At 36.3% G+C, this 72089-nt stretch overlaps 5 protein-coding genes, 1 long non-coding RNA gene and 1 pseudogene across 7 annotated transcripts; 2 read left to right on the top strand and 5 right to left on the bottom strand.

Annotated features, from left to right (window-relative positions):
* Positions 1-1023: 1023 nt before the first annotated feature.
* Positions 1024-2232, bottom strand: LOC111432678. The gene is made up of 2 exons (XM_023069601.1): positions 2001-2232; positions 1024-1559 (listed from the first exon to the last, which is right to left on the bottom strand). The coding sequence occupies exons 1-2, from the start codon at positions 2074-2076 to the stop codon at positions 1312-1314; spliced, it is 324 nt and encodes a 107-aa protein (XP_022925369.1). The 5' UTR covers positions 2077-2232; the 3' UTR covers positions 1024-1311.
* Positions 2233-3431: 1199 nt separating this feature from the next.
* Positions 3432-9231, bottom strand: LOC111432779. 2 transcript variants are annotated; one of them, XM_023069724.1, is made up of 4 exons: positions 8837-9231; positions 6469-7103; positions 4991-5506; positions 3432-3659 (listed from the first exon to the last, which is right to left on the bottom strand). In XM_023069724.1, the coding sequence occupies exons 1-4, from the start codon at positions 9168-9170 to the stop codon at positions 3492-3494; spliced, it is 1653 nt and encodes a 550-aa protein (XP_022925492.1). In that variant the 5' UTR covers positions 9171-9231; the 3' UTR covers positions 3432-3491. The 2 variants fall into 2 exon arrangements, with proteins under 2 accessions (XP_022925492.1, XP_022925493.1); XM_023069725.1 differs by having other exon boundaries at positions 6469-7100; positions 8837-9230.
* A 3515-nt stretch (positions 9232-12746) lies between these two features.
* LOC111432781 lies at positions 12747-31594 on the bottom strand. Its single transcript, XR_002708686.1, has 3 exons — positions 31458-31594; positions 23776-23856; positions 12747-12756 (listed from the first exon to the last, which is right to left on the bottom strand). It is a non-coding gene; the product is annotated as an uncharacterized LOC111432781 (long non-coding RNA).
* LOC111432780 (agamous-like MADS-box protein AGL12) lies at positions 30610-36922 on the top strand. The gene is made up of 7 exons (XM_023069726.1): positions 30610-30931; positions 32483-32567; positions 34116-34174; positions 34438-34543; positions 34637-34678; positions 36473-36514; positions 36593-36922. Exons 1-7 carry the CDS (start codon positions 30750-30752, stop codon positions 36695-36697), a joined length of 621 nt encoding a protein of 206 aa, XP_022925494.1. The 5' UTR covers positions 30610-30749; the 3' UTR covers positions 36698-36922.
* Positions 36923-43007: 6085 nt separating this feature from the next.
* LOC111432681 (putative UPF0481 protein At3g02645) lies at positions 43008-45923 on the bottom strand. Its single transcript, XM_023069606.1, has 2 exons — positions 44776-45923; positions 43008-43559 (listed from the first exon to the last, which is right to left on the bottom strand). Exons 1-2 carry the CDS (start codon positions 45861-45863, stop codon positions 43058-43060), a joined length of 1590 nt encoding a protein of 529 aa, XP_022925374.1. The 5' UTR covers positions 45864-45923; the 3' UTR covers positions 43008-43057.
* Positions 45924-53984: 8061 nt separating this feature from the next.
* On the bottom strand, positions 53985-64625 carry LOC111432740 (annotated as a pseudogene).
* A 4643-nt stretch (positions 64626-69268) lies between these two features.
* Positions 69269-71563, top strand: LOC111432682 (putative UPF0481 protein At3g02645). The gene is made up of 2 exons (XM_023069607.1): positions 69269-69753; positions 70270-71563. Exons 1-2 carry the CDS (start codon positions 69330-69332, stop codon positions 71439-71441), a joined length of 1596 nt encoding a protein of 531 aa, XP_022925375.1. The 5' UTR covers positions 69269-69329; the 3' UTR covers positions 71442-71563.
* Positions 71564-72089: the final 526 nt, after the last annotated feature.

A 72089-nucleotide genomic window follows, 5' to 3' on the forward strand; every position in this document is an offset into this window, starting at 1 on the left:
ATGTTCAGAAAAGTCAGAGGTCAAAATATATTACTTTCAAAAGGAAATCTATTTGGTAGGTTTGAAGTTTTCAACTTTCAAACCAACCTCCTCAGACTTTTCTTATACTAATAGATATCTGAAGGCTACAAACTTAGTGTCAATAGAAAACAAAAATCAGATGGCTTTGACAGTTTCTCATCAATGGAGCGTCCTTCTTCAACGCATAAGAAAATACAATTTGGTGTAAGTTTGACAAAGTATCATGAAACTCTAACTTGGCAGCCTCCTATTGGCTTATATCTGTAATAGCTTTACAAGCTCTGCATCAAAAGGTAACTAATGTTATCTAACAGGTTTACATCTCTAAAGTTTCGGTTCACACCGTTGTAACTATTTATTACTATCAATGATACCGAAATAGTGAAATTCAAATTTTTCTTCAGAATCAAATGTCTTGAATCTTGATCATGAAGCTCGAAAGGGAAAGCCCAAAAAAGACAATATTTACTAGCAGTGAAGCTCAAAAGGGAAAGTCTATAAAGGACAATATTTGCTCACTGTGAACTTAAGCTGTTACAAATGGTGCCAGAGTTAGACACTAGCCCCAAAAGGGGGTGGACACGAGGCAGTGTGTCAACACAAGGACACTGGATCCCGAAGAGGGGTGGATTGGGGGGTCCCACATCAATTGGAGAAGGGAACGAGTGCTAGCAAGGATGCTAGACCCCGAAGGGGGTGGGTTGTAAGATCCTACATCTGTTAGGGAGGAGAACAAAGCAATCTTAATAAGGGTGTAGAAACCTCTCCCTAGTAACGTGTTTTAAAAACCTTGAGGGGAAGCCCGAAAGCCCCCTCAAGGGAAAGCCTAAAATGGACAATTTCTGCTAACGGTGGGCATGAAAATCAAAGTTCTCAAACAATGGAAATCTATAATATCGCTCGCTACATTATATACATCCATTTTGAAAATGAAAATCTTCTCATTCTTCAGAACATGGCTAGCTCAACAGCATATACTCTGAATCACAATTACTCAGCCCATAGAAAAATTGAACATGTATTTACCAATGGAACCAATTCACTAAACAATGACTGATATTTGAGACATGCCTCAGATATCATGAAAGATTGAAGGAGAAACAACTTATTCAAAACTAGTTGACACGAAAAAATTTGCTATGATTTAACGAGCTCAGCTCATCCAGAAACAAAATAGGATAAGATCAAAAAGCTTGTATACATCATTAAACAAAAGGCAAAGGAATCAACAATGTGCACCTCCTCTTAGTTAGTCGAACATTGAGAATGGACGGATGAGTATCGTGGAGCTCAATCTCGAAGGCCGAGTTCGAGTTCGAGTTCATCATCATCTTCAAACAGCTTGAGAAGACGGGCATGTTGTTCTTCTCTTTTCTTCCTTTGCCATATCTTGCATAGAATCACAGAAAAGGCAATCACAGTTACCACTCCTAGACATATGAGTACTATCTTGATCCCCATCGATCGGCTCCTCCAACCATCGCCCTTTTTAGCTTTACCATCACCATTTTCAGCACTTGAATGCTCATCTGCCAACACTATAAACACAACAAAAACCAAAAACCAGAAAACTCCTCTGTTCATTCAACGAGAATTCGAGGTCTACAAAACACATTCAAATTGGAATTAAATTATCAGGATTTCAATGTCTCCTCAAGAAACACGAATACAGAACAAAGAGGCAAAAAAAATGGGGAAAAGTGAAGTAATCTTCGAAGAAATTGCAATGAAATTCTCGATTCATCTCTCTTTGATTATTTCTATTCAAATGCGATATATCATTAAAAAAAACAAAACAATTCCCTAAGTCATTACGCAGAATAATGCTACCGCAAATGCAAAAATCATCGAGTATTGAGACAAAAAAATTCAATAGAAAAAGCGACAAACAATCATCATAGCTACAAATCATCAAGAAATTCATCCCGATTTAGCTACCGGATTCAGAGAAGTTGAAAAGCGAAAAGAGGGATTTGTACCTGAAAGAGAATGGAGAGAAAGAGAGAAAAGGAAGGAGAGGAATTGCAGAGATCTGGAGCTTTGAGATCGAGACATCCCTTCCCCGATCTCTGCAAGGTCTTGGAGGAGAATGAATTGGTTGGGATTTCTTCAGAAGGAAACCGGGAAAGGTTGATAATGGCGGATTTTTCGTCAAGTTCTTTCCTAAATGTGGATTGGAGGGAGTTGGGTCAGCGGTAACGGGCAGCTAACGTAAATTAGTACCCAAACCTTTATATAATGGTCAAATACTTTAGAATAGTAATAAGGAAAAATAAATATTATAAAAACAAATATATATATTAAAACGTGTCCATTTTTATTATATATTAAATTTTTTAATGGATAATTTCTATTTTTCTTAAAAAAATATATAAAATATCCTAATAAATCTAAAATTATTATATAAACAAATATATATATATATATATATATGTATGTATCTATATATATGTATGTATGTATGTATGTATGTATCTTTATGTATGTATATGTATGTATGTTTGTCATATATGTATATGTATGTTTGTATGTATGTATATATATATATGTTTGTATGTATGTATGTATGTATTTATATACCTATATAAAGTGAGTGGATAGAGGTGAGGCGAGGATTTGACAGAGATGTTAATGAGGAAGTCTTTGTCCATGTTTAGCTGATAGGGAGAAATCTCTTCTGGCTTTCTCTCTTCTGGTTCTCATGAGGTCGGATATCTCTAATTTTGAACGTACTGAATTGTTTGTTGAGGATTATGGAAAGGAGTAATCCTCCGATCATTGATTTATAAATACAGAACACTATCTCCCTACCCGATAGTTATATGCAGTAGTCCTACGATCATTTTGAAATCTCTCTGCCCCCGTTTTCTAAAAATTTCTTCTTGAATCGGGGTTAGAGGCTCGAGCATACGTCGCTTGGCCATAAGCGATACAAGAACGAATAGGCTTAACTCACTTGTTGCTGGGAAGTGAGTGCCGCACAAACGCAAATCCGCTGCCATCAAAGTGCGGTTGTGACAAGGGCAATATTTCAACTACAAATGGCTGTTGGGAGCGGATTTCGACTTTCTCACTAACTCTCTCGAGAGAACCCTAAACCCCATTTCCTTTTTCTCTCATTCTTTTCTTTTCTTTCTTTCTTTTCCTTCATCATTTACCATTTAATTGGAGCTAATGCAAACCCGAGATTAGACAAAGGGGTCAAAATGACCAATTTACCCCTCTCGATTGACTTTGACAATTTTTTCTAATTTTTCGCTCTTTATTTTTACATTTTTCTTGAATTTGTGGAATTTTTCTAAGCATTTGACTTAAAATATTTTATTTATATAAAATTTTGATAACATTTCACGCATCCATTTGATTTCCCGACATTCTCGGGCATTATAAATAAAATCTTAAACCAAACCGCTCCGAAAATGGTAAGTAGTTTTAAACGATATCAATGGAGGAAGATGACATTAGATATGTTACATTAGAAGAGAAGAAGAGCAGCAATTGGCATCCCTAGCATCTGGTGGAACAATAACATCAAAATCACTTACACTCCACTCTGCTGTTGATCCTTCACTGATATATATTTCTGTACCGACATTGATCGACGTCCATATCCGCCTTGCTGGCTTCGTTCCCGGATCCTACATCGACAAGAAGAACTCGGTTTCTAATCGAATTTCATATGAGCATCAAAGTTCATGTCGAATTGTAATGAATAACATTGAGATTTGACATGGGGACTAATTGATAGTTGTTTTTTTCGTTTATAAGCTATAAATTCTCGCTTTCAAATACTATACTAGACATCATTAGTTCAATAGATGTGAGATCTCATATCGGTTGGAGAGGGGAACGAAGCGGTTTTTATAAAGGGGTTGAAATCTCTTTCTAGAAATCATAAGGGAAAGTTCGAAAGGGAAAACTCAAAGAGGACAATATCAGATAGCAGTGGGCTTGGGTTGTTACAAATGGTATCAGAGCTAGACATGGAGCGATGTGGATGTGTCAGTGAGGACGCTGGCCCCGAAGGGGGTGGATTGTGAGGTCCCATGTTGATTGGAGAGGGGAACGAGTGCCAGCGAGGACGCTAGACCCTAAAGGGGGTGGATTGTGGGATCCCACGTCGAGTGGAGAAGAGAATGAAACATTTTTTATAAGGGGGTGGAAACTTCTCCCTAGCATACGTGTTTTAAAAACCTTGAGGGGAAGCTTGAAAAGGAAAGCCCTAGTTGGACTCCAAAGGGGGTGGATTGTGAGATCCAACGTCGGTTGGAGAGGGGAATGAAATATTTTTTATTAGGATGTGGAAACCTCTCCCCAGTAAACGCGTTTTAAAAACCTTGGGGGAAGTCCGAACAGGAAAGCCCAAAGAGGATAACGCGTTTTAAAAACCTTCCAGGGAAGCTCGAAAGAGAAAGTTCAAAAACGACAATATCTGCATTTTAAAAACCTAAGAGGAAGCTCGAAATGGAAAGTCCAAAAAGAACAATATATGTTAACGATGGGCTTGGGCTATTACAAATAATATCAGAGCTAAACATCGGGCAGTGTGCCAGCAAGGACGATAGGCTTGAAGAAGGGGGAACGAGTGCCAACAAGGACACTGGAGAGGGGAACGAGTGTCAGTGAGGACGCTAAGACCCGAAGGGGGTAGATTGTGAGATCCCACATCGGTTGGAGAGGGGAACAAATCATTTTTTATAAGAGTGTGAAAACCTCTTCCTAGCAGACCCATTTTAAAAAACTTGACGGAAAGCTCGAAAGGGAAAGTCTAAAGAGAACTATATTCCAGTTAGGGACGGATTATATCGACAAAACTAGCAAGTTCTTAGACTAAAATTTTAATTTAACCTCGACAAGATACTCATTAAACAACGAGTTTCAAACTCTAATTTTAGAATCATACGTAACTTGCAGTTCATCAGAACGAGAAGAAACGTCGAGCGATATCGAGCCAAAAAAGAAGATTTACCTGGTAGAAGTATAAGCGGTTCGACAAAGCTCCGACGTCGAGCTCCCAAGTTCTTGGATCTCCAATCCATCCATCTCCTTGCTTCATTGGATAGCCATGTACACCCCATTCAGGATGTGGTAGAATTTGTATCAACTCTTGAGCCTGTGGGTTGCTATATGGATCACAAATATCATATGGTTTCTCCAAATGCATACCATTTCCAGGGCTGCAGTACAAATGATAAGCTGAATATGGAAATCTTGATGTCTCATTCCTATATATCTTCTCACCCGAAGCTCGAACATGATAAGGTGGACACGACACGAGATTGCTCGGCCTGCACCAGCTCGTAGTTTCCGGGTTGATAATCATTTCACTGTATCGAGTTACGTCGGTCGTAGTGTCGCCATTGCAAGCATCTCCATTGTTCTTCCAACAACTTCCTATGTCGATGAGATAGAATTGGCTATTTTTTCCGCCTCCACTTTTAACGTCGAGCGTTAACCTCACTTTGAAATTCGGCGACTCGGGCAACTGAAAATTTGAACTCAAAATTATACAATAGACATCAAACACGAAGTATGTTGGAAATGACCCACGATCGAAATATGTCGAAACAAATAAGGAATAACAACTTGAGGGTGTTGGATGAAAGTCCCACCGTTTATAATCAAGGAATACTATCTCTATTGGTACGAGGCCCAAAGCAAAGCCATGAGAGATTATGCTCTAAGCGGACAATATCGTACCATTATGGAGAGTCGTGTTCAACTAACATGGTATCAGAGTCATGCCCTAAATTTAACAATGTCAATAGATTCCTCAAATGTCAAACAAAAGTATCGAGCCTCGAAGGCATAGTAAAACATGACTAAGACTCCAAAAGAAAAGGAGTCGAGGCTCGATTAAGGGGAGGCGTACTTTGTTCGAGAAGAGGTGTTGAATGAAAGTCTCACCATTTATAATCAAGGAATACTATCTCCATCGGTATGAGGCCTTTTGAGGAAGCCCAAAGCAAAGCCACGAGAGCTTATGCTCAAAGTGGACAATATCATACCGTTGTGGAGAGTCGTGTTCAACTAACATGGTATCAAAGTCATCCCCTAAACTTAGCCATGTCAATGGAATCCTCAAATGTCGAACAGAAGTATTGTGAGTCTCGAAGGCATAGTAAAACATGACTAGACTCCAAAAGAAAAGGAGTCGAGCCTCGATTAAGGGGAGGCGTACTTTGTTCGAGGGGAGGTGTTGGATGAAAGTCTCACCGTTTATAATCAAGGAATACTATCTCCATTGGTATGAGGCCCAAAGCAAAGCCATGAGAGCTTATGCTCAAAGTGGACAATCTCGTACTATTGTGGAGAGTAGTGTTCAACTAACCGACGGGAGAGAGCTTTTGAACGGAGAAACTTTAAGCACTTAGCTTTTCAATTTTTATTTTTTTTTTTTTTGTTGTTGTGAACACAAAATAGATCAATAGAGGACGGATGACACACCTTTCTCATAATGCCCCGACCGTCGTAGTGATATCCACCGTTGAAACCCATGGTGGCATCGGATCGAAGGTAGAGCATAAGCCAAGGATATTTCGAAGACGTCGTTAATCGGTTCGAGAATATCCAGCTCCCTGAACTAACATTCTTGTGCCAAGAGACTGAAAAGTAAGAGTTCTTCCCTATACCATTACTCAGATCAGCATCTAGTTCATAAGTTCCATAGAAACCGCCTGTTAACGAAACCATTCGTTTGTCGAACGACACTAATCTCGAGTAGTTATGATAAACAAGAGGCTGGTTCATACAACCTTCCCCGAAACACGGGAACGTTCGATCGGTTATAATTTTACGAACGTTCTTACCATTTTCAGAGCAGAGAGTCGAGTTCTTGTCAAAATTTCCATTTTTTAGCATAATCATCCAGAAACTCCATGGATTTGATGAATCATGAACCTCGCATAATGAACCGAGATAGCGTTCCTTCTCCACAACGTACAAATCTGGATCGACGTATGGCTTAAAACGCTCTGATGGGAATTTTTCACCAGCTCCAAGTTTGTTATCTGACTCGTTTACTTTGTGGAGTACTATACAGTTGCTATCACTTCCATGACCAAAACAATCTTGTTTATCTGCTAAAACACCAAGAACAAAGACTTCACAACAGCTAGATAATCATAACTTTTGTTCGATTTAAAATAAAAAAGTGAATCAATTTGGATCTCTACGATTATATAATTGTCTACTTTGAACGTTCGTTCATGTGATGTTACTTCTAAATGTTAGGAATCACGAACTCCACAATGGTATGATATTGTTCACTCTGAGTATAAGCTCTCGTGGCTTAGCTTTTGGTTTCCCAAAATGATCTCGTACCAATGGAGATGTATTCCTTACTTATAAGCTCATGATCATCCTCTTAATTAGCCGATGAACTGCAACGGCCCAAGCTCACTACTACTAGATATTGTCTTCTTTGGGCGGTCCTCTTTGGGTTTTCCTGTTCGGGTTTCCCCTCAAGGTTTTTAAAATGCGTATGCTAAAGAGACGTTTCTACACCCTTATAAAGAATGTTTTGTTCTCCTCATCAACTAATGTGAGATCTCATAATCCACCCCTCGAGGCCTAGCGTCTTCGCTAATACTCGTTCCCTTCTTCAATCGATGTGGGACCCCTTGATCCACCCCCTTTTGAGGCCCAGCGTCCTTACTGGCACACTGCCTCGCGTCCACCTCCTTCGGAGTTCAGCTTCCTCGCTGGCACATCACCCGGTGTCTCTCTCTGATACCATTTGTAACGGCTCAAGCCTATCGCTAGCAAATATTGTCCTTTTCGGCTTTCCCTTTTGGGTTTTCTCTCAAGTTTTTAAAACGCATATGCTAGGGAAAGGTTTCCACACCCTCATAAGGAATGTTTCATTCTCCTCCCCAACCGATGTAGGATCTCACAATCCACCCCCTTTCGGGGTCCAGTGTTCTTGCTAGCACACCGCCTCGTGTCCACCACCTCGAGGCTTAGCCTCCTCGCTGGCACATCGCCTGGTGTCTAACTCTGATACCATTTATAACGGCCCAAATCCACCGCTAGTAGATATTGTCCTCTTAGGCTTTCCCTTCAAGGTTTTTAAAACACATTTGCTAGGGAGAGGTTTCCACACCGAACGTTTCATTCTCCTTCCCAACTGATGTGGGGTCTCACAAATTCACCCCCTTCGGAACCCAGCATCCTTGCTAGCACACTGCCTCGCGTCCACCCCCTCCAGGGTTCATCCTCCTCGGTGGCACATCGCCCAGTGTCTAGCTCTGATACCATTTGTAACGTCTCAAACCCACCACTAGCAAATATTGTCCTCTTGAACTTTCCTTTCAAGGTTTTCAAAATGCATCTACTAAGGCGTGGTAGTAAGAGGTTTCCACACCCTTATAAAGAATGCTTCGTTCTCCTCCCGAACCAACGTGGGATCTCACACCAACCATCCTCAACACTCATACTTAAAACGCCTGGTATAAACAGCTATATTGTCCAATTTTTTCAATTTCTGACTGACATACCCAAGATTCATATCCACAAAAAATGGCAAACAAGTTGCTCAAGAATGTAGAAAATGAACAACAGAGTTACATATTTACCAAATCAAGCCAAAGAACAGTCAGAATGCAGGAATTCATAAGAGAATCAAATACATTCCTCAATTTTTCGTTGGATGAAAGTCCCACGTCGGCTAATTTAAGGAATGATCATGGGTTTCTACTCAAGAAATACTATCGGAAGCCCAAACCAACACCACGAGAGATTATGCTCAAAATGGACGATATCATACCTAACAAACACAAGCAAGTGAGGCACATAGCTCAGAAGAATTGCATACCAGAAGCAAGCGGGGCGCGCAAATCAGCACAATCAGCCAATCGAGGGCTACCCATTTGAGGAGCTTCAGCTCCCACTTCATTACAAAAGTTCCATGCCTCAAAAGCAACTCTAACATTTGGGTTCTTCATTCCAGGGTCTCCAATGGCGGATATGAACTCTAACGCTTCATGAGATGAACAATGGGTCAAATTCAGAAAAAATTGCAGAAGCAGGAGGAAGAAGGAAGATGAAAACAGAGAACCCATTTCGCAATATGATCCAAAAAGGAGAAAATGAGGGTTGCTTTGAAGTAAAGATTGAAGAACATGTCTTGTAGTGACATTGATGAGCATGGTGCAGCTTCGTGGTTGCCACTAAGCACTTGAATTCTGAGTAGATGGCGACGTTCAATACAAATTTATCTTTCTCTGATCTATTTTAGAATGGGTTTGCTTTACTTTCTGCAATTCAGAGTACTTTTCCTCTAAATTTAGTTTCTTTTTTCGGGAAAAAGCCCCCTCCATTTGAGAAAATTACTCATTTTTTATCTCTTTAAGACAATAATTGATGCATATTGTAACGATTTGAGCTTCCGAGTATCTCACAATTCACCTATTTTTCGAGGCCTAATGTCTTTACTGGTACACTGACTCGTGTCCACATCTTTGGGCTTAACCTCCTCGTTGGCACAGCGCCTAGTATTTGGCTTTGATACCATTTGTAATAGCTCAAGCCCACCGGTAGTCGATATGCTCCTCTTTGGGCTTTCTCCAGCCGATATTCTCCTTTTCGAGCTTTCCCTCAAGATTTTTCCTTTTCGAGCTAACACATCACCTGGTGTCTGGCTCTGATACCATTTGTAATGGTCCAAGCACACCGCTAGCCGATATTCTCCTCTTTGGGCTTTCCTTTTCGAGCTTCCCCTCAAGGTTTTTCCTCTTCGAGCTGGCACATCGTCTGATGTTTGCCTCTGATACCATTTATAATAGCCCAAGCCCACTGTTAGCCAATATTTTCCTCTTTGGGCTTTTCTTTTTTGAGCTTGCCCTCAAGGTTTTTAAAATACTAGTAGGGAGAAGTTTCCACACCCCGTAAAGAATGCTTAGTTCTTCTCTCGTAGGGAGAAGTTTCACACCCTTGTAAAGAATGCTTGGTTATTCTCTGGTAGGGAGAGGTTTCACACCCCTATAAAGAATGCTTAGTTCTTCTCCCCCAATCGATTTGGGTTCTCACAATCCACCCTACTCTGGGGCCTAGCATCCTTGTTGGCATACCACCTCATGTCTACCCAACATCCTTATTGGCACGCCGCCTCATGTCTACCCCTTCACGGCTTAACCTCCTTGCTAAAACATTGCCACATGTCTAACTCTAATACCATTTATAACTACCCAAGCCCACAACTAATAGATATTTTTCTCTTTGAGCTTTCCTCCTTTGAGCTTCTCCTCAAAGTTTTTAAAACGCGTACGCTAGGGAAAGGTTTCCACACACGAATATTTCATTCTCCTCCCCAAATGATGTGGGATCTCACACTTATCGATTGAGTTATCTCTGGATTGATACAAAAATAACAATTTTAAACGGAGGCTTTTGTAAAAAATTGATTTGAAGATTACTTTTCTTCGTTGTCTTTATTCTCGAATTCTCCTTTAGTCATCAATAAAACCTTTAGTCAAATTCCTCGAATTTTCTCTCTCCTCTTTTTTGTGTTCATCTTGATGAGTCTCTTTTTTTTGTATTGATCAAGTGTATGCATTGTTGTGCAATCCTAACACATTAAGTATGCACATCCTTATAGATAGGAATGAAGATTAAGTCTAAAATAGGTATTAATGTCGTTCTAATGCGTATAGATAATAATATAGACACTAATCATTACGAGAACAATATTGCACATTTAGATTACATTTTTGAAGACAACAACAAGTGGCAAAAGAACTAAGGAATGTCCCATGGGAACATTCCCCAGCAACATACTAAGTCTCCCAAATGCAAAGAAAAATATGAAGCATCAACATTCATAGGTTACCAAAAACACTAAAAAGTAGAAGGATTTAGTAAGAAAGGGAGAGAAATTGTTGGGAGGGAGTCCCAAAAATGATAATGGGTTTAGAAGCAATGAATACTATCTCCATGATAGTTTAAGCTCAAGGTGGACAATATCATACTATTGTGGAGAGTTCTGATTCCTAACACAAATCACTAGATTTCCAGCACACGTTGGTAAGCCCTCGTTCTTTGAGTCTGTTTTAGTCATGGGTTGAAGGAAAAAATTTATAGTTTTTTATTTTTTGTTCAAATCTTGTGTGTTGAGCTCTTACCATCCCAAGCAACAAGAAGGTTAATTGAGGAGAGCAAGCGGAGAACGTGAGAAGACGAGAAAGGAAAAGGAGAAGGAAACTCAAGACACATGGAGTCGCGCGAAGAAGAAAACACCTATGGGTCATCGTTGGAATCGAGTCGAATTCGAGTCCGGATCGGATCCAATACCCAAGTGTGTGGCCCACAGAGGCTCGTGCCTCAGATCTCGTCGTAGCTTCGGCCTAGAGATAGAGTTTGGCCCAACCTAATACGCGATGGTTAGCCGAATCGCCAAACAACCCGAGACCTGTGCTTCGACCTGCCAGTGACCCACGACCTGCACGTTGCCTCGACCTGCGACCCACGCTCCTTCTTGAGCTCCCTCACGTAGTGCATGTCACAATCGCACTCTTGTGGTAGCGGGACAACGACTGTGCGATACTTGTTCTATTCCACCAAACAAGTCAACCATGTAAGATTCAAAGTTCATATAATATTGACGTATGCTCGAGCCTCGAGTCATGTTTTAGAGAAGTATATTTAGAAAATGTGAGTGAAGAAATACATTAAAAACAATTTAAAAGAAAACAATGTTATAGGTTAAAAGCGAATAAGCAACAACTATGACTTTGACAGCCTGTAACCCCAGTAAGAAAAATTGATAATTAGTCACATCTCCCTATAGTACATTTTAGCCCTTGTGGGTGTAGACATGATGTTGACAACTGACACCCCGTATTGACACAACGAGAATAGTAAAGGCCTATCTAACATGAAAGCAAGTACAAGGGATTTGGAACGAACATGTAGCCATGGACAACACATCTTAGACAAGCATGACCCAGACATCCAACACGCGGCCACATGCAACAGTCTTTGGACAAGCATGAAAGTGACACTGCATGCATGTCCAAGCCTCCTCAGACCGCGACTCAGATCTTTGTGCGCGGCTTCCCTTGATTCGTAGTTGGCTCGATCCCTATTTGCTCTATTTAAAAATTATTTGATTCATTTATGTTATTTAAGTTTGTTAATATGTCTTAATACGTTGTCATGGGTCCACTTAAGTTGAATCAAACTTTGAGGAATAGATTCAAGCTAGCTATAGAAATATGTAGTGACTTCAGCTTAGGCCAATCAAGTAAGTGGCTCTACTATTTGTTTGGTTGGATGAATTATATGATGTATAATAATGCATGCCCTGTGATCCTTGAACCTGTCGTACTCATGATTTTTATTTTGTGTTGTGCCATGTTATACTATGCTATACCATGTTATGCGATGTGGTGTTATGTCATGTTTATAAGCTATGTTACAAAGTGATTATGCCATGTTGTAGAATCATGTTATGAGTTTGATAATCTATAATTCACAACCTCCATACACCACACCATGTAAGCTGTGTTATGTACGAAAAATTTGACAGGAATTATGTATGCATGATTCATAGACTTGTTAGGCTATAAATGAATGGAGGTTTGACTTGCATCATAAATTTATGTCATGGTTTTATGCTATGGGGACCTCATGCATTTTTGTGTCAATGCATCAAGATACTTTCCCATTATGATAAGTATAGATCCGTACCTTACGACATTTATGTTTACCTTGATGTTATGAAGGCCCTTTACCTCCCTAGCGTCCGATAGGCCTGTTAGTGAGTGCTAGCCCAATGAGCTAGGCCTAGGGGTACATGTGCTTTACTTATCATGACTCGATTTTCGAGATTTTGAATCTTGAATTGGGACTAAAATTATAAAAAAAAAGAGAGAATTAAATAAAAATAAAAATAAAAGATGAAAATTTGATAAAATTTGAATGGAAATAGAAATAAAAAAACAACGTCACAGTTAAATACAAAATAAAATCTAATTATAAAACGGTGTTGTTCAAATTTATTACATACGGAAAAACGGGTTTGAGATATATTTACAAATTAAAATAAAAGACACAAAATATAAAAATAAATTGATGCTTTGGAACAACCCTTTTGTGACCGCTTAGCTCTCGAATGCTCTTCCACCTCGATCGGTAGCTTGCGTACACCTGAAAAAGAAAGAGGAAAGAGAAGAGGATAAAAATACGCAATCAAAAACCTACTTGTAGATTCTCATTGCATTGTTAACCTAATAAGTATCCACGGGTTTTACTCTTGACTCTGGGGTTCGGGCCTAGTCTCTACTGCTAACTAAGTATCTAGGGTGCCTAAAAATTCTGAGCCGTACTTTAGCTACTCATGGATGCACTCTAAGTATGGAGAAAGTAGTTCACTATTTTTTTTACATGGTACATATGTTGAACAAGAAGTCCCGTCACTAGGGTGGACTACTCTTCTATTCTTTGATTATGTACATTTACATATCCACATCAGTGAAGAAATGGTTGAAATTTATGTCCAAAAGCCTCGTAATTAATTATTTAGTTTTTTACAATAATTTTTATTATTTTATTTGTAATTTAATTGTTATCTATGGTATGAAAATCCAATGTTATTAATTTAATCTTGAACCCTATGTGGTTGACATACAAGAGGATCATGTTCAAATAATAACCTAAAGGGTTTACTATAGTATATGGATGAGGTTGGGTGTCTCATCCCGGTAACACTAATGATATGACCTACTTTGTAATCGTTACAAATGTTTTGATCCAAATCGTTCATGTGGAGACAGGTAAGTGGAGGTATCCTATACAATGAGTTTGTATAAGACTAGACCAAGAATTATTTAATCACTCTTTATAAATCCGTTAATTGAGAAGATTAATATTTCACCTGATGATCATATGCGACTCGGTCTTAATCCTGAGTGAGTTATGAACTCCTATCTGTGAGTGCTTGTCAAAGGCAATTTGCAGTCAAAACTTGAGAAGAGTCCACAAATTTTTTCCACGTCGTTTAAAATGGACAAACCCACGCTATCTTATAAGCCTGACTTTGGTAAAGATTCTTCACTCCGAGCAACTCGTAGATCTCCACGAATTCAACCCTTACTTTGTATCAGAGAACCCTATCCTTCTTTGGCTTAAACCCCACTTTTTTTAGGGGTATTTTTTTATTAATCTAACCTTTTTCTTGCCACTCGATTGAATCTTTTAACGTTAAACTAGGAAGAGAATTTTACATGAATACAAGTTATACGCTCCAATGATAAAATTAATTAACTAATCAATTTTTATTCATTAAGTATAGGTCACTTCATTGTAGATGGAAAAGACAAACGGTTAATCATTAACTAGTTGTGATAACACTTGAGCCAAAATGTTTAAATAAAGCAAATAAGATATAAATTTAATATTCGCAATTGTGCTTTTGGAGCTCACCTCCCTTGGTCCGATGCCTGACATTGATACTATTTGTAACGATCCAATCCCACTTTTAGTCGATATTGTCTTTTTTTTTACTTTTTCTTTCTAGCTTTTCCTCAACGTTTTTAAAATGTATATACTAGGTTGAGATTTCCACATCATTATAAAGAATGCTGTGTTCTCCTCCCGAACTGACGTGGATTCTCACACTTTGATTCTTAAGATACGTACTTACATCAAATTTAGTTATGTTCAGATTCATGATGAATCACCGTGTAAACTCAAGAAATTTTAGAGTTATATTTTAGAATTATATTTTTAGTTAGAATTGTGACATAAGAAACCAAAGAGCAGCCATACCCACTTTGATGAACTATCAACTCATGTGAATGAAAGATGCAAAAAGTGTCAACTTTAGCACTTTGACACACAATTTTAAACTATTTAGCACTTTGGTTCAAGATTCAGAAGAAGATGAATATAATAATGCCCAAAAACAAAAAAGCAACAAAAATTGTTCATATAAAACTCAAAGAATCTTAAAACCCAAGTGAGCAATCAAATCACATGTTGTTTTGGAATGAACATTCATAATCTTTTTTAGAGTGATTAATAAATCAGCATCCGATCCTTTTTGTTTATTAAAGCTCAATTCTCAAGTCCTATGGCAAGTACCAACATGAGGATAAACCATAACAAGGGAGACATCAGTCTAATACACACTTCAAACCCTTTTTTTATAAGTGAAAAGACAACTAGCTAGGGACGATAGACCTCTCGGTGTGTTTGTACGGACAATGGTATAATATTTTTCACTTTGAACATAAGCTCTCATGGCTTTACTTTAGACTTCCCCTTAATCGAGGCTCGACTTCTTCTCTAGAGTCCTCGAACTTCTCTAGAGTCCTCGAACAAAGTACACCCTTTATTCGACACTTTTGAGGTTCACAATTTGTTTGTTCGATACTTGAGGATTTTATTGATATGGCCAAGTTAAGAGCATGACTCTAATACTATGTTAGGAATCACAGCTCTTCTCAATGACATGATATTGTCCACTTTGAGCATAAGCTCTCATGGCTTTACTCTGAGCTTCCACAAAAGGTCTCGTACCAATGAACATGTATTCCTTACTTATGGACACATGATCATTCACTAAATTAGGCAATGTGGGACTCCTTTCCAACCATCCTCAGCATACCTTTGAGGCTTACATTTTTTTGACACTCGAGGTTCTATTGATATGACTAAGTTAAGGGTATGATAGTAATACCATTTGTTAGGAACAACGGATCTTCACAATTCTATGATTTGTCCCCTTTTAATGTAAAGCTTCGTAGTTTTGATTTTGGTTTTCCCAAAAAGATTTCATACCAAGGAAAATAGTACTACTTATATATTCATGATGTTCTCCTCCAGCGGGGAAGGAGTCCATCTATCTGCCTAGCTTTGGTAGATTCAAAGAATCTTTGGGTGGATAAGTTAAACGACTGAATTGAGTTTGGACTCCCTATTATAATTTCTTGAAACACGAATTTATTTGGGTTAGATGAATAATTTCACCCTATTTAGAAGCCAAGAATTTCAAAAACAACTCGAGTAATATTTTCATCAATAGGAATTGAGACGTGATACATGGAAAGATATTTTCATAATAATCTTAAAAGTAAGGTAGAGCTGTCGGGTTAGAGCTGAGAAAAAAAAATGTCAACACACGAATTGACCCAAATTATCGATTTTCTAAAAATTCGATATAACTCAACCCAACTTTTATAGTTTGGGTTGGATAGTCTGAGTTGGTTGGATTCTAAGTCATATGAACACCCATAACACAAACCTAAATTTTTTTGTGATTCTTTGAGTTGGTTAATATGAATTTGTCAAATTTTCAAGTCATATGAATAACCCACCCAAAACCTAAATTTTATGTGACTTTTTTTTTTTTTTTAATGGTCAACTAATCAATAAAAAAATTCACATGATTTATCATCTATGGTCTAGTGATGAACGAGGGAATGTGATTACTCCATTATAACTTTATGGTAAGATTCCAACGAGTGGGCGAGGAAAGTTCGAAAAGTCCGGTTTCACTAATGGAACTACTGAGAAACTAGTCGATGATAGGAAGCTTGAAGATTGAATTGTAGTTCACTCGATGTTGGTGTCGTTTGTGAACTCAAGAGATAGTTGAGTATTGAGTTCGAAATAAGAGATTTAGGTACTTTGAAAATAGATCTTAGGCATGGATGCCAAGAGAGATAGAGAGAAAGGTTTGTTAAAGTGCTTGATATTTATCTTTCCCTCGAACAAAGTATACCATAGAGACTCCCCTTAGGTCTATGGAGATCTCGAATAGTCTCCCCTTAATCAAGGTTCGACTCCTTTTCCTGGAGCCCTGAAACAAAGTATACCATTTGTTCGAGGCTAGCTTCCCTTGAGGCCTATGAAGTTCTCAAACAACCTCCCTTTAATCAAGACTCTACTCCTTTTTATGGAGCCCTCGAACAAAGTACACCATTTGTACAACACTTGAGTCACTTTTAACTACACTTTACAGGCTAACTTCCCCTGAGACCTATGGAGCCTTCAAACAACTTTCCCCTTAATCAAGGTCAACTCCTTTTTGTGGAGCCTTTAAATAAAGTATACTCTTTGTTCGAAACTTGAGGATGACATGACTAAGTTAAAGGTATAACTCTAATACCATGTTAGGAATCATGAACCTCCACAATAGTATGATATTATCCACTTTAAGCATAAGCTTTCATGGCTTTTTTTGTTTCCCCAAAGAGCTTCATACCGATGGAGATAGTATTTCTTACTTATAAACCCGCGATCTTCCCCTTAATTAGCCAATATAGGACTCCATCCTAACGATCCTCAACATAGTTCGACAAATCCTAAGAAATACCTTTGCAACCCACCAAAATAACCAATATAGAGTGATGGAGTCATTATTTCTTGTAAAGGAAAGAAAAAGCAATGAAATAACTAAAATAAGAAAAGAAACAAGAAAGGAAAGGTATTGGGATGAAACTACAAACAAAATTAAGGAAGAATTCAAACAACTTTTGCCCATAAAATTGCGTTCACTTTGATTGCAAGCTGTTCTAAGCTTGAACACTATCTCGCGTACACTATATAGATCATCCTATTCGACACTTTACACCATGAGCCACGTTCAACACCTATTCATCCCTTTTAAAGGTACTTTAAGAGATCGATCAATCAATTAAAGATGTATATGTATATGTATGGCTAATTTAAACTTAGATAAAAAAGCATGCAACATTAATGTCCTATAGGCTTTTGCTCTATGTCTAGGGTTAAAAAATAATCTTACGTCTTAAAGAATCGAAGAATTTTCTTTGTCTCTTCTAGATCTTTTTTAAGAGGTTCCCACAAATCTTTGGTCCTGTGTTCGAGTCATAATAAGAAAGTTTTTGTTGAGGAGTAACTCCTTCAAACCACAGTCATTATTTGTCCTTAAGAAACTTTAATCTAAAACAAAAACTAATAGTAATCAAAACGCTTTCTCAAGGTGATTTTAAAGGAAAAATATTCGTTTTAAGTTAGGTCTTATACTTGGGGCTGTTTTTTTAACGAGTTAAGAAGAATGGACATGGCTTGGAATCCAAGCCCATGTATGTGTGTGTTTACATTATCTGACCTCAACAGTGAGTTTACTTACTGAGTATTTCTCAAACACTCTAGCCACGTACTACTTATACATTTTAGGTAAAGGTAAAGTGCCTCTACACAAATAAAGTGATGCTGGAACGATAATGAAAGCTAAGTTAGGATAATAATATACATCGTTTTTCTTTAGTAGTTCATAAGAAGTTTATGGAAGTCACGTACTACTTATACATTTCAGATAAATGTTAAGTTCCCCTGCACAAATGACAGTGATGTTGGAATGACAATGAAAGTTAAGTTAGGATAGTAATATACATCGTTTTTCCTTAGTAGTTCATAGAGAGTTTATGGTTTTCACTTTCGTACTGAAATTTAACGGTTTTGTTATAACATTGATGGTACTTTTTATTTCTTATTTAAATTGAACGTATAAGTCCATAGCTTCATTTGAAAGGTTGTATAAAATTTTTTCGCATATGTTAATAAAAATATGCATGTAGTGACGTCTCACATCTAAGTTAGAAATTAGTGACGCTACACTTCAATCGATTATATTTCTAAATAAATTTAAAATCTAAATTTAATTCGATGACCTTTGGCCCAACAAGTTGGATTTGAGCTTGGTTGTGCTTAGGCAAAATTATTTGATGAGTCTATTTTGGGCTAACATGGGTCTATATAATCACCCAACTGTCACATCGTTCGTTGTTTTAAGTAAATAAAAAACGTGGGATATCATCAATTTTAAGCAAATTACAAAATAAAAAGCATCTCTAAACGAAGATTTAAAGATTGAAGGTGATGAATCCATATGATATACCATGTGTCTTATTATAAGCCATTTTATCGCACCAATAGGTCTAGTCAAGTCCAGTGATGATTAAGTTGTGGATGCACGAGGCACGAGCTTGCTTGGGTCAAATCTAGACTTCGAGCCTAAGTCTAAAGAACATACAAGTTAGTCCACTTTAGAGATGAGATACGATGTCCAGATCCATAGCAAACTCATAGTAGGTGTTAAGGATATTTAGTAATAAACATTCACAGTAGGTTTGCGAGAAGCAAGAGAACTGCTCGAAATCTTGAGGTCTTCCAAAAGCTTAGGTAGTTGTAGAATTATAGCCTAGAATTATAGCCTGAAATGAACTGAGAAAAATTAGTTGTAACCTACTGGAGATTAGATACAATGAGAGTCTACATGTAAGCTGCTTATTGAGTATTTTTATACTCACTCCGCCAATAGAGATGGAGAGCATTCAGAAGCTGCACAATTATAAAGAGGTTGTCCTGAGTTTCACTCATATCTATGTATTTTGAGTCTTTTATGTTTTGGTTGAATTTTTATCTTAGGTATTTCACATTTATGGGTAAATTAGAACAGCACTAACTTATTGACTTTCAATGATTTATCTTGTGGTATTTTTTTTTTTAATTTAATTTCATCCAGAAGCATTTGTGCTTTCCTTTAGGTAATGACTAAGTTTCTTTGCAATTCTACTTAGTTTAGATTGCATGTAGAATCATTCAAGCACGACATGATCAATCTTGCTTATAGAGTGATTCGAATCTCAAACAAGTGTTCTTGTCTTGAGATATTTGATCAACAAGAATCATTCAAGCTAGACATGATCGACCTTGCTTGTGAAGTGATTCGAATCTTAAACAAGTGTTATTGGTTTGAGATATTCAATCAATAAGGTAATCCGAATCTTACTCCCTATGTAGTAATTTCCATATCATTTGGTATCAGAACTTTCTCTTCGGCTGATTTCCTTATCATTTTGGTATTAAAGCTTTCTCTTGGGTTGATTTCCTTATCACTAACTCTACCATATCATTTTCATGCACATAGAGCATTTAAACGTGCATCACTTTTATGCAATAAAAATACATTAAAATAAAATCTATTTTAAAAAAGATATTTTATTTAATATTTCATAACTCTTATGAGCACAGATGCATAGAATTCCCCATTTTTAAAACATTAGTTCATTAATATGAACATAGAAATTTTATTTGTGTATAATAACATTCTCGTCACGGTTATGCTTGTCCATGACATGTTGTCCACGATTGCATGTCCGTTCCAAACCTATTTTGCATGCTTTCATATTAATTATGTCTTTATTATTTTATGGTGTATGACCTGTCACCAAAGTCACTTCTACATCCGTTAGGGCTAAAATGCCACAAGACATATTATAGGAGATGCGACTAGTTGTCAATTCTTTCCACTCGGGTTATATGTTTTTAATCGAACATATCTCCCAGAACATTTAGAATAAGAACACACAAAGTAAAATAAGATATTGAAGCTTCCAAGGAAAGACAATAATCTTTTGCTTCAAATTGGATAAAAGATTATAACAAAATAATTTAAAAATAACAATCAAGAATCAATCAAACCTTTAAGAAATGCTCAAGAGTTTAAATTATTGGTAATTAATGTCGAGGGAATCTTAAGCTTTCACAACTCATGAGTATCAAGAAACATAAAACGCGTTGGAGATGAGTTTAAATGTGCAGTCATTGAAGCATCGTCTTGCAACCAATGGTCTTTTGATTTGACAACATATTCTAGGCTTCCAAGTTAAAACACATAGAGGACGACATGGCCCTCAAAACTTTATAATTTGTCTAAAAAAAATACTTTTTATAAAAGATACCCTTAAAATCGGACTATTTCATAGCCTGTCAGATGGGTTCTCTAATTCACCTCTCATGGATGACGAGCATGCTAGCACTCACCATATTGTCTCCACCGGGTAAGGAGTCTGTAGAGATAGTACCTCATCTTTAAATAACGGTTGCCGTTGCATGGGCTAAACTAGCTACCTAAGACTGTGCACAACAAGAGCAATCCACCTAGAGCCTAGAGTAATGTCTCTGGTCACCTGCTAGGTCATGGTTACTTATTGGGTATGTTTATATACTCACCCAAGCTGTTTATATACTCACCCAAACTGTTAATTGAGGTGAAGGAGCATTCGAGAGTTGTGTAGTCACAAAGGGAGTTATTCTAGAGTGTGATTCCATTTTTATGTTTTGGAGTCTTTCCGATTTTGTTTTATAACTGTGTCTCAAACCAGGTTCGTAACATTTTGCACATGGTTTTATAATTCGATTTTATTTTGTATTTAAATTTGGTGTTGTTAACTTCATTTCAATTTTAATTTTATCTTACTTTTATTTATATTTATTTTTGTCTTTTTAGTCTAGATGCGAATTTCAAAGTTTCGAAATTCAGGTGGTGACATGAGCCCACCTAGTGAGTACATGAACCATGTATAAGAAAGTATTATACCTCTAACTCTTCCCAATATAGAAAGAAGAGCCCTCAAAAGTAGGTCACACCGGTAAACATGTTGTATAGGATTGTATTTTTGGACCCCAAGAATAAAGTCATTTCTTCGATATTTTTAATTACTCAAATCATGTTTAACATGTTTTTAAATAAAGGCAAGCATCCCACGAATGACAATGTCAATTGAGACGACCATGAAACCTAGATCAGATAACTAATTTTTATGCATTTAAGGTGTAGACTTTAAGTTAGAGTAGGACATGAGCGTTTTATTTCTAAACATTGATTGGAGGTGTTATTTTTATTTCTACAAGAAAGTTGATCCTTCTCGAGTTGTTTCTAATTATAGCTTGGTCATAAGTCTGACTTACCTCCTATAATTACATCTTTCACCGTAAGTATCAATAATTCTTTAATGAACAATTTATTTATGATCCAATCCTACTTAATGTCTTCTAGAGGCAATGAGAGGGTGATGGCCCATTGTTCAAGTTCTAAAATCAACAACATACGGTAACTACCCATCTACTTTTCTTATATGAAAAAGGAGTAAACTCTATCTTATAAGATTATGTTCTCAACTCCCTATTCTGTCAGGTCTCTAAAATTGTAGAGACATTTAATCGACTATAAAAGTTATTCTCGCCCATACAAATCAAGGGACAGACCCTCACACGTAAGATTTCATAACTCACTTAAGATCAAGATCGAGTTGCATATGGTCATCTTGTGGAATATTAATCTTTTTAATTAGCAGATTTATAAAAAGAGGTTCAATATTTCGTAATTCAATCTTATACAAGTTCATCGTATAGGTCACCCCACAAATGTGTCTTTGTCTGAACAATTTAGATCAAATCATCTGTAATAACTACAAAGTAGGTCGTATCAATCGTGTTACCAGTTTTAGGTTATTACTTGACCATGATCCTTTTATATGTCAACTTTGGTAAGAAGACCATCTCTTCCTACACTATACAAGGTCAATTTTGTTAAGAACAATTTGGTTTCTCCCATACGACACCTTATAGACCTCGAATGAGATATCCTCCCATAGTCGTTCACATCTTGTTTCTTTCTCAAGAACCTTAACGCATAAAGCTCTCGGTTCTTACGCAAAATTCATTCTCTCGTTCTTGATCTCGAGTCTTCTTCTCCCCAAATCAGCTCTTGCCCACACTCTCGAGTGAAATCCCTAACAATTTTGTTCAAATTGTTACTATATAGCCATGAATTAGAGTCTCAAATTCACGAGCAAGAATCAATTTCTTAATTTTTTTTTTTTTTTTGGAAAGAATAAGACAAATTTGTATTGTAAATTAATAAATTTATGGTGGGTTTTGAATTAAAAAATACAAAAAAAAAAAAAGAAAGAGAGTCAAATCATTATGAACAATATTTTAACCAAGTAATTAATATACTTGTTATTCTAAGTCATATATAATCCATTTATATTTTATGTTAAAAACAATTGTGGGCAGAATATGACAAAGAAAAGATTTGTTTTTATGGATATAATCTTTAGCCACTAATAAATTTCCATCCTTATTTTATATACATATATATATATATATATATATAGATATAGATATATCACTATTCTCGTACTATGTATTCTCACCATAAGTAATAACCATGAGCTAGATAAAGTAAATCAAGGACTTGTCGGAGCATCATTTTGTCCTTTCAAATTTTTTATTTAAATAAATAAGTTTGCTCGTGCTTTTGACCATCTTGAGTGTTCTTTGATCCATGAATATAAGTTCAAAATTGTGCTAGCTTAAACCCTAAACTCGAAATTCTTTACGTCTTAATGACAAGAGCTCCTAAAACAAAAGAGTTCTTCAGGTTCATTTGCATCGTTATACATGTGATACTAGTTTATTGATGTAGCAGCAACTTGCAATGTACACTTTATGATGGAAAAATTATTCAATGAGATCCTTTTGACACGGCCATAAAGATTATACATTGTGTTTTACTGAATAATGTGTAACAGTTCAAGGCCGTGCGAGCTTTAACTCTAAACTTGAAAGTCTTTACGTCTCAATGCCAAGAGTTCATAAAACAAAACCGTTCTTATTAATTTGCATCGTTATACACGTGATACTAGTATATTGATGTAGTGGCAACTTGCAATGTACACTTTATGATGGAAAATTCAATGAGATCCTTTTGACACGGCCATAAAGATCGTACAATGTGTTTTAACAAATAATGTGTAACAACTCGAGGCCACCACTAGTAGATATTGTCCGCTTTAACCCATTATGTATTGCTATCAGTCTTATGATTTTAAAATGCATCTTCTAGGGACAATATCCATACCCTAGTAGATATTGTCCGCTTTAGCCCGTCACGTATTGCTGTCAGCCTTACGGTTTTAAAACGCGTCTTCTAGGGACAATATTCACACCCTAGTAGATAATTGTCCGCTTTAGTCCGTCACGTATCGCTGCCAGCCTTACGGTTTTAAAACGCGTCTTCTAGGGACAATATTCACACCCTAGTAGATATTGTCCGTTTTAGCCTGTTATGTATGGCCGTCAACCTTACAGTTTTAAAACGCGTTTACTAGATAGAGATTTCCACACCCTTATAAGGAATGTTTCTTTCTCCTCTCCAACCGATGTGAGATCTCATCTAACGCTTATGAACTAATGAGCTCTTACAGATACGAGACATACGAGAGAGGAAAAAAAAATTGAGAAAGCGATGAAAAGAAGAGCTCGAATAATGTATAAAAAGTTGAATCATAAGACATAAAAGAAAAAAGCGAGACAACCAAGAGATGTGGAAAAAGTTGAAACAAAACAACTCATCATGGGCAGTGGTTTCATTGGCTGCCATATCAAAGCTTTCATGGATAGCACATGAAAATGGATTATTATTAATCTTAGGCTGTTTTGGGTGCTTGCTCGTTTGGATATCTCAAACCTTTGGCTGCCCCACTCATTGCCAATATGCTCTTCTAAAAAAGATTCTTGGAGAGTAATATTATAAGTTTTATTCCATGCATCATGTGGCATTAATTTATTAGTTTATTTTTGTTGGGAATAAAAGGTGGTAACATTGATGAAAGAAGGTCTAACATGTTATATCAAACAAATAATAATATGAGTATTCAATGCTACGATTTGATTATTGCTTCTATCTTTATTTATGCTTAAAGAAAAACTATGATTGAAATTCTTGTGCCAACTTATGTGGATTGGATGATCCAAATTAAAAAAATGTTTATCAAAGTGGGAAGAAAATAGTTAACAAAGGCTCATAGTTTGTTCGTTTAATTATGTTTATATCTTAGTTAAGCATATAATTAAGAAATGGGTATTAGTGAGCTTGATGAAATGAGTATTAATTGATGAACAAGGAAAGCCAACTCACAATCAATTATGCCTACCTTATTAATTCCTCTGATTGATGTGTTTTGTTCGGGCTGATTAGTAAATGTGGTATGGCTACTTGCCACTAAAGTTAAAAGTTTTTAACTTATTAGGTGAGGTTTCAAATTTAGTTTTGGTTAAGTTAGATATTTGGGTGTTTCTGCTTAGATGGAGGGTGAAGAAGGCCTACTTTCGAGATACTTCAGTCATTAATGAGATACCACTTTGAAAGAGTTGGAAATCTAATCTTGTCATTACATGATTTTTAAGGCTTCGAATATTGGGTTCTGATGAATAAAAAAACGAAGGACTAAAGCAAAAGCAAACAAACACCACGATTAAAAAACTAATTAAAATATAATACAAGTTAGTATTGTTCAGGTACAATTTCAAACAAAACATGAAATACCCAAAATACACAAATAAGACTATCGCCCTAGGACAACACTCTTAGTGATTGCGCAGTTCCGGAATGCTCTCCCACCTCGATATATAGTCAGCAAACACCTGAACAAGAAATGTAGAATAGAGTACGTATGAAAATACTTAGTAAGGAGTTTACTTGTAGGCTCTTATCGTATCCAATTTCTAGTAAGCTATCATGGACTTTTCTGTATGCTCTATTAAGTTTGGGCTACTTCTATAGCTAGCTAAGCTTCTAGGAAGGCATTGAAATTTTGAACGATTCTCTTACTTGTCACAAATCCAATCATTAGGAATTAGAAGTTGTTCATTAGATTTTAGCGTCCTAAACCTATTGGACAACATATCTCATCTCTAAACCTTAGGACACTTGCATTGTCATACCAATGAATGACCGATACCGTGGGTTGAGGCCCGACCTCATCATATCTATTTTGAGTATTACGACATCATTTTGTCTGAATATCATCTGTGTAAGTTTAGCTAGCATTCCTTAACACAGGACCATAAAGTCAGATTGAATCTGGGGGAGCGACCTCATGTGTTGACCAACAACTAAGTCTAGTTGTTTCGTTTCTCATCTTTATTCTACATATTTACGATAATAGGACCCTATTTAGGAGGTTTAAGGTCGTTTCCACACTCACTAACGACACTCATCTGGAGCTAGCTATCCATGTAGTCCCTAGTTTTGTCTCAAGATTAGTTTACAGAATTGTGACCTCGATCTTTAACTCGTTTCTACACTCTATAGTAACTTAAGTAGCATACTCACTCTATCCTATCTAACTAATCTTCATCAGGTTCGACAATACGAGTTCCTGATTACCTACCACTTGGCAAGGGTTCTGCTTGGTACGACCCACCAATGAGTCTTATGAGGTATTAGAGGAAGTAGGAAGCGATCTTGACTTCATACCACTAGATGTTGGGGAGGTTTATTAGGTTATTGGGGCGTTTAAGCAGTTTAAATCTCAAACTCACATTTCTAAGAAACTCAAGTAGCTCATTGAGGCTATATCTAATTTATGGGAGCAATGTGGTCTCTTGACCGTTAAATGCTGCTCACAATTCAGGGGTGCTTGGTCTACAAGAAATGTATTGACCTAAATCCACGTGGAACCACCCTAGCTCTAACAACCTAATCTTAACTTGGAACACCACACATGCTTTGTTAGGGAGATAATCTTATCAATCACCTAAAGCATGGAATACTTAATCTAAACATTCATTAAAGCTCAACGGGAAGATAACGCTCATCAATCACTTGAAGCATAAATCACAACGTTCCATTCTTCTTTCTAGGCAGCAAAAAAACATTAAAAACAACATGCATCTCAAAATCTCACACTAGGGACATTTTAGTAATATTTTAGTAATGTTTCATAACATACAAAGCATTCTCATACAAATTATCTTGTAGATTCCTAAACATGCATATGCTTACTTAACAATCTCTATAAGTATTACTTCAAGAAAGTTTGATTGGCTACTTACTTCAAGAAAGTTTGATGCCCACCTTCTTGCGTTTGCTTTTCTACTTGTTGGGAACTCTGAATTTTCTAAAACTTCTTTAGTAGTTCTTAATTCAAGTAAAACTAAGGTCAGTATTGAAATCGAGGCAAAAAATAGACGAATAAAAATTGAAAGGGGCAAAAAAACCTAACGTGCCCTCACGTAGCACCACATGCAGTTCGAGGTCTTCCAAGTTTTCCACCCATGGGTGTATGTTGTCACAATTACACTCTTGTGGCAGCAGGAAAATAATAGTTTAGCACTTTCTCTAATCAAGCGAATAAGTCAGTTGTGTGAAAATCTAACTTTGCAGACAAGCTTGACATGTGATTGAACATTGAGTCACGTTTGAGAGAAAGTATTTTATAAAACGTGAACGAGGAAATAAGTTTAAAATAATTGGAAAAGAAGTTATGTTATATGGTAAAAGTGAAAAAGCAACAACCTCGACTTTGATAGAGTATAACCTAGGTATGAAGAATTGGTAGTCGTATCTCCCAATAGTAGATTTTGGGGCATTTTAGCTGTAGTAGGTGCATATATGACTTTGGCGAACGGTCATACACCCTTGTATTGACATAACGAGGATAGTAAAGGTTTAACTCATAAAAGGAAGTAAAAGAGGTTTTTATGACACCAAAGTAAAGGAGGGGTACATGAATGAATTGAGACCACGTCCAAAGGAGAGCAATCTTGATTATTGATGGCTAAGAAATGATTAAAAGAATTGAAATTTACTAACAATACCAACAAAGTGCAACTTCCTTTTCGATAAATTAATCATAGGAACTTCATTGTTAAGCGTGATTTGCTGGGAGCAATTCTATGTTTGGTAGCAATTCTATGTTGGGTTACGTCCTTGAAATTTTTATAGGACTCATGTGAATGAGGACAAAGTATGTTAGAAAAACTTGCGTTGGTCTGTCGGGATATTCTTCACTCTTACAAGCAAAGAATAACTAACGTGACTATTTTGTATAAGAATGTCGGGGCCATTAGGTGACAAGTTTGGATCTATATTCTCATGAAAGGAGGTTAGTATGCTACTGAACACTAGTGTATACACATGAAAATGATTTTGTTAAGAAAGGTTAGATGTTTCAATCAGATGTCTCGAAACATAGAAAAACAATGTGTCATGACCGGAGGTGAAATGGATATACCTACATATAGGACATCGAGAGAGTGGTAGATGAAGGTTAATTTCAACACTACGAAGCCCATAATTATGAAATTATAGCATTGGTATCAACAACGAAAAGAAAGATTTAGGCCTATCAAAGAGAAATTTTATAAGCTAACCCCTGAAAGTTCAATGAAAATGACCAAGTAGGCTTGGTAAACAGTAATATTCTATACGCTTTTATGGACATCGAGAGTGGTAGATGAAGGTTAATTTCAACACTACAAAGCCCACAATTATGAAATTATAGCATTGGTATCAACCACAAAAAGAAAGATTTAGCCTATCAAAGAGAAAATTTATAAGCTAACACCCGAAAGTTCAATAATTGGGTTCAATCATTTTATACTTGAATTAATTTGTAATCGTCCTCCGTGATTTTAATAAAAATTTGTTGAGATATATTATTTATGGAATATATCTTAGATATTATATTTTAATATTCTTGATTAGATTTATAGTATATTTTATTTTATTCTAGTATTTAATTATTTTATATTTTCCTCATTTCTACTGGCTTGTATCCTATTTAAAGGATATCAATATCAATGATAATACACACATTCACAGTTATATTTTCTATCTCATTCTTAACATGGTATCAGAGCACCGATCTTGATATTCCTAATATCAAAGCACCGATCGTGGTATTCCTAATACCCCCTTGGACTCTGAGTCCAAGGGGAGTATTAAACCTAAAGCCAAACCCTAACCAATCAGTGAAGTCTTTACCATCGTCAATCATCCAATATCAAGAATACGTTATAAGCATCTTCAAATTTCTCACCAAGCTCTAAGGTGACATATTCAAGATGTTCGTATTTTCTTTCACAGCCTCTCAAGTGATCCAAAGCATCGATCTTGGTGTCATTATCCACTAAAGCATTTATGCATGGACCAACGAGTGATCAGGGAGGATATTCACTTGTTCCAAATCAAATTAAATGGACAAGTTATCAATCCTCGAGTCAATCATTGCGGTCTATTTCTAAAGCATTTATGCATGGACCGAAAAGTGATCAGGGAGGATATTCACTTGTTCCAAATCAAATTAAATGGGACAAGTTACCAATCCTCGAGTCAATCATTGCGGTCTATTTCTGAGTCTTGCATCTTTCTTGAAAATTCAATAATTTCTTGAAAGTCTAAAAATGCAAACCAATCAAAGGCGGTCTATTTTTTGACAGATATTTTCATTACTGGGAAGACAAGAGTGAAAGACAACTTGGGTGTTATTGACCTACCGTAAAGACAAGTTAAAGACAAGTTGGACGTGATTAACATACACTCTCCAACTTGAGGGGGAGTGTTGAGATATATTATTTATGGAATATATCTTAGATATTATATCTTAATATTCTTCCATTTATGATTAGATTTATAGTATATTTTATTTTATTCTAGTATTTAATTATTTTATATTTTCCTCATTTGTACTGGCTTGTATCCTATTTGAAGAATATCAATATCAATGATAATATACATCTTCCCAGTTATATTTTCTATCTCATTCTTAACAAAATTGATTTTTAGAAGTAATAAATGTGATATTTATAGGTAATAAATGTTAGGATCCCTTGACCAACTCATAGAACACAAAGAAATGAGATAGAAAATTCAAGAGTAATATTGGCCAAAAAGTTTTATTGATAGCATGTACACCAACACAGGATAGAGAAAAGGAATAAAGTACATTCCGAAAGCATTGACGGTGTATATGATTTCCGTTTACTAAATATAGTTTAACAGATTTAACCACTACTCAGTGTAATCTATCAAATTATCTCTACCAAATCTTTACTAAATATCTACCCTAGTCAACCAATAATTTAATTTTCAATATTGCACTGCGTCTTCTCACGACCTTCTCAATGTTTCATCATCAACACATTTTTTCAACAAGGATTCTTTGCACCCTCTGTCTTCTCCAAACATATTACCATCTTCCACTAACCTCCATAACACATCACCATCTTCCACTAACCTCCAAGTGAAATGGTCTCCACGCTGCCTTTGCCAAGTCCTCTACCAACATGAGAATAACGTCCTACAAGACTACTTGGTAGATAATGGCGAAAGTCATCCTATCCTTACGCTCCTCAACATCACCATGCTCGATGGCATCCCACACGCCTTATGTGTAAGTTGACCACATCTTTACCAACCATGATACATAGTTATTTCTCGTGAGTAACAGGTACTATAGCGTTACACTCCCCTCTCTTCCAACGACTTTCTGTGGTGACAACATTTATTTCGACATCCTAACTCTGATACCAAATATTTCAATCGTGGGCCATATCCAACACTATTGTCGACAAAACCTAAACTAAGTAGGGTAATCCTAGGTTAAGTCTCTATTTTGTTTTGTAATCTAGTTCTTATTTGTGATGCAACACTCTTAATTTGAAAAAGTAGGCTTTTCCAAGACAATAACAATGAACAATGGGAGAATCAAATGTTGGGAAGATGGGATTGGTCAATAAATAAAAAAAGGAATTTCACTCATTGGGCTTATAGTGGGGGAGAGAGAGAGAGAGAGAGAGAGAAAAGAAAAAACAATGGAAAAGAAAGTTGGTGACTTTAGAGATTCAAAGATGAGAGTTATAATAAAATAAAAGAAAAAGAAACCATAGTGATGGATAAAGGTAAACTTAGTAAATTAAATTACCGACCAAATTATATTCTTTGAGGCATTAAAAGCAATGAAAGAAGTTATATAAAGGGTTTTGAATCCCATTAGAGTGGTTTAAGGGCTTGTGAGTTTGAGAGGTTAAGAGAAGTAGAGATATTGCAGCGACCGGAAGCTAGTTCAAACTAGTGGAAGGTTGGGTGCAGAGCAGCTGCTGCAGAGTTCAAGAAATTGGTTGAAATGGCTCGTGGGAAGGTTCAATTGAAGAGGATTGAGAACCCTGTGCACAGGCAAGTGACGTTCTGCAAGCGCCGAGCTGGGCTCCTTAAGAAGGCTAAGGAGCTGTCTGTGTTGTGCGATGCTGAAATTGGAGTCTTCATTTTCTCCGCTCATGGAAAGCTCTATGAACTCGCCACTAAAGGGTATTGCTTTTTCTTATTATCTTGTTCTTCTTCTTTTTCTTAGTTCAAAATGGGTTTAAAAGTTAGGTTTGGTCGAGAGTACAATGTTTTGATCCATTCTATGGCCTAAATCCACTCCTAGCAGATATAGTACTTTTTTGGGTTTCTCGAGTTTTCGCTCAAGGTTTTTAAAACGCGTCTATTATAGAGATGTTTCTAGACAGTTACAAAGAATGTGTTTTCCTCTTCAACTGATGTGAGATTTTGCAATCCACCTTCCTTCGGGGTACAGCGTCCTCGCTGGCACTCGTTCCCTTCTCCAATTGATGTGAGACCCCTCCAATTCACCTCCTTTCGGGGCCTAGAGTCCTTGTTGGCACACCGTCTCGTGTCAGTTCCTCTTTAGCGCTCAGCCTCCTCACTGGCACATCGCCCAGTGTTTAGATCTAATACTATTTGTAACAATCCAAGCTCAGTGCTAGCATATATTGTCTTATTTAAATTTTTCCTTTCGGGTTTTCCCTTAAGGTTTTTAAAACACGTCTACTAGGGAGAGGTTTCCACACCCTTATAAAGAATGCTCATTCTTCTCCCCAACCGATGTGGGATCTCACAATCCACCCCTTTTTGAGGTCCAACGTTCTCGATTACACTCGTTTCCTTCTTTAATCTATGTGGGACCCCTAAATCTTCCCCACTTCAGGATCCAGTGTCCTTGTTGGCACACTGCCTCGTGTCTATCCCCCTTCGAGGCTTAGCCTCCTCACTGGCACATCGTCCCCTGTCTGACTCTGATACTATTTGTAACAGTCCAAGCCCACTGCTAGCAGGTATTGTCCTATTTGGATTTTCCCTTTCGGGTTTTCCCTTAAGGTTTTTTAAACGCGTCTGCTAGGGAGAGATTTTCGTACCCTTGTAAAGAATACTCATTCTCCTCTCCAATCGATGTAGGATCTCATACTTTCTATATTTTGTTTTTTTTGTTTAATTCAACTCATATTAGGATAGGTTTCGAATTTTTAACCTTTTCGCCAAGAGCATAATACTTGGACCGAGTAAACCTCTATCTTTTGAGTAAGAGTGAATATAGGTTGGGTTGAGAGAATCTTTTCAACCAACCCGTTAGTTGGGTTGGTGTCCCGAACAACTCGAATATAGCTCAAAACCTAACTCAACGCACGTGGGTTAGATTGGGTTGCAAGTTATTTTACATTAATGACTAAAATTTCATAAATTTCAAATATTAAATATTTATAAGTCACAAAGCATCACTAACATCCATATAAACTTCAAATATTCTTAATTTTCATAACAACCTTAAAAATAGGATATGATAGAGTACAATTGTAATCTTATTTTTCACGTTGGTTTGATTGGTCGTAATGGAAAAAATGTTAACTCGGATCACCGACCCGAATGTTTTCTATTGTCTCATTATTCAATTCAATTTAGACGGAAAAATCTAACACAACCCAACTTTAAACGATCCAGATTGATGGAGTTACAAATCATATAAACACTTCTAGTTTTAAATATTGGTTTGATCTCCCTTATTTAAATGTGGGAGGACAGAACCATGCAAGGGCTTATTGAAAGGTACATGAACCACACCAATGGGAGTCAGCCACCAGAGCCACCAATAGACAACCAAACCCTGGTACTCTCTCTCTCTCTCTTAATTTTTTTTATTATTATTTTTTTACTTATTTTAATTTGATGTGACAAAAGCTTGGTTTTTCTTTTTAAAAGTTTCCATTTTTCATTTGTAAAAATAATAATAAAATAATAAATCTATTAACATAATTTCTAAAAATTTAAATTTTATATTACAACAAAATTTTTAATAATTAAAAAAAATCTACAAATATAGTCTTTGATTTAAATATTATCATTAGAGTATTAAAATTAACTAAACAACTAAACAATTCTGATTTTTTTCTCTCTCACTATGGAAAAAGATGAAGATAGAAAATATAATTTCGGCTCAATTTATGGGAAGAATGTTTTCCACTCCTTCCCCATTATCCGTTTAAATGAGGAATCTCTTTCTTGTTCGGACAAGTCTTTTGCAAGACAGGTTAAGGACAGGTCCCTATAGGTAAAATCGACATCTCGATTTATGATTTAATAATCGTGACCAAAATTTGAGACGAAACAAAGAACTTTTAGATACATAATTTTATTTTATGAATGGAGAAGTGTGCTAAAAAGCACCAAACCAAAGAAATTATAAATAAAAAGCTGAAACTTTTTCTTTCTTTTAGATAAAGTTATCAAAAGGGATCCTTGATTATTTAATAAGTGACTTGGTTAATTAGGTCTCCATTATCGTTGCTAGGGTTAGAGTGTTAAGTCATGTATGATACAAAATAGAAGATATTTCATTTTAATCATATAAACATTTTAAATAGAAAACACCCAACCTAGCTCTAAGGTGTTCAAGTAGCTTCTAATCGAAAACTCTTTCCAAATTCAACCAAGCAATACGAAAAGAGAGGCCTTGGAACCCGATGATGAGCCATGTGTGGCAACCAAAGGTGAACGTGCACAAGAGAGAATGTTGTGTGAGAGAGATCGAGGACTAATCAAGAGAGAGACGAACTGCATTTAGCGAAAACATGAGGAGAGCAACGCTATGCACGACAACCTGACATTAGAGGAGGGTTGGGCTGGAACAGATCGAGAGTATTGAGTGAAAGAGTCAACCGAGAGAGAAACCTAAGCAAGAGTGGGAGTCTGACAATAAGAGAGAGGTTGAGAGAGGTGAGTAGAGATGTCTAACTTTAGTTTAAATGGAGAATGGATGAAAGAGTGAAAGAGAGGTTTTTCTCCATTAGTAAATGGAACGAGGGACGGGATTATATTCTCCACCCTAACTTCGCTCCAATTCCTGTCCCACCCTACCCCACTTTTATATATAATATTTAAAGATAAAGATTTAGATATAGATATTTTAGAAAACAGAAGTTTTCATCTTAGAAAGAGGAAACTGAATTAGCCTCGAGAGTAATTGTGTTCTAAACACATAGTTCACGTACAATTTCAAAATTGCTCGACCCTTTTTCCTGTATTTGTGTCCTATATAACCAAAATATGACTTGACTCGAATCTGTTAATGTTGCTTTCATATATGATACTATTATATCATAGTTAATATTATTATGTCTTTGATTAAAGCTATTTACATAAATGCATGGCTATCTAGGAAGTGAAGGAGGAGGTCAACAGGCTGAAACAAGAAATTGAAGTCCTAAAGGGTCTCAGGTATAAAGATTTCTTATTCGAATAATTCAATTAATAGATCTTTTGATCGATGTTATGATATCATAACTACTTAATCTTCACTCACATTGATAAGACAAAACATATCCATCATAGTTTGATTAATGTTTCCATGCAGATCCTAGGTTTTAAGAAAAAACATGTTAGCATGTTTGTGTCTATGTCATGTTTATATGTCCTGGTAGTTCTTAAGTTGTGTACATCGATGGTGACGATTGAATTTGTATATCTATATATATATGTAGGAATGCTTTAGGAGGAGGAGGAGTGGAAGGAATAAGGACATTGGATGAGCTTGATATGCTTGAGAAGCAACTTGAGATTTGGATTTGTCAAGTGCGTTCTACAAAGGTATGCTTTCAAAACAAACCAAAAAGTATCTACCTTTTGGTCACTTTGATGTGTTCTTATAGGCATTGAAATTAATTGACCTTTGTGATGCAGATGAAGTTCATGTGTGAAGAGATTGATGCACTGAGGAACCAGGTTCGATTTTTTTTTTCTTTTTTTTTTTTGGCTTAATTTATGTTATTTAGTTGATTAGGAATCAAATTGGGAAATAAAAAATGGGTTTGAGAAGAAAATGAACATTAATGGCCATCGTCGACCATGAATGTTCACCGACGATGACTGTTAACCACCGCCGACTACTGGAGACTAACGACTAAGGGCTCGGGATTGGAAATTTATGATAGGCAACTGATGAGACTAGTAGTTAGTGATCGAGGACCGTGGCTAGAGGACAGTGGCTAGTGATCGGGCCAGGGGTCTAATAACCAATGACCACTTTGGTGACTAGTAGCCAATGACTGAAATCGAGACCAGGGATAGGCAATCAACAGTTGAGGATTATTGGGAGAGGAGTTCCACATCGGCTAATTAAGGGATTGATCATGAGTTTATAAGTAGGGAATACATTTCCATTGGTATGAGGCCTTTTGGGGAAGCTCAAAGCAAAGCCACGAGAGTTTATGGTCAAAGTAGACAATATCATATCATTGTGAAGCTTTGTGGTTCCTAATATGGTATTAGAGTCATGCCCTTAACTTAGTCATGTCAATTAGAATCCTCAAATTTTGAACAAAATAGCTGTGAGCCTCGAAGATTTAGTCAAAAGTGACTAAAGTGTCGAACAAATGGTGTATTTTGTTTGAGGGATCGAGTCTAGATTAAGGGGAGGTTGTTCAAAGGCTCCATAAACTTCAGGAAGGCTCTATGGTTTACTTTGTTCAAGGGGAGGATTCGTGAGGATTGTAAGGAGAGAAATCTCACATTGGCTAATTAAGGGGTTTATCATGTGTTTATAAGTAAGAAATATATCTCTATTAGCATGAGACCTTTTGGAGAAACCAAAAGCAAAACTATGAGAGCTTATGCTCAAAATGGACAATATCATACCATTGTGGAGGTTCGTGGTTCCTAACACGGTATCAGAGTCATGCCCTTAACTTAGCCATGTCAATAGAATCCTCAAATTCGAACAAAAAAGTTGTGAGCCTCGAAGATGTAGTCAAAAGTGACTCAAGTGTTGGACAAATGGTGTATTTTTTTCGAGAGCTTCAGAGGAGGAGTCGAGACTCGATTAAGGGGAGGATGTTCAAGGGATCCATAGGCCTCAGGGAAGGCTCTATGGTGTACTTTGTTCGAGGGGAGGATTGTTGAGGATTGTTGGGATAGGAGTCCCACCATTGGCTAATTAAGGAGTTGATCATGGGTTTATAAGTAAGGAATACATCTCAATTAGTACGAGGTCTTTTGGAGATACAAAAAACAAAGTTACGAGAGTTTATGCTTAAAGTGAAAAATATCATACCATTGTGGAGATTCGTAGTTCCTAACATCAATAACCACCACCAAGGGTCTATTAACTAGTGACCAGTTGTTGGTTTCGGTCACTAGTCACTAGTCACTATTCACCCGCACTCAAACAAACACTATCACTAGAGTGGTCCACCCACCAACCACCTTCAACCACCCCTATCTAAAAATAGGAACGGGAGACTTATGACCACATCAGTTGGGGAGGAGAATATAAGAGTGCGGAAACCTCTCCCTAACATATACATTTTAGGACAATATCTGTTAGCGGTGAGCTTAAGTTGTTACAACACTAACCAATGTTCAAGACTAGAGACTAAGGTTAGACGATCAGTGACTAGGATCCGTGATTATTAACTAATGGAACAAATTTTTATTAAGAAAATGTTTACGAAAACATATAGTTTCGAAAAATATTCTTTTTCGGACAATCCACTAATAAAATTTTATTTATGTTTGAAGGAACTCATACTGAAAGCTGCCAACAAGTATCTTCACGATAAGGTAATTAACTCGAACATCGATAACTAAATTGTTATTTTCATAAAAGCGGTAACGTATGAACTTTGGTGTTATTTGCAGATGGAGGAAAACATTTGCAACACAACTAACATTGAAGCTGTGAATATTACTAACTGTCAATATCCACTAACTATACAGGATGAGTTATTTCAGCTTTGCACTTAAGTTAGCTGCTAGAAAAGCATATGTTATATGTTTTAATGTAAAGACATGAGGACATCTATGTAGCTACTTACTCGTGTGAGGTTGAGGTTGCTGTTTTACTACTTTTAGCAGACTTTAACGTTGTTTTTATGCAAATAATGACAATGCATGTGCATTGCTAATTGCATTGTCGGCAATGATGATTAGTATCATCATTATCAAGTTTGTCACTCTTTTCTTTTGTAATATTACTATCCATGCCATAGTTTTCCCAATAAATTTTTTTTTTGAATGTCATGCCATTTTTAAATCGATTCAAAAGATTTTGTGAAATATGGATGACGAAAAATACTAATTTCGGAAGAATCAAACCCTAATTGAAATAGGTAGCTCACTAGAATACTTATTTGAACTTTGCCCGTAGGATAGTATCGAATGTACTTAAAGACCACGTTGCAAGGAAGAAGTAGAAACGGAGTTCTTACCTTTTGGTAGACTATGGAGCAAGTTATCATCTCCTAAAGTTGGTTGAAAGCTGTTATCTTCGTCGGAGTAAACCTAGAGGAAGCTATTATTGGGTAGGACGATTGAGACCTTTTTAGGCCACGACTTCTTCACAAAAATTCTCTCTTGTATCTCTCTCGTGCTCGAGAATTTATTTTGGAGGGATAAGTTTGTGAAATCATGGCCAGTTTTTGAAGTTTTCTCCTCAATCTGCAATTTACCCAAAATGTAGCTCAATTCATAATCCTTCATAAAAAAACGAGCTAATGGAATATCCAATTTTGAATGAGAGGGACTGGAAGCTAGGTTCAAATTTTACCCCAAAATTCTACCCAAAAATGAATTCCTTCAATTGGTCACGCTCGTGGACTTGTTGGGCTTCAATGTCTTTTATGAAAATGTTACTTGGAGGTGTAGAAATCGAATGAGACAGGTCTCACACGACAAATTTGCGTATAGCCTCAGATTGAATTTTTAAAGCTTCCTTCAACCTTCTTCAATGGTTATGAACTATACCTCTTGAATCTAGGAAACAGAAACTAAAAAATTAAACGCTTATAACTCTAGTTGTTAGGATCACACAACAATGCACACACTCGATCTAGATGAACACAAAAAACATGATAAAGAAAATGCAAGAAAAACTTTGGCTAAAGAATTTATATTGATGACTACAAGTCTCTACGGTAAAAGAGAATACAGAGAATATAGAAAGTGCATTTTCAAACTATGCCTGAGGGGATATATATATGGTTTAGCTTACTATATACATCTTTAGTACAGCTTTACCAGGTATAACCATTTACTGTATAAACTATCTACCCTATATAACTTTACCCCATAGTAATTACTGTAAATAGGTATTTACTATTTATGACATTTTACTTTATATATCATTTACCAAATATAGCTTTACAATGTATAACCGTTAACTAAGCTATAAATAAGCAGCAGACTCTATAACCTAACAATTCTCCCACTTGGAAACTGATACAGTCAACCAAGAATTTCATTCTCAAACGATCATGAATATCTTTACTGCACCATACCATTGAGGTTTTACACAACCTCAATATTCCAACATCAACACATTTTGTCAACATGTTTGCTGCATTCTTTGCACCCTTTATCTTCTCAAAACACATCACCATCTTCCTCTAACCTACAAGTGAAATGGTATCGCCTTCCATGTTTTATCTTTTCGTGCTGCTTCTTGCCCAATTCTTCCAGATAGTCAGTCATCCATATCGTCTTCTTTTCAGCTTCAGCTATTGCCACGTACTCAACCTCAGTACAACGCATTTTGAAGCCTAAACGTCCTACCATCCATGGCTTGCTCCCACTTGGTTGTATCCTCCAACTGTAGGGCCTCCTCAAAGGGTTGTGGTTCCCTTTCATCAACAACAGATAGTGTAATGAAGGTACATACATATCTGGTACTCTGATAGTACTGGATGATCTTCTCAACACCGGTTCATGAGCATGAGCATCTGCTACAACATCACTAGGTGAATTTTCTTGCAACTCAAGCTCAACTCCCACTTGCTTCGTGGTCTTGGAACCTTGCTCCACATTTGGTTCCTCAGTAGTAGTCTCAGGAGTTTCATGAGTATCTGCTACAACTTCACTAGGTGAGTTTCCCTGCAACTCAAGCTCAACTCCCACTTGCTTCGTTGTCTTGGAACCTTGCTCCACATCTGGTTCCATTTCCAACCGCACTTTCTTCAATTCTCTAGCGGTCCTTGTGATGCTAACTCATTTTTGCTTGCTCATAACGTAGTTATCACAACGACCCACATCAACAGATTTCAAACCTTCTAAAACTTCTTTCGCGGCCAACGTCTTCATTCCTTTCATGCTCATATGTCCAAGTCTATTGTGCCATAAACTTGAATTTGAAGCATTCTCAGCAACAGTAGCTATGTTCATGCACCCTGCAGTGGTGTGTAAGGTTCCAGATTTTGAGCCACGTACTACCACCGTAGCACCCTTCATAATCTTTCACGAACTTTAATCTCCAAATCTTTGTTGTCGGCAAGATACACCTTCTCGAAATTTCTACACTTGAAATTTCGAAACAACTCTTTATTTGGAGACGAATGAAAAGATGCACCTGAATCCAAAATCTAGGATTCAATCAAACTGTCCACGCTAAGGATTAGAGCATCCCCAATGTCTTCTGCTGAATTTATAGATGTTGGATCGGTATGGCAACCCTAGAGGGGGGGGGGTGAATAGGGTTTTAACGATAAAAGTGTTTAAACGTGATTAATTTTTCTAATGATAAAACTTTTTACAAATAAGTAGAAGATGATAATTACTAGAACAAAATAATTAAAGTCAAAACAATAATCAAGTAGAACATGCAATAACTCACAATAATAATTTTGAAATTAAATAGGAAAGAGTTAGAGAAAATGTTACCGTAGTTTTATAGTGGTTCGGTCAAACTCGACCTACTCCACTCCCCAAGCGCCTCTTGGGAATTTGAATAAAGAACTTTCTCGACTCTTTCCACGGATCAGAGCCAAACCGCTACATCGCTCTTTTTACGAGTTCAAGAGCAAACTCGATCCTTTCCACGGTGCAGGATCAAACCGGTACAAGTATTTGAGTTTGATAATAACACACCACAACTCTCTCAAAGAGTAGATTTACCATTTGGGATTCTCACAACTATTTTCTCACAATACAATAATAATCCCTCTCAAGAATAAGATGAAGAGAAATAAACTTGTAAGCTTGGAGAGAGCAACAAACAATGAAGACTTTGAACAAATGAGGATTGGAGAATATATATAAGTTGTGTATTTTAAAATGTGGGGGAAGATGAGTTTATATAGAAGAGAAAAATGGCAAAATGTAGGAATTAATATTTACCATTGGATTGTGTTAAGAATAATGGAAGATGGAGATTAAAAGTAAATAAATAAGAAAATTTTCCCAATTCATTTATTTAAAATTTTTAATATAATAATAATAAAAAGCTATATGAGTAACGGTCAAATGAAAATTCAAAATTTATTATAAATATAATAATATAATAATAATAAAATTATGTGAGTAACTACCAAAATTTTAAAATATAATAATATAATAATATAATAGAGTAATAATAAAAATCGATGTGAGTAATGGTTAGATTCAAATTTATATTTTGTAAAAATAATTTTATTTAGAAATATAATAATAAGAAAAACTCCATCATTTGTTACTCTTCCAACATTATAAATGTCATACTTTGATATATTTTGATTTGTCCATCATTTTGATTTTGCTGTCACATCATTACGTCGGGTATGTTGTGTGGACTCTAATTTCTTCGTTTTGGCTCTGATTTGAGTAATTGAAAAGTCGTTGTAATCGTTATTCCCGACCTTATACTATGGACAGTTCAAAATACTGAAAATAGTTAATAATTAAAAGTAGGTTTGTTATTATCAAAACATCAATCAATTAATTGATTGAAATTAATTAAAGTGAGATCAAGGGCCAAAAAGCCAACAATAGAATCATCATCATCTCTAGATTTGTGATTCTGCTTCTTCTTTGGTCTTGTACAACCTGTTTGAAAGTGACTTTTTTCTCCACAATTCCAACACATTACGTTTGGTCTATTTGGAGATTTTCTCAGTTCTTTGATTTTGATCGCCCTTTGTTTGTGCCCTTTAGTTTACTTCTTCCCCGTTGGTCAACACTGAGAGCACTACCAGATGAATTTCCAATTTCTCGTTTGCAAATACTTTCGCTAAGAACTACATCTCGAATTTCATCAAACTTCAGTTTATCAGATCCTCACGAACTGCTGATTGCGGCAACAACAGTATCTCACGACTCGGGTAAAGATGACATCAAAATCAATGCTTTAATTTCATCCTCGAAATTAATTTCCACCGAACTCAGTTGACTTACGATCATATTGAATTCATTTATATGATCAACAACAGATCCACCTTCAGATATTTGTAGATTGAACAATCTCTGCATCAAATATACCTTGTTCATAGCCGACGGTTTTTCGTACATATTCGACAGCGCCTTCAATAGATCTGACGTTGTCTTCTCCTTGATGATATTGAACGCCACGTTTCTGGATAGCGTCAACCAGATCAGCCCTAAGGCTTGTCGATCCTTGAGCTTCCACTGCTCCGTGGTCATGGTTTCTGACATCACCCCCAACAAGGGTTCGTGAAGACCTTTCTGATACAGATAATCTTCAATCTGCATTTTTCAGAAACTGAAATCGAATCCATCGAACTTCTCAATTCCAATTTTTTAACTTTCCATCTTCACAGATCGTGGTGACTTCAACCTTTCTCTGATACCAATTGTTAGGATCACACAACAACACACACTCGATCTAGATGAACACAAAGAACAGGATAGAGAAAATGCAAAGAGAACTTTGGCTAAAGAATTTATATTGATGACTACAAGTATGTACAGTAGAGAATACAGAGAATATAGAAAATACATTTTCAAAGCTATGCCGAGGGGATATATATGGTTTAGCTTACTATATATAGCTTTACCAAATATAACCATATATGATTTAGCTTACTATATATAGCTTTACCAGATATAATCATATATGGTTTAGCTTACTATATATATAGTTTTATCAGATATAAGATGGTTTAGCTTACTATATATAGCTTTATCAGATATAACCATCTACTCTAGAACTATCTATCATATATAACTTTACCAGATATAGAATTATCTATCATATATAACTTTACCAGATATAGCTTTGTACCGTAAATAGCTATTTACTATTTATGACATTTTACTTTATATGTCATTTACCAAATATAGTTTTACTACGTATAACCGTTGACTAATCTATAAATAAGCAGCAGACTCCATAACCTAACACTAGTTTGAAAGTATGTTCGATTCTTCTTCCAAATGAAAACCCCTACTTCATTTTAGTTTGAGAGTGCGTTTGATTCTTCTTCCAAATGGTTGTCGATTTTAGTTTAAACTTGCTGCTTATTTATAGCTTACTCAACCGCTTCAACGGTTATGAAGCTGTATATATATCTATGAAATGAGTAAATTTTTATAAATAGTAAATAGCTATATTTAGTAAAAAACTATATCGGAGAAAGCTATGTATGGTAAATAGTTATATAGATGGTTTATATATAGTAAAGTTATATATATATATATATATATATATATATTTATTGTAAACTGAACCATATATATACCGTTTGAAAATGTTTTTTTTTTCAATGATGTATATACTTGAACTAATCAATACAAAACTTTTAACCAATATTTCTCTTTGCATTTTTTATCTCTAATTCTTTGTGTTCATCAAGATCAAGTGTGTGCGTTGTTGTGCGATCTAACAGAAAATTCAACCGACATTGAAACTTCCACAATCGTAGTGAATTTGAGATTGAATTCTCTAGATTTTTCATCAGAAATATCTTTTACAATCCAGGGCTCACCAACCATCACTTTGATTTCCGTCGTTGGATTTGATGAGTTGGTGTGTACTCCAAAAATATTAAAATTTGGTGAGGTTCCAATGGTTGGATGGAAAGATCTCATTAATTTTGTGCTAGCAACCATTCTAGCGGTAGAACCATCAAACATTAAAAAAAAAAAAAACATATGCGAGACAATAATATTATTCAGCTTACAAAATGTATACATAGAAAGATTTGTAGTGACGAAATATAGTATGAAAGTGTTCAAGAAAAAAAAAAAAAAGAAAAATCATGTAAAAAGATCGCACTATTTCTTATAGTGTATTCAAAACCAATCGATCGGTACTAGACTTTATAGCGATAACAAGCAAAGAACTTCAACCAAACAAAATTTCGAGAGTTGAGCTATTCATACGTTCAAACGTAGCCATTTTCAATCCTTCGACACACCAGAAACCACATGCAAAATTCTCAAGCAACCAAACCAACCACAAAATGTGCGTACAACAACGACACCAATGAGCAAAATCACAACAACAAGAACTATCACCTTCAACATTGGATTGATATATTTCTGAATGAATCTTTTGGCTTTCACCTTCCAACAACTTTCATAATAGCTATTGATATCTTTAACCATTTGAATCTCAGCCATGTTCTTAAGCTCCAACACACTTCTCAATCCATCAAACAATTTCACTACCTCTTCTTCATTTCCAATATGGCTCTCAATAATGCTTGCTTCCTTCAATATCTTGACATCTTTGATGGTTGTAATCAACCCGCTCATCAACGCTACATAATTGCTAAAGCATGGCGGGTTTAGTTTAGTTGCTCCTTCGAATGCTACTAGATTGCTGTATACTACTTCTGAGAAGGCGTTAATGACGATCGTTGGGAACTTTAAACAAGTTTCTCTTCGTTCTTTCTCGAAGCTAGTCAAGGAATCCACCAAAATACTTTAGTCTTAATTGTATATGATGTAACGGAAGTAGAAGTAACATCGATTTTACACATGCACTCACAAACATAAATTAAACAAAGACACAAAGATTTATGTGGTTTGGAGAGAAGAAATTCTCCTACATCCACGAGTAGGAACCAATCTCAATAATCAAAGTGTTAACAACGTGTATATCTCACACTCTCATACTACAAAGTCTCAAAACAAATTTTCTCCCAAATGTCACTCAATAAGTAAAAAATGACACTCAAACTCAATCAAACTCAATACCCTCGACCATCCTACATGGTTCAGGTATCAAAATGAGAATTTAATGATATGAACTAAATGAGAGTTGATAACAAAAATAAATAACTAAAAAATGACATTCAAATTCAATCAAACTCAATACTCTCGACCATCTTAGATGGTTCAAGTATCCAGATGAGAATTTAATGATATGAACTAAATGAAAGTTAAGAACTAAAATAAATAACTAAAAAATGACACTCAAACCCAATCAACCTCAATACTCCCGACAATTTTAGATGATTCAGGTATTAAAATGAGAATTTAATGATATGAACTAAATGAGAGTTAATTACTAAAATAAATAGCTAAAAAAATGACACTCAAACTCAATCAAACTCAATACTCTCGACCATCCTAGGTGATTTAGGTATCAAAATGAGAATTTAATGATATGAACTATATGAGAGTTAATAACTAAAATAAATAACTAAAAAATGATACTCAAACTCAATCAAACTCAATACTCTCGACCATTGTAAATGGTTCAGGTATCAAAATGGGAATTTAATGATATGAACTAAATGAGAGTTAAAAACTAAAATAAATAACTGAAAAATGACACTCAAACTCAATCAACCTCAATACTCTCGACCATCCTAAGTGATTTAGGTATCAAAATAAGAATTTAATGATATGAACTAAATGAGAGTTAAGAAATCAAACTCAATCAAACTCAATACTCTCGACCATCTTAGATGGGTCAAGTATCAAAATGAAAATTTAATGATATGAATCGAAGGAGAGTTAATAACTAAAATAACTAAAAAAAAATAACAATCAGACTCAATACTCTCGACCATCCATAATGATTTAGATATCAAAATGAGAATTTAATGGGACGAACTAAATGAGAGTTAACCACCCTGAGCAAGTAGAAATGTATAGTAATGGGTTACCTGATGCTTTCATGAAAGTCCTCATAGTTTCCTTCTAACTTGACTCCAACCCGTCTAAGCTGCTCGGCCGACGGAATCAACGGAGGGCCGTTCATGTCCTCGCCAATGGAAGAAGAAGACGACCCAACTCTCCGAAACAAACCAAGCAAGCTTTGGATCAAACCCACAGCTTCACTCAGCTGTTGTAAGAAGGCAATTTGAAGAACAGAGGCCAAAGCATTAAGCAACTCAACAAGGAAAGAACCACGTAAGAGTGCCATTCCAACAGGACGATCAATACTCAAACTTGAATCCAAAATCAAAAGATACAAAAAGTGAAGCAAATGATGAGATTGTTCAAGAATTTGGTACAAGTCAGTGTAGCCGCTGTAACGCATGAATTGAGGGCTGTCATGAGGAGGGAGCTTCTTGGGGGAAACAACCTCACAAAATCTGAAGAACAAGATATGCAAATTGTTGCTCAAATTTTGTGGCAAAATTTTTTTGAGAACAAAACTTGGAATTTGATTCTCGAGCTTAAGAATATCATTCACTAATTCATCTTGGGTCATCAAATTTGCCTCAATTAGAGAACAATACAACTTTTGTTCAACAAATAATGGAAATGGAGAAGGGAGATAAAGATCTTGACGCATTCTTCTAAGCTCATCATTTTCATCGTTGGAAATGGCTAGAATTTGAACCAAAAACAACCCATCTATGAGCATAATCCAAGCCAACGCCTCGGCCCCAAAATCAAGAAACTTGTTATAACAAGATCGGATTTTGATATCGAATTGCTCGAGATCAGCGGCGATTTGATGGAGTTGCGGGAGTTTGAATGATTCTATTGCGTTGATTGCGTTGTCGAGCTTGTATAATTCCATTTGGTAGAGCTCATTTTGGAAGTGGTGGTAAGGCCCAAGCGCAATGTGGCGAGGGAAGTAAGCTTGTGGCATGCTATTGGTGATGGAATTAGGCAGCTTAAAGATGGAAGTGGGCGTTTGTAAGGCTGTTTGGAGGTTATTTGGGTCGAGAAGTTGGTTGATTTGCACAACCCAATTGGTTTCATGGGGAGTTTTGTGAAGTTCTTTGGAGTTGAAGGCCATGTTTTGGGGAAGAATGATTGCATTTAGGTTGAGATAAGAGGGAAGAGATAAGAGAGGAGAGGAAGCCATATGCCTTTACTCACTCATTAATTACTTCAACCTACTACGTGGGTATAGGCCCGGTTGAGAGATGTGTGTAGTTTTTGGTAACAACAAAGATCCAACTTTTTTCTTAAAGAAATGATAAATGGAGAGACAATGTGTGATGTAGAAACGAAGTGTATAGTTTGGAAGGGACAAATAGAGTGCTAGTGTGAGAGTATAAATGCTTTAAATATATGTTCATTGCACTTTAGAAGTGCGAATGTGACACAAATAGCTCTATCACTCGTACGTTGCCCTAGATAGATGCCTTCTCTTTCCATTTCATAAGAAATCAAAATTAGAATTGATTAGGTTTACGTAATGGTTAGGGCATAACCCTTAACCGTGAATTTGGCTAAACTGATGAGAGTCTGCTTAGTATATAGGAATGCAATGTTACCCACTTAGGACTCGTGGCGTATTAGAGGGTATTACTGAGGGAGCTTTAATTGTGCTTAGCGGGAAGTCTACCTTGTACTATTTAAGAGTTTAAAATGATAAGTGAATAGGGAGCTTAATAGGTGCAATTAGGGGAGCTTTTGTCTAGTGCTCAGCAGTAGGCACGATCGAGAATATAGGGAGACTAAGAGTTTACTTATTGCATATGGTGACTCATCCATACCTATTAGACATTCTTAGAGCCTAAAATAGATGTGGGTGCCCTAACTTATGCTTAGGAAGTGCGACAAGTTAGAAATGAGAGGCTAAGTGCACCTAGAAACTCGAGTACATCCTGATGAGTGACTTGCACCTTTATAATAGGGTATATGGACCTTAAGAGACCGAGAGATAGGGGTGCACATTAAACCCAAGAATCTGAACTGACCCAACACGAATTATAAGGGTTGGGTTGGGTTGGGTTTTTAAGACCCGATTATTCAGTTCAGGTCTATACTAACCCAAAAATTAGAATAAGAAAAAAAGAAATGAAAATTGTCCCACATCACTTAAGTTGAGAAGTGAGGAGTTTACCTCTACTATAAAAGGGAGGACCGTGACTTCATTTTATCATTCTAGTTGAATGGTTTAAAGCCAGTTAAAGTCGAAGAATATATTTTCTGACGCCTTCAGGTCAGCATTTTCGCTGATCCGGCTTAGGTTTGATAATACACTCAGACCCTTTCCTACTCATTTCAACTCTTCGAAAGCGTGTAAGGTTAATATGACTATCTTTTAGCTCGTTTAAACTTTTGGAGTCTAGTTTAAATTATTCTATGCCAAATTAGGTGAGTCAATCCTCAGGCTAGAATGTTAATAGTCAATCCTCATGCTAGAATGTTAATTTATAATTGTTGAACTCTTTGGGTAGAATTAAATTTCAGAGTAGCCTTAAGCTAGCATCAATTGGTTGCAGTGGCTTCGACCCAGGCCAACCAAGTGGCCTTACTATAGGTATGGTTAGAAGTTTGTGTTCTGTACGATGACACATGCCCTGTAGTTTTGCATGTGTCATATGTTTGTATGTGTGAGACGTTTATGAAATGATATGTTGATGATAAGATACGTGTTATGATATAATATTTACATGTTGTGATATGGTTATGATATGGTACGTGTATGATATCATATGGTATGTTGAAGGACATGTTATGTGCATGATATATCATACGATGCATGATATGAATGATACACGGTAAATATATTTTGATATGATATACAACGTCGATATATGTTCTGAAAGCTATGTTATAAAAATGATATGAAGGAAAATGGGAGTGGTTCTTTTATATGGTTTCATAAATGAAAAATGTTGAGATCTCATGCATCATTCTATGTTATATGCATCAAGCAATTATCCTCTTTACGATAAATACGAACGCGTACATTATGAAAAGGAAAAAATGATCATTGTATTTATCATAATGCTACGACGGTTACTACTTCTATTGGGTCTTCGATAATAGCACTAGAGAATGCTAACTCGACCAGGAAAGGGGTCTAGGAGGTGTGCAAACCGACTGGTTGGTCCATATTTACACGTATGGGCCGTGTGTAGAATAGTAAATACACATCCAATAACCCGCTAGGAGTCACTTAAAGGAATACGATTTTAAATGATAGATCTCATTCATGATTGCATGTGTTTGGATCTAAACCTAGTGGAGTCATCTATTAAGTATTTATGTAAATACTCAAGTCATGTGCTATTTTTATTGTATATGTAACGGCAAGGCACCCGTGCACGGTTGACATCGGCATCGCAACTTTAAAGATCATGACACATGCATAGGGTAGTTGTATTTAATTTTGTAGACTATAATTAGTATAGAGTATTTTTGTTTTATTTTTACTTTTGTCTATTTTAATTGTGGGTTGTCTTGTTTTAAAGACCTTTTATTAAACATGTAAGTCCATGACAATATTTTGTGAATATGTTTCAAATAATTATTTCCGCACAAAATAATTACACTATGTATGCGGTAGCGACTTTAGGTTAGTAAAAATCTAAGGTCGTTGTAGTTGGTATCAGAACTCTAGGTTATAGATTTTGTAACTAGCCTATGTGATAGGTTTGACATGTTCCATATTTCCACGTCTGATGCCCCATCACCATCAAGTATATCACGTGTAAAATAAGAAAATGATTAGGGTAAATGCCTTCGATCATATATGTTGCTAATGCTTGACCATCATTAAATGTAACTCATGATTGAATTTTGACACCATTGATGTATTATAGTTGACTACATTATTGTTGAGATAGTTCTATGTTCATTATAATATAGAATATAATGTGATTTACCTTGTATGAAATATGAATGTTAATTGATGTATTGATGGTGTTTAGATTTATGGGCAAAGAGGTCAATTATGAAACCTTTAGCAAAGTTTAGAAAATTTGACTCGAAGGACAATGTAATGCATGATGCTGGTAAAACTATTAATCTAGTTGATGGAAGAAAACAATCATCTTGAAGTAAGTGAGAAAGTTAAAATTAAGGTTGAGTTAAGTATTTAAGGTTTTCTAACCTTAGTGTACACATGAATATTGATTTCAATGAAACACTTGAGCCACAAACTTACTAAATAAATTATGTTGCTCATGAAATTTTATGAGAAGGCTCAATATGACATTATACGGTTATGTACGAAATTTGGTGATCATTACATTATGATGAGAGGCTTAAACCAAGGTAAGTGTAAAATGAGTAAAATGCCCCTATAATTATGTACCACTGACTTATGACCAAGTGACTTTTAAATGGCATGACATTTGATGAGGAACTTATGTCATGGTTTAAAGGGATTATACAAAGTTACAATACCATTGGAATGTGTTGGAATGTGTTGAGAATTTAAACCAAGATTTGGGGTGGTAAATGACCAAAATATCCTATGAGAATTCTAAAATGTTTTCAAGACCTTAAAAGACTGAACATACTACGAAAATGTATATGAGACTCATTTACGGTATTAAGTGTAGGTATAAAAGATCTTAAGGAGATTACGACAACTTTGGGATATGAACCAAGAAGAAAAGTACATAGCTACCCCCAAGACACTTAGGTAAGAAATCAAGGTTTGTTTATGAATACCAAGTGACAAGATTCTTATGAAAGATTTATGCATGCACAGAAATGTTCATGACTCAAGTAGAATAGGGTGTATTTGTTAACATTTTTTTTCTTAGTTATGCTTCAAGACATAATAAATAACTCTTAGAACGAGAACCTAATATATCCTAAAGATCTACCAATGAGTAGTGCAACTCAAACTGGCCTAATTTGGGTCTGTTTCGAGTGCAACTCATGTGGATTAGGTTCTAGTGTTTAGTGCAAATCATGTGGATTAGGGTCTGATTCGAGTTCAGGTGCAAAGAATCGAGTCAACTCAAATTGACCTGATTTTATTATAAAAAACAAAAAAAGAAGAGCCCAATACGCAACAACTCAGCGAAAGGCAAAAGCTTTTCAAGCGCAATGACTCGAGCCTAGTTCTATTCAGACTCAACTCCAGACCCGCATTGGTACTAGACGAGAGACCATTTTCCCTCGTCATTGGCAATACTCCTCGTAGTCACATCAAGCCATTAACACAAGCCACACGCATCAAAAGAGAAGAGAAGACATAAAAGAAAACCCTTATCTCCATCGCATTCGTCGTTCACGTCGCATCATACTTCAAGTTTTTCTTCCTCCTTGCATCGCATTAGACTTCAGCCTTCGAGTTCTTCCAGCAAGCAATCAGGGCCAGTAGCCTCCACATATTCGATATTCATGTTCGAGGTTTGTACTACAACAACCCAAGAGTTCTTCCTCTTCGTATCGCATTCAACATTCTTGTTCCAGGTTTATACCCCATAAATAAGAGTTTTTAAAAAAATTAATTTTGTTTGAACAACCAAAACCCAAACCCAACCCAAAAGTATATAGGGTTGGGTTGTGAAAGAATTACGGATTGGGTTAGGTTATCAATCCAACCAATTGAACTTTTGGGTTTTTCCAAAAATAATTCTCAATCCAACCCGACCAAACCCATGTACAACCCTACTAAGAGGGCTAGGAAAGAACTTGAGCTATAGAATTGGCTAACACTAGAAACCTTATTGAGAACATATCTTAAGAACACTAAATATGAGAAGTTTCGATGAGAGCCTAGAAGTATTGTTTACTAAGTATTTTTATGTTCATTCTTGCAATTCTTTATTTACGAATGGATCGTAGGCCATATTAAGGATTATTAGGAGTGAGTCCCACATTGGTTAATTTAGTGGAAGATCATGGGTTTATAAGTGAGGAATATTATCTCCATTGGTATGAGGCCTTTTGGGGAAGCTCAAAGCAAAGCCATGAGAGCTTATGCTCAAAGTGGACAATACTATGCCATTATGGAGATGGGTGATTCCTCATATATTGAATAATCCTTGTTTCTAACATGCTATTTTTAGTGGCAAAGGGTGTAAAGAATTGTGAGCCTTGAAGGTGTAGTCAAAGGTGACTAAAGTGTTCAACAAAGGGTGTAGAGATCCCTGGTTTCTAACATGCCATTTTTAGTGGCAAAGGGTGTAAAGAATTGTGAGCCTTGAAGGTGTAGCCAAAGGTGACTAAAGTATCGAACAAAGGGTGTACGAGATCCCTGGTTTCTAACATGCCATTTTTAGTGGCAGAGCGTGTAGATAGTCAAAGGTGACTAAAGTGTCGAACAAAGGGTGTACGAGAACCCTGGTTTCTAACATGCCATTTTTAGTGGCGAAGGGTGTAAAGAATTGTGAGTCTCGAAGGTGTAGTCAAAAGTGACTAAAGTATCGAACAAAGGGTGTACGAGATCCCTGGTTTCTAACATGCCATTTTTAGTGGCGAAGGGTGTAAAGAATTGTGAGTCTCGAAGGTGTAGTCAAAAGTGACTAAAGTATCGAACAAAGGGTGTACGAGATCCCTGGTTTCTAACATGCCATTTTTAGTGGCGAAGGGTGTAAAGAATTGTGAGTCTCGAAGGTGTAGTCAAAAGTGACTAAAGTATCGAACAAAGGGTGTACGAGATCCCTGGTTTCTAACATGCCATTTTTAGTGGCGAAGGGTGTAAAGAATTGTGAGTCTCGAAGGTGTAGTCAAAAGTGACTAAAGTATCGAACAAAGGGTGTACGAGATCCCTGGTTTCTAACATGCCATTTTTAGTGGCGAAGGGTGTAAAGAATTGTGAGTCTCGAAGGTGTAGTCAAAAGTGACTAAAGTATCGAACAAAGGGTGTACGAGATCCCTGGTTTCTAACATGCCATTTTTAGTGGCGAAGGGTGTAAAGAATTGTGAGTCTCGAAGGTGTAGTCAAAAGTGACTAAAGTATCGAACAAAGGGTGTACGAGATCCCTGGTTTCTAACATGCCATTTTTAGTGGCGAAGGGTGTAAAGAATTGTGAGTCTCGAAGGTGTAGTCAAAAGTGACTAAAGTATCGAACAAAGGGTGTACGAGATCCCTGGTTTCTAACATGCCATTTTTAGTGGCGAAGGGTGTAAAGAATTGTGAGTCTCGAAGGTGTAGTCAAAAGTGACTAAAGTATCGAACAAAGGGTGTACGAGATCCCTGGTTTCTAACATGCCATTTTTAGTGGCGAAGGGTGTAAAGAATTGTGAGTCTCGAAGGTGTAGTCAAAAGTGACTAAAGTATCGAACAAAGGGTGTACGAGATCCCTGGTTTCTAACATGCCATTTTTAGTGGCGAAGGGTGTAAAGAATTGTGAGTCTCGAAGGTGTAGCCAAAGGTGACTAAAGTATCGAACAAAGGGTGTACGAGATCCCTGGTTTCTAACATGCCATTTTTAGTGGCGAAGGGTGTAAAGAATTGTGAGTCTCGAAGGTGTAGTCAAAAGTGACTAAAGTATCGAACAAAGGGTGTACGAGAACCCTGGTTTCTAACATGCCATTTTTAGTGGCGAAGGGTGTAAAGAATTGTGAGTCTCGAAGGTGTAGTCAAAAGTGACTAAAGTATCGAACAAAGGGTGTACGAGATCCCTGGTTTCTAACATGCCATTTTTAGTGGCGAAGGGTGTAAAGAATTGTGAGTCTCGAAGGTGTAGTCAAAAGTGACTAAAGTATCGAACAAAGGGTGTACGAGATCCCTGGTTTCTAACATGCCATTTTTAGTGGCAGAGCGTGCGAATAGTCAAAGGTGACTAAAGTGTCGAACAAATGGTGTACGAGATCCCTGGTTTCTAACATGCCACTGAGATCCCTGGTTTCTAACATGCCATTTTTAGTGGTGCGGAGATACCATTATTTTTGTTTAGTCTCTGCTATAAATACTCATCCACCTTATCTAGGTTTTCATCCAAGAAACTAAAACTATCTCAATTGGAGCATCAATTAGAGCAAAATGGAGTACTATTCTATAGAGTGTCTTGTAATCTCTTCTCGATTGAAGACAGTAAAGATTGCGAGTGTTTCCCAGAAAGAGTTATGTTCAATAGACTGGTATCAAAGCAAAGTTAGTGTAGGTTGTCTAATCTCTTTGAATTCTTAGTATGATCTGTTGTTGCAGCTGTATCTGATCTTCCACATCAAAAACGATTCCTTGAAATTATTAGTGAGTGAATTTCTTTGTGTCGTGAGTAGTACTAAGGTATAGCCAACACGATGGGTGATTTTCTTTGTGTTGTTTGCAATACTAAGGTATAGTGAACACGAGGGGTGATTTTTAAATCATTGGAGGAATCAAGAAACTCAGCAACAACAATTACAACATGTGGGCAACATTCATGATGTTCTATTTACAAGGACAGAACCTTTGGGAGGTCGTTGATGGCAGTGAAACTACGCCGTTCAGAGGAAGAATCTAATGGCACTTTGTGAAAATAGAGAATCAAAGCCGGCAAAGTAATGTTTGTCTTGAAGACCACAATTGAAGAAGAGATGTTATAGCACATTTGAGATAACAAGACACCGAAAGAAGCATGGGACACGTTCGTAATGTTATTTTCAAAGAAGAACGATACGAGGCTACAGCTTTGGAGAACGAACTATTATCAATCTCACAATGTGACGTTACGATTACTCAGTACTTTCACAAGATCAAGTCAATCTGTTGAGAGATTACTAAACTAAACCCAAAGTCCGTTATTGGAGAAGCTCGAATAAAGAGGATCATTATCCAAGGATTGCGACCAGAATATAGAAGCTTCATTATTACTGTAAAAGAATGACCCTTCAAGCATCACTTATAGAGTTTGAGAATTTGTTAGCAAGTCAAGAAACCATGTTCATTGTAAACTATTTTTCGTTGACTTCACAAACATGTTTTGTACTTTTAAGACTTTTAATATCAGTTCTACCGTTTATATTTGAATTTAATTCCTTGTGTCTTGTGTTTTACAAAATTCATAACTTTTATACATTTTTTACCCTTGAGTCTACGTGGCAAGCCATTCAAACCTTCGAAAAACTAATTGTTACACGGCTCAACCCATTTATAAAAGTTTAATTGAAACCCCAAAGAACTCTTTATAATAGCTGCAAATTGAAGGTGCATGTGATCACTTAGAATTGAAGCTTTTCATTGATCAAGAGTTATGAATGCCTTTTCTCAATAACAATAGGAGAAAATCAACTAAAGAAAATTTTGAAAATTATCAATAATAATAGGAGAAACCACATTCAAAATTCTAGAGCAACCAAACCAACCACAAAACGTGCGTAAAACAACGACACCAATAAGCAAAATCACAACAACAAGAACGATCACCTTCATCACTGGATTGATATATTTTTGGATGAATCTCTTGGCTTTCACCGTCCAGCAGCTTTCGTAATAGCTATTGATATCTTTAACGATTTGAATCTTAGCCATGTTATTGATTCTACACAAATTATCACTATGTTGGTGAAGCTCCAACACATTTTTTAGCCCATCAAACAGTTTCACTACTTTTTCTTCACTTCCGGAGTGCCTCTTAATAATGCTTGCTTCCTTCAATATCTTGACATCTTTGGTTGTTGTTATCAACCCGCTCATCAATGCTACATAATTGCTAAAGCATGGCGGGTTTAGTTTAGTCGCTACTTCGAACGCCACTAGATTTCTGAATACTACTTCTGAGAAGGCATTAATGGTGATCGTCAGCAAATCTAAACAAGATTTTCTGGATTCTTGCTCAAACCTTGTCAAAAGAATATGAATAAATAGTTAAATCACCAACCAACCCAAAACTTTAAGCTATGTAAGTATAACAGCCTAAGCCCACCGTTAACAGATATCGTCTACTTTGGCTCGTTACATATGGTCGTCAGCTTCACTGTTTTGAAACGTATCTGCTAGGGAGACGTTTCCACACCCTTATATGGAATGCTTCGTTCCCTCTCCAACCGATGTGGGATCTCACAATCCACCCCCTTGGGGACCTAGCGTCCTTGCTAGCACACCGCTCGGTACTTACTCTAATACCTTTTTGTAACAGTTCAAGCCCATTTTCAGTAAATATTGTCTGTTTTAGCTCGTTACGTACCGTCGTCAGCCTTACGATTTTAAAACGCGTCTGCTAGGAAGAGGTTTCCACACTCTTATATGGAATATTTCGTTCATCTCTCCAACTAATGTGGGATCTCACAATCCACCCTTCTTGGGGACCCAGCGTCCTCACTGGCATACCGCCTAGTGCTAGCTCTGAAACCATTTGTAACAAGCATATCCACCGCTAGCAGATATTGTCTATTTTAGCTCGTTTCATATCGCAGTCAGCCTCATGATTTTAAAACGCATTTGCTAGGGAGAGGTTTCTACACTCTTAAATGAAATGCTTCGTTTCACTCTCCAACCGATGTGGGATCTCACAATCCACCCCCTGGGGACACAACGTTCTCGCTGGCACACCGCTCGGTGCTGACTCTTATATCATTTGTAACACCCCAAGCCCACCGCTAGTAGATATTGCTTGTTTTGCCTCGTTACGTATAGCCGTCAGTCTCACAGTCTTAAAACGCTCTGTAGGAGAGGTGTGAACACACCCTGTAAAGAATGCTTAAAAAAAATTATCTTGTGATTTAACAAACTTGATGCTTTTATGGAAGGCCTTGTTGTTGCCTTCTAACTTGACTCCGACCCGTCTAAGCTGCTCGGCCGACGGGATCAACGGCGGGCCATTGATATCTTCGCCGGTGGAAGAAGCCGATGACCCAACTCTCCCATGTAAACCAAACAAGGCTTGGATCAAACCCACGGCTTCACAAAGCTGCTTTAAGACGGGAATTTGAAGAACAGAAGCGAAAACATTAAAAAAATCCAAAAGGAAATGATTACCAGAACATTCCATTCCAACAAGATCATCAATAATCGAACTTGTATCCATAATCAATAGATACAAAAAGTGAAGCAAATGATGGGATTGTTCAAGAATTTGGTATACATCAGTGGAGCCATTGTAACGCTTGAATTAACGAAGATCATGAGGAGGGAGCTTCTTGGGGGAAACAACCTCACAAAATCTGAACAACAAGATATGCAAATTGTTCCCTAAATTTTGTGGCAAAATTTTTTTGATAACAAAAATTGGAATTTGATTCTCGTGCTTAAGAACATCATTCACTAACTCATCTTGGGTCATCAAATTTGCCTCAATTAGACAACCATACAACCTTTGTTCAACAAACGAAGGAAATGGAGAAGGGTAATAAAGTTGAGGATATGATCTTCTGATCTCATCTATTTTATCATTGGAAATGGCTAGAAGTTGAACCAAAAACAACCCATCTATGAGCATAATCCAAGTCAACGCCTCGGACCCGAAATCGAGAAATTTGTCGTAACAAGATCGGATTTTGATATCGAATTGCTCGAGATCAGAGGCGATTTGATGGAGTTGGGGGAGTTTGAATGATTGTATTGCGTTGATTGCGTTATCGAGCTTGTGTAATTCCATTTGGTAGAGCTTGTTTTGTCAAGTGGTGGTAAGGCCCAAGCGCAATGTGGCGAGGGAAGTAAGGTTGTGGCATGCCATTGGTGATGGAATGAGGCAGCTTGAAGATGGAAGTGGGCGTTTGTAAGGCTGTTTGGAGGGTATTTGGTTGGAGAAGTTGGGTGATATGAACAACCCAATTGGTTTCATGGGGTGCTTTGTGAAGCTCTTTGGAGTTGAAGGCCAAGTTTTGGGGGAGAATTATTGCATTTGCGTTGAGATAAGAGGGAAGAGATTATAAATGCTTTTAGTTTTGTGATTATAAATTTGAATAAAATACTTATTAATGTTAGATAAGAGTGACTTTCATCCAACACCTCCTCTCGAACAAAGCACGCCTCCCCTTAATCGAGGCTCAGATGAACATGACTCTCCACAATAGTATGATATTGTCCCCTTTGAGCATAAGCTCAGATGGCTTTGCTTTGGGCTTCATCATTCCTAAATTAGTTGATGTGCGACTTTTATCCAACACCTTCCCTAAAAAAAAGTACCTCTCCCCGGACAATATAATGCAATTGTGGAGAAGTCGTGTTAATCTAACCATTAAAATTATGGGAGTTATCAAAAAAAAAAAAATCTAAAACATATAAAATTATTTTCTTAGATCAAGATAATTAAATTAAGGACCAACTTTATTCTTCTCACTTCCATTCTTATTAAAAAAAAAAAAAAAAAAAATCTAAAACATATAAAATTATTTTCTTAGATCAAGATAATTAAATTAAGGACCAACTTTATTCTTCTCACTTCCATTCTTATTAAAAAAAAAAAAAAAATCTAAAACATATAAAATTATTTTCTTAGATCAAGATAATTAAATTAAGGACCAACTTTATTCTTCTCACTTCCATTCTTATTAAAAAAAAAAAAAAAATCTAAAACATATAAAATTATTTTCTTAGATCAAGATAATTAAATTAAGGACCAACTTTATTCTTCTCACTTCCATTCTTATTAAAAAAAAAAAAAAAATCTAAAACATATAAAATTATTTTCTTAGATCAAGATAATTAAATTAAGGACCAACTTTATTCTTCTCACTTCCATTCTTATTAAAAAAAAAAAAAAAATCTAAAACATATAAAATTATTTTCTTAGATCAAGATAATTAAATTAAGGACCAACTTTATTCTTCTCACTTCCATTCTTATTAAAAAAAAAAAAAAAATCTAAAACATATAAAATTATTTTCTTAGATCAAGATAATTAAATTAAGGACCAACTTTATTCTTCTCACTTCCATTCTTATTAAAAAAAAAAAAAAAATCTAAAACATATAAAATTATTTTCTTAGATCAAGATAATTAAATTAAGGACCAACTTTATTCTTCTCACTTCCATTCTTATTAAAAAAAAAAAAAAAATCTAAAACATATAAAATTATTTTCTTAGATCAAGATAATTAAATTAAGGACCAACTTTATTCTTCTCACTTCCATTCTTATTAAAAAAAAAAAAAAAATCTAAAACATATAAAATTATTTTCTTAGATCAAGATAATTAAATTAAGGACCAACTTTATTCTTCTCACTTCCATTCTTATTAAAAAAAAAAAAAAAATCTAAAACATATAAAATTATTTTCTTAGATCAAGATAATTAAATTAAGGACCAACTTTATTCTTCTCACTTCCATTCTTATTAAAAAAAAAAAAAAAAAAAATCTTCTTACCTTATTAAATTGAAAATCATGACCTGATTTTGATTTTTTTAAATGTTTGTTTATTAAATTGACTTTATTTTAATTGGTTGGGAGAGACAAATTTACGAGCGGTAAAAACATGAAAAATATGAAATGATTAATTTGGAGGGACTATCCTTCACTTTTCGATAGGAAAAATACGACACTCGGGGAGGATTAAGGTAGCTTACTAGACCTATGAATAGCTTCAACAGTATTACTAGAGTCTTTACCCCTTATCTTCTTTAACACACCATTAGCAGCTACCTAGGATGAATCTAATAGTGCCACAAACAAGCAGTAGGTTTCAAAACAAGGCATGTAAGCTGTACACCTGTTCTGAGAGGGGACGAGGGACAATACAAGTAGACTTAGTAGCTGGCCGACACATGGTGATTCCTGTAACAGTGATATTCATAAATAGACATCATATAGTCATATGACTTATGATGAGGTCGTGACTCAACTTAGGATACTGGTCATTCACTACCATGACAATGAAAGCTGATTATGTCTAAGAACAGAAAACATGAACAACCTCTATGCCCCAAGGGGTATGTGAGTAAAGATTCACTCGAAACTTCAAGACATTCTCAAAAGTTCAAATAGCTATAGAACTTTGGCCTGAATTTACTATAGGCTAAAGAAATGCCTGTGATAACTTATTCGGATAAGGATGCAATAAGAAACTACAAGTAAATGAGTATTTTATACTCATTAGATTCTGCTTTTCTTTTTCATGTTAACACTGACTGTTATTCTAGGTGGGGGAGCGTTTAGAATATTTGACATTTGTAACCGATTTTAGTCATGTATCGTGATTTGTAAAAATTTGATAATTGAGTTTTGTGATATTTAAATATAATTTTTTAAAATAATTAAGAAAAAAATAACCCGACAATCCAACCCGAAAACATAAAAATGTGTTTGGGTTGTGAACTCTATTCGAGTTGCTCGAGTCACTAACTCAACTAGCTTAAAATTTTGGATTAGTTCCGAAGAATTTTCCAATCCAACTCAGCTCAATCCGTGCAGAGAACATGGATTGATTGGCTCTAATGAAGGTTTTACCATGGAAAATTGAAATGATGAATTAATAATTATTACGTGTGGTTAACGAGGTGTAATTAATAATTTAAAAAAATTAATTAAATATTGAGTTAATAAGAAGAAGACAAAACAAAAACTTTATATGGACGATAATTGCTGAATAAATATATAAAATTGGAAATTTAAATTATTTTTTTGGGTGTAAGAAAATTTGTTAATGCTTGTTTAGCCCTAAAATTTTAAAAGAGGCACGTGATTCGAAAAATAAGTCTAAATAGTCTCGACTCTTGACCTGACATGTTCGAGATGATAATTATTAAACAATATGTCATTTTAATTTTATGGGACATTATATTATTTTATCGATGTCACGTCAACTACATTAACTTTTTCTAGATTGGTTTATAACATTTAATGATAGTGTTTGCGGTTCTTATTGATACAATCATTATTTCATCGATAATTTTAATTTTGGTGCCGAAAATGTTCGAATATTAATTGCATGTCATTTCGATAGTCCATCCACGATACCTTGATCAAGAGCATCTGCTTATTGTGCATCCGTTTGTGGATGAAAGGTCGTACTAAATTTGAGTTGCGTATCCAACTCTTTTTGCAAACCTCTTCTAAAGGTGCGACGTAAGCCTTGCAACTCCGTGGAAACACTTTAGTGAGTTTCTTGACGAGAAGTTCCAAGGATCTATTCTCTTTGCCTTATCAACATTCGTCACACTGGCCTTTTCGACCTTTCATGCAATGACATCTCTCGAGATACACTAGGAGCTAAACTCGAAATACGTGAAATTCTTCTTATCAAGAGTTTAAAAGTTACTATACTAGCATTGCAATTTAATAGTTATAACTTCATGCTCTACTGCAACCTTGTAATGTTAACTTCCAAACCTCCAAATGATCTTACAGATGAAAAATGAGCGCTTGTTGAATATTCTTGTCTTGGATCGTGTAATAGGTCAAGTTGAAATTTGTAGAACATCATGATTCTTATAAGGGGTTTTGCCTAACTAGTTTCTCTCTTCTGGGTGCTTGGACAGTTTCTGTCTGCTTACCCTTATGCCTATGCAAGTCCACCAAGTTAGTAATACGTCGTGCTGCTACGTAGTTTGAGGAAGGTTGGGTACCACAAAACTATAGATCTTGTCCCTAAGACCCAAAATGAAACAACTTGTCTTCTTCTTTTTCGAATCCATGAACTATTAAGCTACAAGTCATACTCTTCAACCATTCGATTTCCCTGCTTCAAATCTAGAAATTAGTGTACTTTAATATTTGGCTACTGCAAGGTAGTATCACATTTTCGAAACTTGTGTTATTTTGTAAACTGTTTTGTCGTTGACTCATGGGCATGTTTTGTACTTTTAAGATTTTTAATGTGTTTATGTTTTAATTTAATTCTTTGTCTCCCATTTTTTAAAATTGAAATCTTTTATCGCCTTTTAATCCTCTTTGAAGCTTCAAAAAGCCGTAGTTATAAGAGCTCAACTCATTTGCGAAAGTTTTAAAAAAAAATTCCAAAGGATTTTGTGCAATAGCGGAAAATTGAAAGTGATATCTTAAATTTGATCCATATCCTAGGTGTCGAGGATTCTTATACAAAAAGGAGGACCTAGGATTTATCATCGTGATAGAGGGCTGATTGTAGAGACTTCAATGACATCAAATAGAAGATCCCGCAATACATGGCATTGTCCATATGGGCATCTAAGTTATGGAGGAATGAAGATACTTCAAGAGAGGACATGGTGCAAGGATTGCTTCTTAAATTCTTCAACTGTACATGCTGACATATGTGAACCAATCATGCCCATTTCCAACAGCAAAAAGAGGTATTTTATTAATTTTATTGATGATTTCAGTCGAAAAACTTGGATTTTCTTATTTGCTGAAAAGTCAGAAGCGTTCCCCATTTTTAAAAAATTCAAGAGTATGGTTGAACTAGAAACTGGTATATACCTGAAGGGTCGAGGTGGTGAATGCACATCCAAAGAATTCGCTAGTTTTTGTAATGAAAATGGTATTCAAAGGCAACTAATAGCGGCTTATATTCAACTACAAAACGGCGTGGTAGAAAGAAAAAACAGAACAATTATGAATATGGTTAGATGCATGCTAACGAGAAAAAGGTACTAAAAGCTTTCTGGGTGGAAGCAGCAAACTAGACGGTTCATATTCTCAATAGAAATACCACTCTAGCCGTGAAACATATGACTCTAGAAGAAGCTTGGAGCGGACATAAACCATTTGTTTCACATTTCAGAATTTTTAGATGTATTGTGTATGTTCATGTCCCAGACAACAAAAGAACAAAGCTCGAGGATAAAAGTTTAAAGTGTGTATTACCTGGAGTTAGTGAGGAGTCAAAGACATACAGACTTTATGATCCAGACTAACAAAAACTAATGGTTAGTAGAGATTGTTAGGATCGCACAACAACGCACACACTCGATCTAGATGAACCCAAAGAACAGATAGAGAAAATGCAAGAAGAATATTGGCTAAAGGTTTTGTATTGATGACTGCAGATATGTAGAGTAAGAGAGAATACAAAGAATACAGAGAATACAGAGAATACAGAAAGTACATTTTCAAATCTCTACCTGAGAAGATATATATATGGTTCAGTTCACTATAATATATAAATATATAAAGTAAATTTTCAAAGCTATTCCTGAGGGGATATATATGTATATGGTTCAGTTTATTATATATAGCTTTACCAGATTTAACCATCTAATATATATATATATATATATAGCTATTTACCATCTATACGTTTACCGAATATAGCTTTACCAGATATGGCTTTACCAGATATAGCTTTATCGGATATAACCGTTGACCAAGTTATAAATAAGTAGTAGGCTCCATAACCTAACAATTCTCCCACTTGGAGACTGATCGAGTCAACCAAGAATTTCATTCTCAAACGATCACTGCACCATACCAATTAAGGTTTTGCACAACCTCAATTTTCCAACATCAACACATTTTGTCAACATGTCTGTCGGATTCTTTGCACCATCTATCTTCTCGAAACACATATCACCTTCTTCCACTAACCTGCTAGTGAAATAGTATCGCCTTCTAATGTGTTTTGTCCTTGAATGATAGACTGAGTTTTTCACCAACTGTATGACACTCTAACTATCTGTATAAAGAATCTTCTTGCATTGCTTCATGCCTAATTCTTCTAGATAGTCTGTCATCCGTATCATCTCCTTTCCAGCTTCAGCTATTGCTATGTACTAGCATCAGTAGATGAAAGAGCGACGCATTTTTGAAGCTTGGACATCCAACTCACTCCTGTTCCATCTATAGTGTAGATATCTAGATGTGCTCTTGCTAGAGTCTACATCTTCACTCAAATTAACATCCACAAAACCTTGTAGAACTACTTTGCCATTGCCATAACAAAGTGAAGTATTGGATGTACCTCTCAGATTTCTTAGAAGCCACTTCACAGCTTCCCAATGTTCTTTCCCTGGATTTGTCATGTACTTGCTAACAACTCCGACTGCATGTGTTATATCAGGTCTAGTGCAAACCATAACATCATCAAACTTCCAACTGCAGAAGCGTACAGAACTGATGTCATGTGCTCACGTTCCTCAACTGTCTTGGGAGATTGCCCCTTTGACAATTTAATACGATTTTCCAAGGGGGTAGTCTTGAGTTTAGCATCATTCATCTTGAATTTAGACAACACCTTCTCAATGTACTGCTCTTGGAATAGATTTAATGTGCCAGCAGATCTATCTCGAGAAATCCTCATCCCAAGAATCTACTTCGCTGCACCCAAATCTTTCATCTCAAATACCGAAGACAAGCTTGCCTTCAGGTGGTTTATCTCCCTCATACTTGATCCAGCAATTACTATATCATCCACATACAGGGTAGAAACACATAAGGATCAGTGTATTTCTTGAGGTAATAACACTTATCCTTTTCACTCCTATGAAAAGCACTCTTGCACATGGAGTCAAACTTCTTGTACCATTGTCTCAGTGCTTATTTCAGTCCATACAAGCTCTTATTGAGCTTACACACCATGTGCTCCTTGCCTGGAGCTGGGAACCCTTCTGGTTGTTGCATATAGATCTCTTCATCTAGATCTCCATGTAAAAACGCCGTTTTTACATCCATTTGCTCAAGGTGCAAATTCTCCGATGCAACAATACTCAGCAGAATTCGGATAGTAGTTAATTTCACAACCGGAGAAAAGATCTCAGCATAATCAATGCCTTTTCTTTGTGAATATCCTTTAACTACTAACCGAGCCTTAAAACTCCTTCTGTCATCTGGTTCAGCCTTGATTTTTAACACTCATTTTTTCAACAGAGCTCTCTTTCCTGTAGGTAACTCAGTCAGCACCCACGTATTATTCTTTTCAAGTGAGCTCATCTCATCATCCATGGTTTGCTCCTACTTGGTTGAATCTTCCACTTGTAGAGCCTCATCAAAGGACTTTGGTTCTCCTTCGTCAGTCAGCAACAGATAATGTAATGAGGGTGAATATCTATCTGGTGCTCTGATAGTTTTGGATGATCTCCTTAACACCTGCTCAGGTGTAACTTGCTCCACGTCTAGTTCTTCAACAATAGGATCAGGAGTTTCTTGAGCTTCTGCTGTAACATCACTGGGTGAATTTTCCTGCCACTCAAGCTCAACTCCCACTTGCTTCGTAGTCTCAAGGTTTATCTTCTCTTTGTCCTTGTACAGGACATTTTCATCAAAAGTCCCATCGTAGTGTCTTAGGACTTTCCTATTCTTGTCATCCCAAACCTGCACCCGAACATGTCAAAGCCATAGCCTATGAAGTAGCATTTCACAGCCTTAGCATCAAGCTTATCTCTCTTCTCTAGATCAACATGAACATACGCAATACAACCAAAAGTTCTCAAGTGAGAGTACTTGAGTTCTTTTCCTATCCATACTTCTTTGGGCAATTTGAACTTCAAGGGGACTGACAGCCCTCTATTAATCAAATATGCAGCTATGTTCACAACATCAGCCCAGAATGTCTTTGGTAGTCCAGAATGAATCCTTATGCTTCTTGCTCGCTCATTCAATGTTCTGTTCATCCTTACTGCAATACCATTTTGTCTTGCCTTACTTGTAATTGTTCTTATTAATCTAATTCCCTCCGCTGCACAAAATGTTTTAAACTCTAATTTGTTGTACTCTCCATTGTCAGACCTCAGACATTTGATCTTCAAGCCGGTCTGATTTTCAACTTCAGCTTTCCACTTCGTGAAGGTGGCAAACACATCTGACTTGTGTTTCAGAAAGTAAACTCATACCTTCCTACTGAAGTCATCGATCAAGGTGACGTAGAACCTTGATCCACCAAGTGATGAAACTGGAGATGGTCCCCAGACGTCTGTATGGACCATTTCTAATCACACTTTCTTCGGTTCTCTGGCAGGCTTTGTGAAACTAACTCGTTTCTATTTGCCCATGACACAGCTCTCATAAAGACCTATATCAACAGACTTTAAGCCTTCTAAAGCTCCTTTCGCAGTAAGCATCTTCATTCCTTTGACGCTCATATGTCCAAGTCTATTGTGCCATAGACTTGAATTGGAAACACTCTCAGCAGCAGCAGTCATGTTTATACACTCTGCAGTAGTGTATAAGGTTCTGGATTTTGTGCCACGTGCAACAACTATGGCACCCTTCATAATCTTCCACAAACTCTTTCCAAACTCTATTGCATAGCCTATGCTATCCAACTAACCAATAGAGATCAGGTTCTTATTGAGATCAGGAATGTATCTGACATCTTGTAATGTCCACTGATTTCCTGCTGGAGTTTGTATGGAGACATCTCCCTTCCCTTCAATCTCCAAGGTTTTGTTGTCAGCAAGATACACCTTCCCGAAATTTCTTGATTTGAAATTTTGAAATAATTCTTTACTTGGAGGCGAATGGAACGATGCACCTGAATCCAAAATCCAGAATTCAGCTGGGCTGTCCACACTAAGGATTAAAGTGTCCTCGATATCTTCTGTTGTCTAAATAGAATCATCATCATCTTCAGATTTATGATTCTGTTTCTTCTTCAATTTTGTACAATCTGTCTGAAAGTGTTCTTTTTCTCCACAGCTCCAACACGTTACGTTGGGTTTGCTTGGAGATTTTCCCCGATTCTTTGATTTTGATCGCTCGTGTTTGCTTGAGCTCTTTGATTTATTTTTTCCCCTTCGATCAACACTAAGAGCATTGCTTGATGAATCTCCAATTTCCCGTTTGCGAATACTTTCACTGAGAACTACATCTCGAATTTCATCAAACTTCAGTTTATCAAATCCTCGGGAACTACTGACTGTAGCAACAACAATATCCCATGACTCGGGTAAAGATGACATCAAAATCAACGCTTTAATTTCATCCTCGAAATTAATTTCCACCGAACTCAGTTGACTTACGATCATATTGAATTCATTTATATGATTAGTAACAGATCCACCTTCAGACATCTATAGATTGAACAATCTCCGCATCAAATACGCTTTGTTCATAGCCGACGATTTTTCGTACATATTCGACAGCGCCTTCAACAGATCTGACATTGTCTTCTCCTTAATGATGTTGAACGCCACGTTTCTGGATAGTGTCAACCGGATCAGCCCTAAGACTTGTCGATCCTTGAGCTTCCATTGCTCCGTGATCATGGTATCCGGCTTCACCTCCAATAGGGGTTCGTGAAGATCTTTTTGGTACAGATAATCTTCAAACTTCATCTTCCAGAAACTGAAATCGTATCCATCGAACTTCTCAATTTCAATCTTTGAACTTTCCATCTTCACAGATCGTAGTGACTTCCACCTATCTCTAATACCAGTTGTTAGGATTGCACAACAACGCACACACTCGATCTAGATGAACACAGAGAACAGGATAGATAAAATGCAAGTAGAATATTGGTTAAAGGACTACAGATATGTATAGTAAGAGAGAATACAGAGAATAATTTTCAAAGCTCTAGATATATATATGGTTGAGTTTACTATATATAGCTTTACCAGATTTAACCATTTACTATATATACTTATTTATCATATATAGTTTTGCCGAATATAGCTTTACCAGATATAGCTTTACCGGATATAACTGTTGACCAAGCTATAAATAAGTAGCAGGCTCCATAACCTAACAGAGATGTGAAGTTTGAGGAAGAAAATGGCTCGGATTGGAATAAAACCCATCAAGAAGAAGTTATAGTTGATCTAGAATTGAGTAATGATACCTGTAATGAAGTTGAAAGCTAGGAGGATGAAGTATACAATGATAATTCATGTGAGTCAGCACAAGAACACTCCTATGTTGATGCTGAAAGAAGAATTAGGAGGCCATCAAGATGGATGGATGATCTGAGAGTGGTAAAGGTTTTTTTTAGGACGAAAATATTACATATCTAGTCTTGTTTTCAGGAGGTGGGTTCTATTCATTACACAGAAGCCGCCAAAAGCTCTAGATGGAATAGTTGTGAGGATGGTTCATATTCGTACACAAAATCAAGTTGCAGACATCATAACCAAAATTTTAAAACTTAATGTTTTTACGAAGATGCATGATATGTTGGGGGTTTGTTTAGAGTCAAATATAAACTAATACTGCTAGCATTCAGTTTAAGGGAGGATGTTAAAAGATTTAGTTTGTGATTATGTCATCTTCCGCATGTGGATTAACTGGTGGGTCCATACTCGCACGTGTGGACCGTGTGTAGAAAAATTAAGTACACATCTCAATTGTTTGTTTAGGATAGTCGCCATAGGAAAATAGACTGTTATAATAGATCCTATTCATTATGTTGTATGTGCTTGCATTTAACCTCAACAGGGGAGTCGCTTACTGAGTATTTCTTAAGTACTCAAGCCATGTGCTACTTTATTTTTCAGGTAAAGGCAAGGCTCCCCTATACGGCGGATGGTGACATCGCAACTAGAGATCGTGGCACATGCATAGGGTAGTTGTAATTATTTCTTAGAATTAGGTTAGAATATGGTGTTTTTAATTTTAACACTTATTTATTTCATTTAGTATTTCGTTGTGTTGTTTTAAATATGTTTTCGAATATACAAGTCCATGTGATATGAACCAAGAGACATCATTCATACAATATACTTCAATGAAGATGTGAAGAAAATGTTGTCAAAATTATCAAAAGAGGTTGCAATTCATGTCACATTGAAGAGGAATGAAGTTTGATGATTATAAATTTTGGGTGGGTTACAATTTAGAGTAATTTAGAGTTATTGTATTTTAAGACATTTTATTTACTTTATAGGTTACATTTACATAATGGCTAATTATGGTCATTAAGTATGAATGTTACAACTTTTGGAATGCTTTCATTTTGAGGCTATATAAAGCCATGTATGTTGTATTTGTAAGGGAGACTTGGAAAATATAGTAAAAAAAGCATTTGTGCTTTTCTTTAGCCAATGGCTAAGTTTCTTTGCAATTCTATGTAGTTTAGGTTGCATGTAGAATCATTCAAGCTCGACATGATCAACCTTGCTTGTGGAGTGATTCGAATCTCAAACAAGTGTTTGAGATATTTGATCAACAAGAATCATTGAAGCTAGACATGATCGATCTTGCTTCTGGAGTGATTCGAATCTCAAACAAAGTGTTCTTGGCTTGAGATATTCGATCTACAAGGTAATCCGAATCTTACTCCCCTTGTAGTGATTCCTAATCGTATCACCATGGCAATATTTTAAGATGAAGTTTATGTTTTATGATAAAGTTTAAACACTTATTTTCGCACAAAATGATTACATTACGATAACAGTAGCGACTCTAGGTAAGTAGAAATCTAGGGTTGTTACAATTAGCCAATGTGGTATTCCTTACCAACAATCCTCAACAATCCACCTATCGAACAAAGTACACCGTATTACCTCCCTTGAGGCAGCTCTCGAATAGCTCTCCACTTAATTGAGACTCGACTCCTTCTCTTGAGCCTTCGAACAAAATACACCATTTGTTCATCACTTAAGTCACTTTTTACTACACCTTCGAGGCTCACAACTTATTTGTTCGACGCTTGAGTATTCTATTGACATAGTTAAGGCATGACTCCTATATCATGTTAGGAACTACGAACCTCCAAAATTGTTTGAGTGTTCAGCATCTCTTATAAATACCCTCCACTCCAGTATAACGTAACAAAGTGCAGTAGTATTTTACAGAGTGTCTTCTCAATTGGTGTTAATACCCTCCACTTCAATCCCATCCCAAGTAGCAAAGTGTAGTAGTATTTTACGAAGTGTCTTCTCAATGGATATTAATAAAGAATGCGAGTGTTTCCCATAAAAAAAAGTTATATTCAATCGAATATTTTGCACTTATCCTCTTTCCGAGACAAGATTAGATATTTATATCTCAAGTGGAACTCAATTTAAAGAAAATAATATTTAAAATTTGGTCTTTTTTAATCATTTTTAAGGTTGTTTTGTCCTTATCTAACCACATTTACAATGTCACCCAATCATTTTAAAAATAACTATTAATTAATTATGTCCCCTTCCACAACTAACCCATGTTCTAATTCTTAAAAAAAAAAAAAAAAAAAAAATTATTGTTTGTTTCTCATATAATAAATATTAGAAACAATTGATATTATCATCGTAGACGATGTTAAGTTTACTTTTGGTTTCTCCAAAACGCCTCATTTCAATAGACATAACATTTTTTACTTATATATTCACGATCTTTCCCTTAATTAGCCAATATAGAACTCGAACAATCTTCCCTCGAACAAAATATACCATAAAGTCTCCTTTTAAGCTCGACTCTTTCTCTAGAGCACTCAAATAAAGTACATCATTTGTTCGACACTTAAGTCTCTCCTTCTTTGGATCCCTCGAATAAACTCCCCTTAATTCAGGTTCAATTGTTTCTCTAGAGCCCTTGAACAAAATACACCCTTTGTTCGACACGTAGGTTACTATGATTATAGCTTCGAGGCTCGTAACTAAGTTATCTGACACTTGAGGATTCTATTGATATGACTAAGTTAACAACCTCCATTATGGTATTATATTATTACTTTGAGCATAAAACTCTCGTAAATTTACTTTTGGTTTCCCCAAAAGGCGCATTTCGGTAAAGATAATGTCTCTTACTTAAATACCCATGAACCTTCGTGACTAAAAAAACATTTATTTTGGCATTAGTGATTAGTCAAGAGTCGTATTAAACTCGAGCTCCAAGCAGCAAAGCATCAGATTTGGAAGCAGAAAATGGCCGGAACATCAGGGACGAACTGGGTTGTAGAAGTCGGTGAGCTTCTCCGGCGAGACGGTCTTCGAATGGCTTTAGAAACTCCAACTTCCATCTTCAAGCTGCCAGATTCAGTAACCAAAGAAAACCCACAAGCTTATACCCCTTCTCGTCTGCTTCTTGGGCCATTTCATGAGCTCAGCCATGAGCTTCACAAAATGGAGATCTTCAAGCTAGAGCAAGCAAAAGTGACCAAGGAAAGATTTCAGCTTCCTGAGCTCACTCTAATGGTGGATCAACTCAAGGAATTAGAGGTCCCGATTCGAGCCTCCTATGGCACAAAGTTGGCTATCGGCTCGGACGCTTTGGCTTCGAGAATCCTCATTGATGGCCTGTTCTTGATTCGGTTGTTGCAAATCTTTGCAGATGAGAAAAATGATCAAGGTAAGTAATCAAACTATCATGGTAGATCGATTAGTAAAATTAATTATTTTTTTTTTTAAATCTATGGATCTGTGACTTAACAAGTTATTAACTTACAGAGATTTTAAGATAATTATTGGGTAGTTATTGATTTGAAAGTTTAGGAGATCGATTAAAAAGATTTAGTATTTATTGATTTGAATGGCTCGAAAACCTAAAGGTTTCTTCAAGGTTCATCCACGGAGGGTGAGTCAGGGCCTAAGATTAGGTCGAAAGGTGTAGTCGATGGACAATAGGTGAATATTCCTGTACTACTCCTTATTGGTTCCGAGGGACGGAGGAGGCTAGGTTAGCCGAAAGATGATTATCGGTTCAAGGACGCAAGGTGCCCCTCGTCTGTTGTGCAATTTTCACTGTAAATTTCTAAAAAAAAAATTAATAAAGCATAATTGGTTAAGGTTTCTCCTTTTAAAAAGTTCTTTCTAGTTCTTCAGTTATTTGTTTCGATATATTTCAATCGTAGACAATTTCCAACAGGATCGTCTGATCGGCTTCATAATCGACGACATAAGCTCGAATTACCAGTTTTCGACGAGCAAGAATTGTATCTAAAACTCGAGGGAAACATGGCGACAATGACCCGAAATGAGATACTCAAAGATTTACTAAAGCTCGAGAATCAAATTCCAATACAAGTACTCAAAAGGGTATTACCAAAAGATTTGATTGAAAATTTGCCTATTTTGTTCTACAAATTCTGCGTGTTCGTCTCACCATTATCACTTCCTTCAGCCGACAAATTTACAACATCTAATGACAATCCATTCCTTAATTTGTCCGAAATTCTCGACCAATCTCAACATTTGCTTCACTTTTTATACGCTTTACTATACTACCAAAGGTTCCTGGCTTACAGGCCAAGCCAAGACTACAGGTCTGGATCTTTGTTCGTCGAGTTATTGAATTTGTTGGCTAAAGTTGTTCAAGTTGGCATTGTTCAGCAGCTGGTTGAAGCTGTGGGTTTGATCCAAAGCTTAATTGGGATGCTTGGGAAAATCCATCACTCATCGCCGTTCGAAACCGAAACCTCCCCCGGACTTCCTTCAGCTATGAAATTGAGAAAAGTCGGAGTGAAATTCCACGGCGGCGATGGTGGCGGGTTCGACGACGAATCCGCCACTCTAACACTACCCATCGTCACAATCAATGATTTCTACGAAGTAATATTAAGAAATTTGGTGGCGTTCGAAGTCGAAGCGAAGTTGAATCCGAGTAGTTTATCGCATTACGTGACATTAATGAATGGACTGATTGCTACAACGAAAGATGTTGGGATTCTCAAACGAGCTGGGATTATCGTCGGTGGTCGTTCGGGCGATGAAGACGATGTCGTAAAGCTGTTCAAGGACCTTGGAAATGTTGTCATGAAAGGGGGTTTTGATTCGGAAGAGGGTCGGTCCAATTTCGAGTCGTATATGAATTTTGAACGTCGGATCAGTGAAGAAATTATGAAGTACTATGAAAGTCGATGGATGGTTAAAGCTGAAAGATTTGTGAAAAGATATATATTTCCTGTGCTGCAAGGCTTGATGATATTGGTGGTTGTGGTTCTTATTCTTATTGTGGCTATACGCACAGTTTGTGGTTGGTTTAGCTGCCCCAAGATCATGGGACATAGGATTATTAGCTCAGCATATGATATGCTTTAGTTTAATTTTTGTATTTCCTTCTTATGTTTTCATTCATGTAATGGTTGATTACGAGTAATCTCGATATGTACAACTGAGTAAACTAGTTATACTAAGTTGAACACAACTCCTTGTGCAAAACACTTGCCCTCTTTATTAATATCAATAAAAAAGAGATTACAAAACATTATGTAGAATACTACGACAATTTGTTACATGAGTATTAGTACTCAAGCAAGCTGGGAGACAAGATGTCTCACTATGAGGAAAAACATGTGTTGGCTATATGAGATGAAACTACGAGGCTATTTTTGGTGAGGCAGAAAGGACCGTAAGGGTCTCGACAAGGTCAGGATACCTTCGATAAGGATAAAAGAGAGGGACATATCGAGGACTGCTTTCAAAAGCTATCATGAGCAAGGAGATTACTGATAAGTCCTTTCGATCTGATTAATGTCTTGCAGAGATTTAGTTTTAGACAAACTGAATGTTCCTGAAAATTTCTCGTTATCATCACTGTAGTCGTCTTTGACGATATACCAGTACACACCAAGGAGTTAGTTGACAGGGATCACCCAGGGGAGTTTTAATGGGTTACCACCCTATGAAAAATGAGTTATGGATGCCCAAAAATTTGATAAGCCCCTCAGCAAAGTATGGAATCAGATA

The sequence above is a fragment of the Cucurbita moschata genome, unplaced genomic scaffold, assembly GCF_002738365.1.
Source record: "Cucurbita moschata cultivar Rifu unplaced genomic scaffold, Cmos_1.0 Cmo_Scf00040, whole genome shotgun sequence".
In the NCBI taxonomy this organism is placed as follows: domain Eukaryota; kingdom Viridiplantae; phylum Streptophyta; class Magnoliopsida; order Cucurbitales; family Cucurbitaceae; genus Cucurbita; species Cucurbita moschata.

What these genes read in the sequence shown, in the direction of transcription:
- LOC111432678 (XM_023069601.1), bottom strand. Translation starts at nt 2,076, where the DNA reads ATGTCTCGATCTCAAAGCTCCAGATCTCTGCAATTCCTCTCCTTCCTT. An exon ending in TTCTCTCCATTCTCTTTCAG is followed by an intron (nt 1,560 to 2,000) that starts GTACAAATCCCT and finishes TTGTGTTTATAG; the next exon opens with TGTTGGCAGATGAGCATTCA.
- LOC111432779 (XM_023069724.1), bottom strand. Translation starts at nt 9,170, where the DNA reads ATGCTCATCAATGTCACTACAAGACATGTTCTTCAATCTTTACTTCAA. An exon ending in GCGCGCCCCGCTTGCTTCTG is followed by an intron (nt 7,104 to 8,836) that starts GTATGCAATTCT and finishes TTGGTGTTTTAG; the next exon opens with CAGATAAACAAGATTGTTTT. An exon ending in ACCGCTTATACTTCTACCAG is followed by an intron (nt 3,660 to 4,990) that starts GTAAATCTTCTT and finishes TTGTCGATGTAG; the next exon opens with GATCCGGGAACGAAGCCAGC.
- LOC111432780 (XM_023069726.1), top strand. Translation starts at nt 30,750, where the DNA reads ATGGCTCGTGGGAAGGTTCAATTGAAGAGGATTGAGAACCCTGTGCAC. An exon ending in TATGAACTCGCCACTAAAGG is followed by an intron (nt 30,932 to 32,482) that starts GTATTGCTTTTT and finishes GTGGGAGGACAG; the next exon opens with AACCATGCAAGGGCTTATTG. An exon ending in TTGATGCACTGAGGAACCAG is followed by an intron (nt 34,679 to 36,472) that starts GTTCGATTTTTT and finishes TTATGTTTGAAG; the next exon opens with GAACTCATACTGAAAGCTGC.
- LOC111432681 (XM_023069606.1), bottom strand. Translation starts at nt 45,863, where the DNA reads ATGGCCTTCAACTCCAAAGAACTTCACAAAACTCCCCATGAAACCAAT. An exon ending in GACTTTCATGAAAGCATCAG is followed by an intron (nt 43,560 to 44,775) that starts GTAACCCATTAC and finishes TTCCTTGACTAG; the next exon opens with CTTCGAGAAAGAACGAAGAG.
- LOC111432682 (XM_023069607.1), top strand. Translation starts at nt 69,330, where the DNA reads ATGGCCGGAACATCAGGGACGAACTGGGTTGTAGAAGTCGGTGAGCTT. An exon ending in AGATGAGAAAAATGATCAAG is followed by an intron (nt 69,754 to 70,269) that starts GTAAGTAATCAA and finishes AATTTCCAACAG; the next exon opens with GATCGTCTGATCGGCTTCAT.